Raw genomic sequence first — 53,216 nt, 5'->3', positions numbered from 1 at the left:
AATCATGAGTAAGTTGAACGTGTATTAAATATTTCGATGAACGTATAATAAAAACATTCTCCCCTTATCTTTTCTAGTAAGCATTGATAGCGATCAACGACATGCATAATAAAGGATTATCGCCTTGACTATAAACAACAGGTTCATAGCTAATCGAGTCTGAATTTAAGTTTACGAGATGTTCAGCCAGAGTCATAATCGATATTGTACTAGGGCGGCCAATTAACAAATATGAACTATATACTGTACGGGGAGGGTAAGGGAGTACCTGTAGGGACACACTGACACGGTTCGTGCTAATGTTATGAATGCTTTATGTATTATATTTATTTATCGTTACTAATAAATCAACTTCATGCTTACCGTACCCTGTGGTGACACTGCTTCGCTGTTACTAGTCAAGGTCACAACGGCGATTCGGAGAATACAGTTGATGCACGAGAGAATAACATACTGTATACTTTTTCAGCTATACTAAAAGTGCTATATCTTCTCTTGCAGACATTTAACGTGATCCAACATATACAGGGATTTTAAAGACAAGATGTGAAACTATGAGCACAAAGTGAGCTCTCTACTGCACGCCTACACAACCTTCCGGTGAACTTTCCGGCTGCATCATTGCGTTATAAGTTTGGATATCATGAAGTGATAGGTGCCTTTCTATTTTGACACAGATCTCAGGCGTTGTATGCTTGGATTCTAGGACGCTTGGAGACTAGCACAACACAGAGGGTGTCACCCTACAGCGCTGAACCATGACCACATACGTGGTCATGGTTGCCAAATCATAACGCCCAAAAGGGGTGGAACTTACCGTGACAAATGTCCCTGTACCAAGTTCTGCCACGCCATTCCACCTTTGGAAGAGGGTAAATTTTCATTTACAATCCCCCACTGGTACTTTGGTCGTAATTTTATTGTGTCTTCTTTGAAAGTTGATGTAACCACATTGCTTGAAAGTAACCACCAGTATTCTGACGCGAGACTTTCGTTAATTCGGGATTAAAGGCCAGCGACCTTTACATGTAACTTCAGGTAGAATGCACCTCGGGGACTGACATTCGGACTCTCGAATTTTTACAATACTTTTCCGATTTACAACTTGTCTTTGCTCATGTTGAAGTTCTTTGTGTAAATAAAATTTCATCTGTCCTGTCGTTGTGAAAATCGAAAATTAATATCCACAAAGAGTTAATACAGGAATGGCGACCACTTGAAATACACCTTTAGGTAAATATCAGGTTATTTGTTTCTCTAGTACTAACATTTGCAAGGTGACCTTCGAATTTTATTTCTAATTTTAAAGAAAATGGTTAAAAGTTTTTTGGGAAAACTTGAGCAAAAGTTTAAGTCTCTCTCTTTCGAGGCGCACACTACCTTAATTGATGATGAACTTGAGTATCCTTCATTTCTTGAGCTCTCATTCAGTGGTTAATTAATAGAGACAACACGTCTCTCCAAGTCTAAATGAAAGAATATGGCTCAGAATAGCCTATATCTCAGTCGGAACCAAGTAGGCATTGTCAAACACAGAGGCGCAATTTTCATCATACTCGTGTTTAGCATTTGGGTAAATAAAATTGACATTTGAATGGACCATATATTTAGTTCCAGCAGGCTGACAGTTATGGAGTATATATGAGATTATCAATGGTGAGAAATCTAGACGCCGAAGAATTATGATCCGCCCACCAGCTGAATGCGACGCCTGGCCGATCCGGTGCATGTTAGAAGTACGAGAAGAGGTAGAATCAGTGACCGGGCTACGCATTAATCATGTACTGAAAACTGAGAACGGCTAAACGACAATAAAATTGACTGTTTTTCATGACAGTGACAGGCCAGGGTTCAGTTCGCAAAACCGGCCATGGTCCGTACATGTTTCAGGTGCTCTGACAACCTGACCCAAACATAAAAGGCAGGCATTATTCATGTCTCGACAGAGAATTTAATACTTTGGCTCAAAATTCCCTCGAAGGGACTTTAAGCAATCTTCTGTATAAATCAGGAATGAGTTCGAACAAACAACAGATGGTGAAATATGTCGTAAAATCTTAATCGTCGCAAGCACTGTTCCGAAGGGGGGTGTAGTCTACCTTGCTAAGCGTCTTTTCAACCTTGTGATTTCGAATGACGGAGATGACTTGGGTTAAAATCAGATCTTTAGTGACTTATTCCCTTAATTTTACGTTTTTCAGTAAGCCTAAATAAACAAAAAATCTGAGAAAATTGTCGGTGAAAGAAATTTTTAGTGACGTGTTTATATTAGAATTTGGAATTATTTTTAAAGTGAATTAAAAAGTGGGATCTCGTATGGTTACCAAAATGCCCGTAGATTTCAATCCCCACCGCCGGGGCTCCAATAGTGTTGCCGCCATTAAAAGATAACCCCATTGAGGCAGAATGAACCTCGGGGGCAAACATTTAGACTCTAAAATTTTACAATACTGTTTTGGTCTGACAATTGTGGGTTATGTTGAAGCTCATTGGGTAAACAAAAATTCACCGGCTGATTAGTGAAATTTGAAAAGTTTATTTTCCCTGAGGCTCATAGAGTTAACACAGGGATAGTGGTCATTTTGAACTTCGAGTGTCGGTAGACAACTAAATTTGTTACTCAAGTACCAAATTTTTCACCGCGTCCCTTGAATTTTATTGTGATTTCGAAAGGGAATGATTTAAAGTTTCATTCAGCACTTTTTTGGAAAAGTGTAGGAATTCTTTGAATTTTGAGGCGCGAAGTACATGTAGGCCACCATGGCCCTACCTTTCATGCATCATAAAGTTTGACTCGGCAGCGCTGGCAGTGTAATCATTATGAACTCGGTTAGGTCAGACCAGACCCTCCATCAATTTTAGCCAAATGCCCGCCCCTCGATCAAACAGGTGAGCGAACCCATTTGTCATATTTAGCGCCTTCTCAACTTTACATACGCTTGTAAATGCCCTTTATCCGCTCAGGATCCTTCGCTTATGTTTATGTTGATGACGACGAAAGGGTTTCCCGTTCCGCTGATGTTTTATTGAATATACTGTATTTAAGGTAGTTTACCACCGACGATGGGGTGTTTTAAACAAAATCACAAAAATGTTTTTTTCCCCTCCTTGTAAATACTGTTCTCCACATGTCAAGAATCACCAGGTCGTAAGGTTGCTGTATTCGTTTTCAATTTGTTCATGAAAATCGTAATTTATTGAATGTTTATCTAATTGTGTGATATATATATATATATATATATATATATATATATATATATATATATATATATATATATATATATATATATATATATATATATATATATATATATATGTATATATATATGTATATATATACATATATATATAGGTAGAGAGAGAGAGGGAGACAAATACATACATACACACATGCCTGCATACATACAAAAATTCATAAATACGTAAATACATATATACATAGAGGATGGACAGACAGAGATCGACTGATAGACAGACATATACACAGATACGTGTAGATAGATGGCAGACAGATAGATAGGTAGATAGGTAGGTAGGTAGAGAGATAGGTAGGTAGGTACAGATAGGTATAGGTACGTAGTTTGGTTCTTTTAACTTTCTTGAATCGTCGAGAATGTCAACGTTGCCTCATCACAAGGCAGGCGATGGCTAATCCTAGTGAGGACATCGCGCCATGGCACAGGTCATCAAACAGCACAGCGCGATGACGCCAATATAATCGTCTTAGAAAATAGTTCGATATATTCCGCGTGCATCAATGCCATCCAGGATATCATTGGTCATTTTCATTCGATTCGATGTTTAACACCCTCCTTTCAACGAAGAAGGGAGATCTTGAGTGAATGTTCGTTAGCTCAAACAACAATTTCGATTTATCACGTGTCTGAGATTTAAGAATTACACCTGCTTATACTCGTTCATGGCCGATTTCGAAGAAAATACGCAGAACTTGCTACATTCAGCAGCAGACTCAGGCACCGAAGTGCCAAACTCCCTGGTCCCTTTAATTTTGTACCTGTAATATTCTCAAATTGGTGCTTCGTTGCTGCAAATGTTCAAATCAAAGTTATAAAGTTAACACACATATCAAAGGATCCGCGGTGATAAAGACAGATACACAAAGACAATATTTATCAGAGTGTTTGTCGGCCAAAAACAAATGTCAAGCTTGTCGCTACATTTCAGTACAGTAATAAACCTACATGCAACCATTGCAAGTCGCGATACTCGGCGAAACTACTGGCACAGAAGCATCATTATCTGCTTAAAATGAACGGTCTTGCCCCGTCGCCTGTGGAATTCCATGTTGAAAGGCGATCACATTGTGACTACATGATACGAAGTAAACAGATTATGTATTAAAGTAAGAAATCTAATACTATAGCACGTTGACTCTACAAAATTCATAATTCATAAAAATGATATATTGTAGCCAAGGTGATTTACGGTCAATAAATAACTCCTACGCAACATTAGCTTTTCACACACAGAGATAATACAAGTCTCTGCCCATCTTATTAGACGAATTTGCTGTAGCTGTGTGACTTTGATGATTTTTCCCACTATTTTTGTTTATATTTTTGGCTACAGTTTCTTGTTTAACTCCTCAAACTATGTTGCGACATAGAAACTCGAGAAAAACGAGGGTCTATGGTTGCGAGTACACAGTATTCAGCTTGTCAACTCAGTCTACTTGTGTAAACTGCTTTGATATTTCTGATGAGTGAATTCCGGTCCGGACGAGAATTAAAAACAAGTACAGTACATTTAACACGTATAGATTCCGTGTTTACAAACTATCATAGTTTGTGTTTCTACATGCTTTGCATGAACTTGCAATTGACATAATTGTTGTAAAAAAACAAAGGTTACAGCTACCAGCCTTTTAAAGGGAGACAGTCGTCGGAACTGCGCGTGTGCGACTCTCTTGTTTACAAACAATGCATTTCATGCATGATATCTAGATGCATCAAGTCAACATAGCTGTAACGTTTAAATTTTACGATATTCATCGTTAACAAACATGTTTTAACTTTCATCGATCGCCAACGTACCCTAGATACAGTGTTTACATCGGTCGTAGGGTCCCTGGCAACCTTTCAGCAGAGTTCTGACGACTGCTTCCCTTAATATACTGCCTCAATTCCAAGATCAACCATGGCTATATATATGATCGACGGATATAGGGAAAAACAGAGTTTTCAAAGTATAACGTGTTTCACTTTCCCAGGATGGAAAATGGAAATAACTTCAAAGAAGAGTGTTCTTTCTTGCTCAAAGATACTCCAATATTCTCAACATTGTTTTATTTTGTTGCTGACTACGCATGACAGAAACGTCAATTATTGAATCGGATTTCCTCAGTCGTTCATTCTCGTATTACTTCCTTTCGCGGTTCAAGTTTACCTTCGAATAACTTAATTTTATAAACGCTAGTCGTGAAATTACTGAATCTCATCATCTGGCCTTTCCAAAAGTCACGGCCTGTGGGCTGAGTAAATTTAAGTGGCCTTAAATCCAAACGAACGGACAAACTCATAAAAATCGTTATACTATATACAACTATTTGCACTGTTCTGCAGTGGTCTCTTTTTGTTTGATTTTGAATTGAATTTCTTGGTGGTATCTTTTAACTTCAGATTAAAAAATTCAGCCAACTGTACTGACAAAACACTCCCTTCAGTGTAGGTAAAGTTGTCGATTGCGGGCGCATTCCTGGTGAGCCACGGCTTCAGCTTGCGAGCAATGTTTAGAGTTAGACGCGACCAATTTGGTGATATCTAACAGTAAACTATGACCTTTTTCTCGCAAGTCGTAAGATGGAGAATAAGTTTTGCGCAGTTTGCTTGTTACTATGCCCGTACAGAAGCGATCAGAGAACCCGAGCATAAATAGTTCGTTCTTATTCGAAGATTAATGAAAGAAGCCTGAACATAATTTGTGTAAATATTTAGATGGGTAGATACTTATTATTTTAAAAGGAGCAATGCCAGATTAAAATGCAAGAACCGTTTGAATTTATTTTTAAATTTCTAATCTTAAACGAAATCTTTGAAACTATTACCTCTATTACCATCGCATTCATTAATCTACTCCGGCGTCTTGCACTGAAAGGGACAATTTAGGTAAAAACTACGAAATAAAAGTTCGTGGCCTAATCATTCTTTTGACAGCTTGAGTTCTTTGGGGAATCGTGAGGGTGTTGTAAAACTTAAAGTTCCTTGTGTTAGAATGGACTCCAGTCAGCAAAATGTGGAAAATGTCATCGTAGTTCTCCGTCAAATAAATTGCCACATTACTGTGCAGCAGTAACAGATGATAGGCCAACATACGCCCTTTCTGTGTCTGTGTTAATGGTAAGTGACAGTGTACAGGCAAAAGTTTGGCGCCTCACTCGGTGACCTTTAGAGAATTCAACATGATCCTGTCGATATTCAGCTAGACAGACGAGAGGAAAAACAAAGGGAGATTATTGGAAGTTCTTTTGTCGATGTCAGACGATGGGGACATGTATTATATATAGGCTTGCTAAAACCCTAGGAATGAAATTTTCCCCTTTAAGGTAGAAAGCCCCTCGGGGACATATTTGGACATTCCGATGTTTACAGTTTTTTTTCTCGTTTACAGTTTCTGTGGGATCATTTAAAAGCTGTCGGAGTAAATATAACCTTCACAGTCGTACTTTTTAAAAAAGGAAGATTTCGTTTTTCTTATAAAGTGATAGATAGATCGACAGATAGATAGGGCCTCAACGTTAGACTCTCTCCAGAGAGTTTTTATTTTCGATTTCACGGCGTAGCTAAACGAATACAAAATAATTATAAAATTAGTGATTGGACCCATTTGTCATTAAATAAATCAGTAAACAAAATAATTAATTAATCAATTAAAATTTGATTACATTCGTTTAAAGAGCTATTACAGTCAAATTACGTTCACCATGTTGACATGTACATAGCAGTCTGCAGTAATTCTTATCACAACACCCACTGTTTTGATGAGTATGAAATTTATATTAATAATGTTTCCATATTATTCCAGTCAAAGTATTGACCCATCTTTCAAGTTGGTGTATAACTCCTTTTGTTTGTCGTATATTCTCAGAGCATCTTCGTACAATTTCAAATCCAATTCCTTTCGTCTCTCTATCTCTTTGAGTTCATACTCGCTAAGATGAGTTCTGTTCGAGTTGGCGTTGACGTGTACCTCACTGTTGACATCGTCTATATTGAACATCCGGGTCAGCATGTCCTGCGATGTTTTCCAGTCTTCGAGCATACCCACAAAAGCCATGCGCAATCTCCTTCGCCCGCAGGTAGTGTTTTTCCTCGATCACGGGGATGTGGGAGACGTAGGGCGCGGAACCGCAGCAGTCCTCGAATGCCGACGACACTTCCGGGAACTCGTCGAAGAGCAGCAGCCGAACCGTGAAGTTGTCGATGTCTTGTAGTGACTGTTGACAATCGGCAGTTTTCTTCATAAAGTCATGCAAGCTCCTGCTCGGCAACAGAATTCTTTTGTAGACAACATGCCCGAAGCATCCGTGCTTTTTCAGGGTAGTAATAGGTCGACACAATTCTTTCTACCGGTTGTCTGAACCAGGTGATGTATATAAAAGGCCTGTCTGGAAACGCGTAGTTGTGTATACCGTACGACCGTTTCGAATAGTAAAGAGCTCTCCCGTCCAGGCTACTATAGTGAGTGCGCGCGGTTTGGTAGAATTGCCGACAGTGGCTGAGCTGAAACCCATACATCTTGCTCCTGTACTTTAGTTCCGGGATGCGGGCGAGCACCTTCTCAACTGAAGTGCCTCCGCTCTTCGGTAAGTGTACGAAGGCCATGTTAGCTTCCCTGTAGTCCCTCGAAAAATTCACCATGTCGGCGACCTCATTCGCCAAAGACAAGTAGAAGTTCTCCAACGGTGTCCTGCCGTATCGTCCCTTTGATGGACAGGCTTGAAGGAGTGCTTGGTAGGAAGCGCAACTCCTGCGTTTCCTCATGAACTCGCCGGTCAGTTCTTTAGAACAGTTAATAAGCCACTCAACGCGCTGCGCTGCCACAGGTGTAGCGTGCATTCCGTTGCATGAATTATACGATAGTGTGACATCGCCGAGTTCGCTCTCGTTGCGTGGTTTTTTGTGGACGTCGGCCTTTACACGTGAAACTGGGATTTTCCCTTTCATGGCAGAATCTAATCCAATGCTGTAGGTGGCCAGCAGCACCAAGCAAACACCTCCAACTGCTGCTTAAGAACCTGTTTCGAAATGAATGTCGCACCGTCATATTTACCTGTTTTGAGGCTTATCGAGATGGGCTTTCTTGACTCCTGGGAATGTCCCGCACGGCTGTCTGCCCGGCTTGCAAAGCAATTCCATCGCCAGAGATGAAGATGCATATATTTGCATAACCGATATTTTCATCACCTGCACCGTGGACCCGGCCCCATCGTATTTGCCATTACATCACGCGTGTACGGATGATTTCTATTGAAAAAATATGTGTAAACATGTTTATAGTGAAGTGAAAATAAAACATGAAGATGTGCAAAATTTTGCGACGAATGTATTTGTTAAAGCTCCACCATCGTACCAACCCCCGTCGATACAAAACCGAGAACGAACGAGAAAACATTTGCTTTTGCATCGCGAAGCAAGTCGAACTTGTTGCAGAGGTTTTCACTTCATTTAAAGAGCTAACCTTTCATGGTCTGAAATGAAGTCATCAATGCCAAAAATGTTATTTATTTTTATCGCCTGGTTATTTTAGTAACTCCCCACCCCACCCGCTCTTACGTCAACGAATCACAGATACAGGGAATGTGAACGAATAGAACACCATGCAACGGAGAGCTCTAGATTGGAAATCCATTTTACCAGCTACAATAGCTGTCAATGTCAGCTCAGACAACGATTTCGAGTGGTCACCTGTCTGAGATTTCAGAACATACACCTGCTATATACTTGTTCAAGATCGGTTCAGAAGAAAATGCGCAGAACTTGCCGCATTCGGCAGCAGACTCAAATACCGGAGAGCGACACTATGTGCAACAATAGGATGGCGCGATTCTTTGTCATACTGTGACGTGAAATTCCTTGCAAGAGTCTTATCAGGAATATAAGCCTGAAGCTAATCTCAGACTGGCCTCTCTTCCGGTCGTCACAGGTCACACTGCACCGGTATCGAAGCAAGTTGGACTTCTAATGAATTAAACGTTCGATGCTCTCAGGTTTTATTTTATAGGAAATTCTCATCCGTGTTGTTAATTGTGATGAAGTCAAAAATGAGATTCCGTTTTGTTTTTCGTCATTTGGCAAAGATGTTGCGATGACGTGGTTTTCTTCCTTTATTTCCTGTTTTCCATCCTTTTCACAATCCATTTTTGTTTCAGACTCGAGCGGCAGACTCACCTATTTTTCACACTAAATGTACCCATCTTACATACGGCCACATCATACGTCATTTGAAAGCTTATTATCTCAAATTCAAGAAAATTGACGATTTGGAGCTGCCAAGTAGGGCCATACCCCCCTAATTTGCATAATTCACACGGGTATTCAATTTGCATAAATGTGATATAAAATTAGAAATGTCATTGTTAACTACTCTAAACATACTTTTAAACTATCAAGTGATATATCAAATGAAAGGTATTTGCATGTAGAATACAACATTGATATCCAAAGAGATATTTGAATTGATTTCACTGAAATATTTTCATATTTATTGTGAAAAAATTATTTTCCCCTTTTGAATAACAATATTTTAAAAATTTTAACACATTCAGCCACATCATACAGCCACATCATACGTCATTTGAAAGCTTATTATCTCTTCTTTATGAAAATGGACAATGTTGAGCTTTCAAGTAGATCCATCCCCCCTAATTTGCATAATTTACATGGGTACCCAATTTTCATAAATGCGATGTAAAATCAGAAATTTACTGTTAACTACTCTAATCATACTTTTAAACTATCGACTTATATATCAAATGAAAGATATTTGCATGTGAAATACAACTTTGATATCTAAAGAGATATTTAAAATGATTTTACTGAAATATTTTCATATTTATATTGAAAAAATATTTTCCCCTTTTGAATAAAAATATTTTAAAAATTTTAACACATACAGCTACAACATACAGCCACATCATACGTAATTTGAAAGCTTATTATCTCTAATTCAAGAAAATTGACAATATTGATCTGTCAAGTACGGCCGTAGCTTCTAATTTGCATAATTCACAGTGGTACGCAATTTACAGAAATGTGATATAAAATAAGGAATTTTTTAACTACTCTAAGCATACTTTAAACTATCGAGTGATATATCAAATGAAAAGTATTTGCATGTAGAATACAAATTAGATACCAAAAGAGATATTAAAATGATTTCATTGAAATTTTTTTCATAATTATATCGAAAAATATATTTTCCCCTTTTGAATAACGATATTTTAATAACTTTAACACATACAACTACATCATACATGTCAATTTTTTTACATGCAAATACTTTTCATTTGATACATTACTCGATAGTTTAGAAGTATGTTTAGAATAGTTAATGAATTTTCTAATTTTATATTGCATTTATGCATATTGCTTACCTGTGTAAATTATGCAAATTTAAGGAAACGGCCTTACTTGATAGTTCAACATTGTCAATTTTCTTGAATTAGAGATAATAAGCTTTAAAATGACGTATGATATGGCTGTATGATGTGGCTGTATATGATGAAATATTTATAATATTGTTATTCAAAAGGGGCAAATATTTTTTTCAATATAAATATGAAAATATTTCAGTGACACAATTTGAAATATCTCTTTCGATATCCATTTTGTATTCTACATGCAAATACCTTTCATTTGATATATCATTCGATAGTTTAAAAGTATGTTTAGAGTAGTGAACAATGAATTTGTAATTTATATTGCATTTATGCAAATTGGTTACCCTTGTAAATTATGCAAATTAGGGGCTATGGCCGTACTTGACAGTTCAACATTGTCAATTTTCTTGTAGTAGAGATAATAAGTTTTCAAATGATGTATGATGTAACTGTATGTTGTAGCTGTATGTGTTAAAATTTTTAAAAATATTGTTATTAAAGAGACGAAAATATTATTTTCGATATAAATATGAAAATATTTCAGTAAAATCAATTTAAATATATTTTTGGATATCAAAGTTGTATTCTACATATTAATACCTTTTATTTGATATATCACTCGATAGTTTAAAAGTATGTTTACAATAGTTAACAGTGAATTTTATTATTTTTATATTGCACTTATGGAAATTGGATACCCGTGTGAATTATGCACATTAGGGGGTATGGCCCTACTTGGCAGCTCCACATCGTCAATATTGTTAAAGTAGAGATAATAAGCTTTCAAATGACGTATGATGTGGCCGTATGTAAAGTGGGTACATTAAACTCCTAAAATAAGGCCCTTTTTTGTGGATTCGCCGCTCGCCTAATAGTAATTGGCCGTTGCATTGGCTGAAAATATGACCCTTCCACCGATTATTTTAAATCGAAGATGCATGCTGCAAGCAATGCAATAGAATGTAGGAAAATTCACAATTTGGGGTAAAGGTAAAACTTGAACCGCTGGTAAACTTTAGACCCCTTTGAAGGCTCCAAAATTGGTTAGTCGATTCACAATATGGCCATGGAATGCTTTCCAGAGGGAGGGAACACCTTTATTTCATCAAGGTGAGAGTACGAGAAGGGGCATAAAGTATCAACATTTGCGCAACACTTCCTCAATTATTTTTCTTAAGATCTGCAAGCAGTCGTCCCTCAAAGCATTGTGAATAGTCTCCCCCTATGCGCTTGAAAACTTTATTTGTAGTATTTCCGACATTCCTGACCCAACATGTTGCTTTCATACTGTTGACTCCCATCGAGTACTTACAAATGCAACTTATTCTACCATACACTCAGGGAGGTTTTTTAATATAATGTGCATCATCGTGCATTACTTGGAAGACAATTTTTCTTTGGACCGACAGTAACTGACAAGTATTCCGTAAGAGATGGTACCTGATAAAAACCACTGTACCCTAATCGTTCCAAAATAAAGTTTCATAACGTGTCCAATAGTGGGTGTGTTAACATGTTTGGGAGTAGTGCCAGTCTAGAGCACTCTTGAAATTGACTCAGGCGCTTTAAATGAAATTCTCTGTTTGCCGTGCGTGTGCTGGTATAGATTTTCAGAGAAAATGAAGAAAACAAACGATGTTAGGCCTAACACTATTACAAATAACGATATAATTTTTCAAAAAGAAACCAAATAAAATTGAGCTTATGTTAATACACTTGTGTTTTAGTCGGTGTTTTTTTCCCTGGCTGGCTGGTAGGTTTTTTCAAAAATCCAAGGACGGTAAACAAAAAAATGTCTTTAAATGGCCTTACAGAACAAAAAACCGTGAAAATCCATGAAAAGTTACAGCTGCTGGCCCTTCCACTCTTTCGGATCAAAAGAAACTGTTCAACTTGGAACGAGTATATGGGGATAAACAAGGTACTTGCCTCCATGATCCAATTAATAGAAAGTGCGAAAAAAATGATGCTACGAGCCTTTCCTTTTGTCTAGATCATAATTGTATTCTTTATTGAAATAAATGTATTCTAACGACTTCTGCAAAACGCCAAATGTCAAAGATCAAAAACATCACATCAATGAAGGCACTTCAGTTCAATTATTATTATGGTTAAAACAAATCAGTATTCGATCTATTTTACATGTTTTCTTGTTTGTATAAATGAAAGACATTACTGGGTAACAACAGTTCATGTGGTTTAGGCCTTTAAGGTAGAACGCGCCTCGAGGACAGATAGTCGGACTCTCAAATTTCTACAATTCTTTTCTGATCTACCACTTGTGGGGGTTCATTTTAAAGCTTTCGGAGAAAGAAAACCTTTCACTGGCATAGTTTTTCGAAAATTTAAAGTTTAATTATCCCTCATAGAGTTAATACAGGAATGGCGGCCATTTTGAATTTCATATATCGCAAAATGTTGGGTAATTTGTTTCGCTAGTTCCAAACTTTGCACGGTGACCCCCCCCCCCGATTTTTATTGTTGATTTGGTAAGAGAGTGGTTGAAAGTTACATTGATGAAAGTTTGAGCGAAAGTTTAAGTCTTTCACTTTCGAAGCGCATACTACCTTAAATTGCAACTCTTTGTCAACAAAATTTCTGTGCTACTAGTCACGTGAAAATTCTTTGATATCGTCAGAGAATTTGTGACGTGACAAAATATGCCAACTACACGTTAAAAACATTTTCGAAAATGTTGTCAAGTAAAAAGCAGTTATCAATCTAAACAAAAATGATGCTCGATCGTAGTTTTGGAACCCTTTTACGTTGTCATTAGCGGGCTATCACGTCGAACACTTTTTTTCTAAAAGCACAGACTATAAAGATTTATAATGTGAAAACAGGGCTGTGTCTCTTCCTTGGTGTAGCGGTGATGTGACTAAACTGTCAGACTCTCTGGGTATTAAACAAAAGTATTAAACAACTATCAACTTTAAAAATAAAGTTTAAAATCCGTAGAAATTTTTAAGAATGAAATAAATAATCTAATCTCACATTTTAAAAACGAATGTATGTATGTTCTCATATATATATATATATATATATATATATATATATATATATATATATATATATATATATATATATATATGGCACATGTATGGGATCTTTTCTACCACATAGCAGTACTCTGGGTACTGCTTTGCTAAATCAGTTTTTTTGTAATTGCTAGTTTTGATTTATTTCGATCACAGTAAATAACCAAGGTTTAAGAAACTAGTATTGTTGAAGTAGCGTACTCTCAAGGCGTAGGTAGATATTATGAAAATAGGTCTATCTATATCTGGTCTTACTTAGATTAGAATTGAAATCATGTGACATAGCCTTGTGGCTCAGACAAGCTCTTCAAATTCTCCGCCTGAATTGAACTATTTACATCTATGTCATCACGACACCGAAGCAAGTCGACATCTTGTTCATTGGTACGAAATAGGTCGTATGTACACAATTTACGATCTGTGTGAGATCTTCTGAGCGATTTACACCACTACTTCATGACAATAAAACAAGCCACTCTACTATCTTAAGCATTTTAGTACCGTATTTAGAGTGGGTACAAGGAGCAACTGCCCATGCGCACGTCAACAACGAGATGTTCAAATCGCTTGGGCGGGAAAGCTAAAAATTCAAACCGTTTTGTACTTTGAATAGATCAAATTTTGAAAATCGTCACCAATTTTGTTATTTTCATCGCAACAGTTTGTCACAGTGTCTAAAGGATGTGCGACGCAAACTTTGATACATTCGGGTAGACGGTGGTAACAACGACCTTTTTCAAATTTGGGAAAGTTTCAAATATGAATTTTTTTGTCTCTTAAGACACTATATCTGCACAGCGTATTGGCGAATCTAGTTATTAAGGACGGATCTTTCACTATTCGTGCGATATTTTTTTGCGTCTTTTAGCGTAAATTTTGCATATCGTATTGGCGTACTTTTATCTTGAAAATTCTATCACTTTTTACGATTATTTGAACTTTTACAAAGATTAGATATAAATATTTACATATATTCTAATTTCAAGTTCAATGCCTTTGTCAGGTAGGCCTATATGGCCTGGCAAGACGTTTCTACATTCGATCTTCGATACTATCGGAAAGGAAGTCTGAAAATCAGCTTTGATTTTTACATAATTAAATGATATACAAAGAATATTACTAACACACTATTTACTTCCCAAAAAATTACTTATCATCTATCGATAAAATTAGGTTTCAAGCAAATTTAGTTGCATGTACCTAAAAAGTACTTGTCTGCTAGTCAAATCTCCTTTAGAAATTTTTGCTATTTTTCAGCTTTGTTTATGGCGACGGTAATGTGCAAATTCATACCAGAATTTAATATGTTCCGACAATAAGGATATTTCATAGCTGCTTGCATTTTGCCAATATTTTTGACACGAAATGTTTGCGAAGGTTTTTACCAAACAAGTAATAGTTTAACGAAGAAGCATCGAGAAAATTTTAGATATGGCGGCAATGTCAATGAGGCTTTAAATCATTAAAAAAAAATTGGGATATTATCCTCCGACGTATTTCGCGAAATTCAATATATGCATAATATGTTACTTCATTCCGATAAATGCTCGCTACAAAATTGATCCCTCCCATTACGCGAAATTCATCGCATGAACGTAGGGAGGTATGTATCTTATCATGGGGAGACACTCTTTTCGAAAAGATATTTAGTCAATCACCATGGTATACTTAATGGAGAATTCTACAAATGAAGCCTGGATGCCTCACAACTTCAGGAGATGGAAGGATATACCCGTCACTTAAATTAGGAAACGGGTCCAATGTCATAGTACTGCTGCTATGAACGGCTTTATAAACAGGAGGGGGTTGGATACAACATGTGAAATTTCAAAAAAAATATCACAGAATTCTGGACCGTTGCTCTGCGTCGAGCTATCACCTCGCCCATATTGTGTTGTAGACTGTTATCAAGATGGCGCCAAACTCCAACACTATGTTAGCACATATGAAATCTGACGAAGCTCGGAGAGCGGAGTCTGTGAGTAAAGACGAAAAGAAAGAGAATATGAGGTTTTCATATTATAGATTAATGGTAATCGTCAAAACCTGGAGCTCCGATAAAAATAGAATGCACAGCCATAATACCGGGATAACGCGGCGAACTTGTATGAAGAACTAGTGTGCTCTTTATTGGAATTTCATTGTTTTGGATAATTAATAACAAAATACCAGTTGATGGAATATTGTTCTTCATATCAACAAGTACTATTTTGGCGGGAAAATGTGATACTTACCGTCTGCGCAGTTTTCACCCGAATATCCAGCAGGGCATACACATATATAAGAGTTATATCTATCAACACAAAAAGCGTCATTTTGACAGGGGGAGCTTGCGCACTCGTCGATATCTTCAACTGTAAAAAATGGGCGAGCAATAATTAAACTTGCAGTAAGGAAAGTGCATGAAATTTAAGGTCAACCACATAAAGCTAAATGGAATATTACAGCGGCAACGAGCACAAAGATTTCATATCTCGCAAATGACGAGACTTCAGCGATGTGAAAGACCTATAGAGATATACTTACTTGTTTCGTTTCTCGATTCACATCTATCACCAACGTAGCCAGTCTTGCAGAAACACTGGAAAGCATCAACATCTTCAGAACACAGTCCGCCATTTTGGCATGGATTCGACTCGCAGGGCTGGCTCACTGTTTAAAATTCAATGAAATAAGTAGAATCCAGCTAGTGTTTCATAAAATACGCCACTCGGTGTACCTTGGGTGAAATGCTTTCAGGGTTTTGCTCATACTTGGCTCATGGACACATTGAAATGCTCTCTTTCTGACAGTGTTAGCAATTCCCCAATTTAGGCACTATATATGTATCTAGTTCCCGTATTGCCAATGGTTCAATGCAAACCTCTGTAGGGTTTTCCTCAGGAGGAAAATTGGGGGAGGGGGAGATTGAAACGTATGCGACTTTTAACAACTTGAAATTAGTTCATCTTTAACTGAACATGACTGCTTATGGGCGAACATGAATCTGTCCCTCTTAACTAATTTTTTGTCATTCAAACGACACCATAAATGTAAACAATGCATCTGCTCGTATCTTACAATTGTAATCATGACTGAAAACATGATAGGGAAAGAAGCCAAGGTCAATTTTCATAACTGTGTATTTACCTGTACCGGCGATTTGGCATCTGTCTCCCTGGTAACCTGGACGGCAGTTACACATGAAATAACTGGCAGTGATGTCCCCAATACACCTCCCGCCGTTGAGGCAAGTGTCTTCTTCGCAAAGGGGCGTGGTTTTGGCTATTTGAAAGATAACGTCAAGTTTATAGGTATTTCTGTATTCAATTTTGTCGATCAAACAGCTGTTGATTGATCCTCGATAACATCTATCACTTTCGATATGATTATTACCATCATGTTGGGTGAATACAGAATAGACGTCTCGAAACTTAACTTCAAAATTCATCCGCTATAACTTATCTACATTTTTTGTCGTTTCCATCGAATTGCAGATTGTAATCGTCGTTGAAACTTACATATTTCACAAGTAGGTCCTCTCCAATCGGGAGTGCATTTGCATATGAATATGTCATCCCCGCCAATACTGTGGCACGTTCCGCCATTTTTGCAAGACGTTGAAAGACAGAGTCCCGGAGATGAAACTGAAAACACAAATTAAATGAATACAACTTTAATTGGACTAGCTATCCATCGATGACAATCGAATCTCTTTATACCTAAAATTAGGGCAGTCGCCATTATTTATAAATATATGCAAATTATATTAATATGGACATCTTGCACCGGTTTAAAAAAGTTGGATTCTGTCAAACATGGTCGTCTTTTGCGGTGGCATCGACTTGAGAATAATCAGTTATTCTTTACATCGCCTAGAAGACAAAACTATGAATGTTATCAGGTTGACAGGATGTTCTAAATACGTCGGTTGATCTTCAAATTTTGTCCGATGAGATTCGTATTTAGCCTGGGTACTCCGACTGAATTCTTTCATGGAAATTTCTCAGTACTTTGATAGTGAACAACATTTGATAGTCACCATAAAAGTATTCTTCAATCAAAAGAAAAAAGTAAAATGACGTGAGCCTGTTCGTCAAACCAGAAATAACCAAGCTTACCGGTATTGCAGTGTGGTCCCTTCCATCCATTCGTGCAAACGCACACATAACTCGTGTTATCTCGGACAAAACAGACGCCGCCATTTAAACAAGGCTGGCCAACACAACGGTCAGCTGAAATAAAATGCACGTCAGATTTCTCTATTAATTTCATCAATATACCAGACCAGCCCGCTAGTCGCTTGGCTTTTCTCCTATGTGCGCTGCAGTTATACAGGCACACTCAACCATGAATGTCTGCCAAAGACAGTCTGCCAAAGAGTATTGCTGCAATTTCGCAATCACCTCACCGTTGACGCGACAGTCTGCTGGAGTTTATTCCTTCATTTTAGTCTGTTTTGACATTCATGTGCCCACAGATTGGGGCAAGTCTATCGTTGTGCCGAGTTATGTGTGACATAGATAATCGAATACAAACTTTTTTACCCGTGATTTTCATGCCCCGTATCGTTTGACAAGGGTTGCGGTTGGGTTCAAAATAACATCATATTTCTCGATCCTACTGTGTGAAGAAATTTCTCTCTCCGAATGCTCGCAAATGTCGCATTGACTCACTTGTTTCTGATTGGTAATGAAATGCTAACGTGCCACCGACTACAAAATCTATTTCTGATGGCTAGGTGACCTGTGGCAATTACATATCTCAAGATTTAATGAGAACCATATTAAACGACATAAATTTATCAGAAAGTTGCAATAAGGGGCAGCACAAACTTAGGTATTTCGACACATTAGAATTTTCTAAGCACCAGGCTTTCCAAGCGTTACCGGGACCGCACAAGATTCTAGATTTTGAGATTGAAGCAATGAAGCAATATAATACAATAAGAACCTTGCCTGCAACTCTCTGAATTCATTCATTCATTCGTTAATTAATTAATTAATTAATTAATTAATTAATTAATTAATTAATTAATTAAAATTCATTCATTCATTCATTCATTCATTCATTCATTCATTCATTCATTCGTTCATTCATTCGTCCATCCATTCATACAAAGAATCGTCCCTAACTTGGTAGGATGCATTTTTTTCTTTTCAAGAAATGGAAGCTTACCTGTATATACAGCACAATTTTCTCCATCCCAAGATTCAGGACAGACACATCTGTATGAGTTACCCTCGGATACGCAGACTCCCTGATAACAAGGACTGCTGTCGCAGGCATTGTATCCAACGACTAATAAAGAAGGAAGACAAAAGTTAATAAGAAAAAGTAGATTTCTTTTCCTTGGTTACTTCATTTTGATGGATATATCTATCAACAGTGTGCAAAACAGGTATAAAATTCGAATTTGTCATCAGAAGTCTACAATGGAGATATCAGTCAATGTGCACTCTGAGATCCAACGAAAAATATACTGTATACAGTCAATGTGCACTCTGAGATCCAACGAAAAATATACTCTATCGTTCCGATATGCTGAAGGATTGACCGTTGGACTTTTTAAGGGATGGTTAGAAATCGGTGAAAACTGCCTGACATAACCAATTTTGCCTGATCAGTTTGTGCCTAAGCTCTTGGTTGGATTACCCGACTATCAATACTGGGCAAGATTTCAGCATTGATAGAAGCGTTTTCGGTGGAGGCCTATAATGAGACGTTTGAACCGAATGAAAGCGACACATGTAACATTGATTAGGCCTAATGCACTTTAATGATGGATAGTCGTACCCATAAACGTCTCTCGTTCTTCGATATTAAGGGAGAATACGCCTCGGCGACAGATATTCAGACTATCTAATTAAGTTATTCTATTCTAATCTACCACATTTGGGGCTCATTTTAAAGCTCTCGGAGGAAGAAAAGATTTCAGTGTCTTAGTTTTTTGAAAATCGTAAATTTTATTTTCCCCATTGAGTTAACAAAGGGATGGCGGCCATTTTGAATGTAAAATATTGGTATGAATGTTGGACAATCTGTTTCTCTAGTACCTAACTTTGCACGGTGACCCCTGGTTTTTATTCTTTATTTAGTAAGACAATTGTTGAAAGTTTCGGTATGGAAAGTTTGAGTAAAAGTTTAGTCATTTCGAGGTGCTTAATACCTTTAACAGCTTTTGTGTATTCACTTTTCAAGTTGAACATAATAAAACTGACAAGTCATGATTCATTTTTGATCCCCTTCCCCTACAGTTACGATGACAAAGAAAATGGCGGCAAATGTGCTTTATATTTGACAAATGAAATATTTTTTTTGATTCGCAAGTCCATAAATGTTTGAAGTGCGAATTACCTAGCTGAATTGCAATGTTTCAATACCGTAAGCCTGGATTGTCGCAAAACCAAAATACTGTGGAAATGATGCCAAACTTACCGTCGCAGTTTGTCCCGGTCCATCCAGTCTGGCAGGTACATGAATAGGAAGTGCGATCGGCACTTGGCACGCAGACGCCTCCATTGCGACACGGATTTGTGACGCAAAAGTTGGTCTCTGAAAAGTAAATACAAAAATCAGGTGCAGTTCTGTTTTCATTCGATGACACTGGACCTGAAACTGCGAGTTGAGGAGAGCAGAGCATTCCCACATTCACGTAGATAACTCTTCAGATGTGTGTGATTCAAAATGAACAAACTTTCTGCGTCAGTTTGTACAGATCCACATCTCTTGAACTCTTAGAGTGCTTTCTAGTATTTTCGTTCTGGTTTTGAGATGAACATCTTGTTTAACTCCACGGTGACCCCTGATTTTATTTTTTACTTTTATTTTTGGTGAGAGAATGGTTAAGAGTTTCACTGAAGAAAGTTTCAAAAGTGTAAATCTGTCGATTTTGAGGTGCGTACTATATCTTAAGGTGATTGAACAAATAAACCTGTACTCATCGACATCTGTGTAACTTATCGATTGCTCAGAACTCAGTAAATGTTTTGGAAGACGAAGTTCGTATGAATACATTTATTGTAACCAATCACTGACGTAGGGCCACGCCCAAAATAGAGCGCCGCCATAGTTGTATTGAGATAACGGCGTACCCGTTTTTATCATACATCACATTGATTGTCTGCAGGAGGGCAATATCAGCACGATCGCAGTCCGTTGGTGGAGAGATAAATACACTTGTTGAGTTTAAAGGGAAGTAGTCGTCGGAACTGCGCATGTGCAACTTTTTTGTTTATAAACAATGTATTTCATACGCTATATATAGATGCATCATGTCAAAATAGCTGCAACATTTAAATTTTACGATGTACATTAAGAAAAAACATGTTTTAACTAATCAAGCGCCAACGTAGCTTGGATACAGTGTTTCTATTGGTCGTAGGGGTCCCTAGCGACCTTTGAGCGCCGTTCCGACGACCATCGCCCTTTAAATCATGACCGGACGAATAAAAATAAGGCCAATCAAGAATAACTTCACCAAAGTATACAATCAATATGAAAAAAGACATTGGGCGAGAGAAAAGTAGCGACGCAAATTCGGCTGACAGCCGACGTGAATACTTACGAGTCTCGCACAGTGTGCCAGTCCATCCGACTTGACAACTACAAGTGTAGGAACTGCGATCGAAACTGGACACACACAAACCTCCGTTGCGGCATGGATTTGTGTTACACGGGTTTGTACCTGAAAGATCAGTCATACCTTTATACTAATGTCTCAAATTTCTCATTTTTGTAGCTTACTAAAAACCAGTATAGATGAAGCATCCATTTTTGTTCCACATTGCTGTTAGTATATAAACACTAACTCATGTATTTTGGGTTTTGCTCATTTAGTTTTTGCTGAGTCATCACAGTCAAAATATGATTATGAGAGGAAAGGAATACAAATATATTGCAGCACGGATACACCTACCAATAAGTCAAGCAACTACACCGTAAAAACCTTATTTTACATTATTTTCCTTTTTTTTATCAAACTTTAACGTTAAATGACTCAGCAAAAATTAAATGAGAGAAACCCAAATACTTGAGCGGGTGTTTGTACCTGTTTCACATAAGCTTACTTGCATCATGCGTTATAAAGTTTGGTTTTATCTGTAATATGCATTTTGACCTTTCCAGAACGTATGATATCGATATCTGTCAAAGTTACACAAACCCCTGGCCTTGGAAGTCGAGACACAAAGAGAGGAACAAAAAATAAGCTGTATAGTAAAATAATTCACGAATATACATTGACAATACCTATAAATATAAGTACAGATTCTTCTTTGACGTAGTTCGCGCCTCGAAAATGAAAGACTTAAAATTTTGGTCAAACTTTCCTCAGCAAACTTTCAACCGTTCTCTTGCAAAATCAAGAATAGAAATCAGAGGTCACCGTGCAAAGTTTGGAACTAGAGAAACAAATAACCCGATATTTGAAATTCAAAATAGCCGTCCCTGTTCTATCTCTATAGAGAAAATATAATTCTCGTTTTTTTCACAAAGCTAAGCCAATGAAAACTTTATTTACGCCAAAAGCTTGAAAATGGCCCCTACAATTGGTAGGCCAAAGGAATATTGTAAAAGTTTGAGAGTCCGAATATCTGTCCCCGAGGCGCGTTCTACCTTGAAACTAAATATTCATGGCACAAAATAGATAATGTATGCCTTTAGCTGTATCCCTGTCAAATTACCGCTACCACAACAATGTATGTCCTCATATACTGTTTTCAATCTTTGCGGGTATTAGGTGTAACACGGTTTAGGCAGACTGGTGGCGCTATGCTGATCTTTACTCAAATGGAAATACAAGAATGACAACTTACGAGTTTGGCAGTTATTACCTGTCCACCCGCTTGGACAGTTACACGCGTAGGAGATGCCATCGTAGCTCGGAACACAGACCCCTCCATTGATACACGGGTTTATATCGCAAGGTGTCGTCCCTGATGACGAAACAAAATGACACTCTTATCACGCATCGTCGCTTAGGCCAGAAACAGATAAGAAAATTACAGTATGTTCATTGGAATCCAGATGCCACTTTTGTCGATTTTAATATTCCAATGAGTGCAAAATTAGTCTATCAAAATACTCCCACAATGCAATTCTGCTACATATTGGCAGGCCAGGAAGATAACATTATGCTTTTGTTGCCTTAGGGCCTGAGAGTAGTCCGAAAACAGTCTGTTTTGGGACGACTGGAAATATTACAATAACGTATCATTAATGTATCATGACAGAGAGTATGGACGAGGCGTATTTACAATAGTAGCTGTTGTTTCTTGTTTCTTCTTACATGCTGAAACGATATTTTAGTGTTGGTCCCTACCGAGAATATGTACTAGCGATGACGGTTAATATAATGATATTGTTTGGGAAATTGTCGCCTACAAGCTAGCAGCCTTTTCTTTCTCGGTAAGAAAATCCTATAAAGGTTTTTATATAAATTCCCTTTTCATTCTTTTGTTTTCCGAAATAATCGTCACCATAACACCGTGGCTTTTATCTCTGTTGTGACCATAGTCAAACGCATTTTCTACTGACTGTAATCATTATACAAAGAAAGCTATTGCACAGTCACACGTGGAATCACGTTTCGTACACATGTGCTATCACTAACAGGACCTCAGAGTGACCTTTTTGAAGGGTGTTGTTTAGTGATTAGATACTTGATATACCTTCTTTTATTTTTGTCTAAACAGTAAAACATCAAAAGCAACGATGGCGATGATAGGTTCACCAGTATGTCGTCCCGAACCGTTGAGGGCGTTGTGAAAATAAGCTTTGAGTACAACATAACGATGTTACGGTGAGGGCGCCCACTTACTTGTTTCGCAGTACGTGCCACTGTACCCCTGATTACACTGACACAGAAAACCACCATTTGCAGTCGTAGAACATCGGCCGTCGTTGAGACAAGGATTGCTGTTACAAGGGTTGACGTCTTCAAGAACCATACAAAGAGAGTGGAATAAGTTCGATGAGTACTAGTATCATTTCTTAAGAAAATGTAGCCGGTATTTTTTTAGCGAGATAAGGAGTAGATGATGTGTGGCTTGATGTTATCGGGACCCCTTATCAAACTTGCTTCCCCTTAAAAAGTAGTTGAATATTCGCTGCCCACCACAGTCTCAACTGTCTATGTTCCCACCAACTACCTCCCTGAACTGTGTCCACCATACGCCTGGGATCAATTCAATTCATCGAAAGCGTGACATTAAATCTCACCACCTGCCCTTTCCCTTCTTTTACAAAACAAAACAAAGAGTTGAGATACACCAAATAGAACCCATCGATTGATAAAAAGCTACGTTCTCTCAAGACTGGCACCTTCGCTGGGAATAATCATACTCACATTGCTCGCAGTTGACACCACTATAATTTGGTTGACATTCACAACTGTAAGATGTACCATCGTCTCTACAGTAACCATTATTGATACATGGGTTACTGCTGCAAGCCAATACACCTGGAAATAGAATATATGTATGAAGAGAGAGAGAGAGAGAGAGAGAGAGAGAGAGAGAGAGAGAGAGAGAGAGAGAGAGAGAGAGAGAGAGAGAGAGAGAGAGAGAGAGAGAGAGAGAGAGGGGGGGGGGCGAGGAGGGAGAGAGAGAGAGAGAGAGCACAAATAACTTTCAGTACAAAGTAATAATGTGTGTGACTTAAAGTTTTGTGCATCGTGCAATAATCAGGCAGACAGAACTTAACTATCCTTCTTCACTAATCGTCACTAAGGATACTTTAGTTCTTCTGTCTGTCAGATAATTGCAGGATGCATGAAATGTAGGTAACAGATATTATTACCTTGTACTTGATGTAATTTGTGTTATTATTTACAACGGTCTGCTTCTTGCATCGAGAATTGTCATTTCCAACGAGGACATCAGTATATATATATATATATATATATATATATATATATATATATATATATATATATATATATATATATATATATATATATATATATATATATATATATATATACTGTGCATATATACTATTAAATATGTATATATAATACATGTTTATTTTTTCTATACATACTAAGAATCAATACAGCAACAAATAATTTAATAGACGATTTATTTCGCGATAAAACAAAGCCAAGGCCCATTGTTTGACTAAGTCAAGTATGATCATCAGTAGCACACCTTGTTAAAGTCATGGAATAAAGTCAAGTAATAGAGAATTTTGAAGGACACTGTGTGACAGGTGGTGAGAATTAAAAGGCTTCGGTCATGCGACAGGAGAACCCAGGGACTACTTACGTGTCTGACAGAAATTTCCAGTGTAGCCGACCAGACATTCACACCTGTACGACTCACTGCTCGTCAATATGCACCGACCGCCATTTCTGCAATCTACATTCTCGCATGGGCTTTGGTCTGAGTGTGAAAATTCCAAAATAAAGTCGCATTTCAAGATAAAAAGTAGAACATCCGAAGAATACTGGGAAACACCGTGATTCACTGCTTGCCTGAGGGCGCCTTTCATTATGAAAAAATGCAAAACATGCCCTATACATGTATAATTACTTTGAATAACACTATGGCATAGCCTAAGGGGACTAGTATAGTCATGTCATAAAGTTCCACGGAGATGATATTTGCAGAAAACCATCAACTTTTCTTCTGTGCAACATCTGTTGTCTTTATGTTTACCATTAAACGTGGCTTTACCAACGTTTGAGTGTATTTTTGTCTGATTTGCGTTTACACTAAATAATACTGACACATCCCTAATTTCGTGATCTCGACAAATTGCAGGGCAAAAGCAGTATTTATTACTTTAAACGAATTCCTACGTACCGGTATTGTACACTTCACATTTACTGATTTAATCATGGAGGTAGAAAGAAAGATTCTTTCTTTCTACCTCCATGATTTAATGAATGACTCAGGGAGTCAGGGAGAGGGTGGTCACTAATTTGACCACTTTTATGACTGTCTGGCCAGTTGATCAGTTTATCGAGCGATATAACATGGCTACTCACAAATTTCACAGTTGCTTCCGTCATAGTTTGCGCGACACTGACACAGGTAGTGACCTGTTCGATCCACGCAGGTGCCGCCATTTTGACACGGGAAACTTGCGCATTCGTTGACGTCTGTGAAGGTGAAAGTTCATAGTCAGTTCTACCAGAGTGTTATTTGTCGGTACGTTGCAAACGAGAGAGAATAGATGGAAGATAATCTTTAAAACGACCTTAAACGATCTTGAAAATTTAAAATGAGGTGCGATTGAGATTGTGTTTGTGTGGAAAGCTTTCAGTTTGTGTTTGTGTGAAAGCTTGAAATTCCTCAAAGTAGTTTGGCAGTTTGAAAATGACGAAGTTTCTCCGCCATTTTGACAGGTCATCTCCGTATCTGAAGATGCTCCAAAGTCACGCTCACCAAACGCTAATTAAACATAATGGCGGTGATTCAGTCTGATACGTGTCATGGGATATCACATTGTTTCAAGATTTGAATGAAGACAAATCCGCTGCATTTGTAGGATATTGATCAGATGCATTGCATATTTGCGAAAGTCGTCAGAACAAAACACCCACTTGTTAAAGAAGCAAGCGAGTCGTTATTCTCATCACATCCCACTGAAGGGTCAGTTCTCACCTGTGAAACAGTTAGTGCCGATGAAGCCTTGAGCACAGTCACAGCTGTAGCGGTTGAGCAGACTCCGACAAGTACCGCCATTTTGACACGGCGAACTCTGACACAAATCGATCACTGTTCGCGGTATAAAGGCAATGACACAAGAAAGACACGTTATTTCTGGTCTTAAATTGTGGAATTAGATGTACTTTATTTCAAATGCGAGCCTTGCTTCTTGTCATAACATACCCTAATAGGGTACAAGTGTATTGCCACATAGAAATATACATATTCCGATAGATATTTGTGCATGCACATATACACACATACATACGTGCCAAGTACGTACCTATACAAATAAACGTAAACACATGCTTACTACATGTATGTATGTATGTATGTATGTATGTATGTATGTATGTATGTATGTATGTATGTATGTATGTATGTGTGTGTATCTATCTATCTTGTATGTATGTATCTATCTATCTATCTATGCATCCTTGTATCTATGTATGTATTCATGTATCTATGTACGCGTAGTATTCTCGCATGCATATGCATATTTCACTCACTTGTTTCACAGGTTACACCGGTGTATCCCGGGGAACAGATACACCGAAAGTTGTCGATGTTGTTCGTACACTGTCCTCCATTTCGACACGGATTACTGTTGCAAGGATTGATCGCTGAAACAAAATAAATGAACATTCCTTCAGGGTTTCTTACAAGACAAGGTGTTGCACGAGACAATTTGCAATCCGGGCTGTTCATGTGTTTTGGGGTGTTGGTCAAATCTGAACAGCTGTGATGTTAATTTACATACTGGAGTTTTAATTCTGCATGTCGTCACATCACTGATGATGTTGATGAAATCCCACATTTTCAAACACTGAAAACAAAGACTGGCACAAAAGCATATTTGTTCATTTCCAACACCGTCTGACAACCTTGAAGATACTGGCTACTGCAGTTTTACCCGTGACTTCCCTACTAAACTGCAGCTTGGGGTTCTGACATTAGGAAGGAGACGACCCGATGATTCATGCATTCACCTTAAAGTCACCAACTATCTGCTCACCTGTCTCACAAGAGGCGCCGGTGTAACCATATCTACACGCGCACGTATAACTGGTCACTTGATTGCCACACGTGCCACCATTCCTGCAGGGGTAGCTGTTACAGGGGTTGATTTCTGTCAAGATACAAATGTTAAGAGTAAACGAGCTATCTTTCGCCGAAAGCTATGAAAATGGTCATATAGAAAGATACGTCAACTTACGATGTTTTCAAGTAATCTCGCACTTCAACCTGTACACACCATTACTCCACTATTACATACGAGATATCGTTCATTATCATTAAGCTCATTACTGACTATTCTTTTGTCTTTTCATTGAGTAATGCAGTCAATTTAGGGAATTTCATACGATCTCAGTATGTCTGTCTGCCTGCCTGTCTGCTGGTCTGTCTGTGAACACCCTCTCCCTCTCTCTCTCCCCTCTCTCTCTCTCTCTCTCTCTCTCTCTCTCTCTCTCTCTCTCTCTCTCTCTCTCTCTCTCTCTCTCTCTCTCTCTCTCACACACACACACCAATAGTCAGTCTGTTTGGAGCTTTGTCCGGTCGGTTTATCTGTTTGTGACAAATTCAGACAATCATCATTTCATTTGTCGCTAATTCCATAATGGCCACATCTCTTTTCCTCGCATCTGATTTACCTGTCCTACATGTCTCCCCTGTCCATCCGTAATTGCAAGTGCATATGTATGTCTGGGCCGGGATATTATTGGTGCACACCCCGTTGTTCCCGCACGGATTAGTTCTACACGGATTTATTTCTGCATGGGAGAAAATACCGTATAGGTGTTACGTACAGCTGGTGGCAGTCAATTCTCGGTACCTTAAATATGATTTTAACACCAAGGTGAGTCATCAAAGTCTCAGGCGGTCCACCATATTTTTGATATGGTAGATTTCTATAAGTAAAGTACATAGGATTACAGGACGGAAGCCAAAGTAGGGGTTGTACGGGAATTTCAATGCACAAATGCACTATTAGGTTGAAAAGACGCAATTTAGAGTTTTGCTTGTTTTAACAACACGGAACTTTCTGCCATGAAATTTCAGTTACAAGAATTTATGAGATCACTATCTCACTCTCTTCAGCTTTCCTGGGATGAGAAGTCGACTTTGTAGCCACAATGCATTTCAATATCCTGTTGTTTGTCCCCCAGCACAAGACAAAATATATTTGCTGCAGCAAGACTTGTACATTAAAGTATGCAAACGCACGTGCAGATTGTATTTGAGCAAAACTAGAACTGCCTCACAAAGTTTTGAGTTAATAAACTGGTTTGGCAATTGTTAGTTGAATGACACTACAGCAAACTTTGGATTGAATTTCATCGTGGCACAAAACTGATGAGTAGTAGAAAAAATGGCGCGCGAATGAGTTATTAAACAAAAGGACGCTCGTGTTGACAACAGTCTTTCAAATAAGACAGGATGTGTTGATGTACAATTTAGTTTGTCGGTTGCAGATAGAAGAGGCATTCAATAAACAAAATAAATTATTAGGTATAGTGTTGAATGTTGAATACGTTATAGACATGCATAGCACAAGCGAAGAATACGCTATCACCCGACATCCACTTTGTAAAAAGACGTACTAAGAGAATACAACAGCAAAAGAGTGAAAGAAATACTGATACAGCACACCACAGAACAGCTGTCAACTACCATTCAAAAGTACCTATTAAGCAGTTAACACCAGCCCATTCCGATGGACAGATGCAGTTATAGTATGTGACCCCATTTATGCAGATGCCGCCATTCTGGCAAGGGTTACTCTTGCACGTGTTTATTTCTAAGAGCAATACAGAGTAGAGACAATATAACGATGTTAGATTCTACATCAACGATTATCTTGTAGATTCCTATAAAATGATATTCATTTCCAAGTGTTTGAGTGACGCGGATAAAAAATCCTTTATATTCCTCCTTCTTGGCTGAATTTGAAACGGTTTCAAAACATCGTCTTTCTTCCATTACAGATAAGAATAGTAATAAATGAGATATGTTTATGTACAACATCACCACATTCCTAGCGCAATGTGTTCTGGGTAAATGGTGCTGACAATCGTACCAGACCAACCAGATCTACTTGCTATTCTTAGCCTTTTGTAAAGATTTGAACAAAGTGCCTCCCTCTATGCTAGTTAATATCTACAGCAAGACTTTTCAGTGATGCTACCCATGTGAATATAATATTACCAGTTTCGCAGTTGGTCCCCTGCCAACTTGGTGGACATCGACATTCATAGGCCGTCAGTTGATTGAGGCAGGAGCCGCCGTTTCGACAGGGATTACTGGAGCAAGGATCCAACGCTGGATAAAAAAAAAACATAGTCATCGTGGTTTTTTAGACAATTGATACGTCAAGGTGACGCCATAGATGGCGGGACGATAGCAATGGCGGCGATACGTTATAGTATAAGTGGTTTGGTTACCGTGTTTATTTGTCAAGGCAGCGGTGTGGATGAATAAATATTTTCACGACTGCTTTCTGGTCTGCAGAAACTGTTTGTGTTTGCCAGTTCTGAAGGCTAAAATCAGCATATTGCTTGTGAACACTGAACATTTTACAATAGACATAGTCTGGATAATGGCGGTCGTTTTTCATCTCAAATTAATATCGGTGAATTTGAGGCAATATCCTTGTTCAAAAATAAAGTTTTCACGTTGACATCCTGTTTTTACACTTGATTGGGAAAGAGGATTTGTCAAAATTCAGGAATTCAAGAGGATACGTCAAAGGTCGAGCAAAGTCAGGCCAAAAGAATTTTGAGATATAACTCTTCTATAAATTCGTATTCACGATTGGTATCATTCCAAAAGGTGACACTTTCTTCAATACTCTGAGGTTTCTAGTTCATGTCGCTATGACCTTACATCACAGAATAATCACTATAATGAAACGAATTCAAAGTCGACGGTTGTGACATTGGACTTACAGGTTTCGCAGACACGACCGGTGTGCGAACTTGGGCAAAAACAAAGGAAGTCATTATTTCCAACATTTTGGCATGTCCCGCCGTTATGACAGGGGGCGTCGTTGCACACATATAGCATATTCTCACATCGTCTGCCGGCGTACCCTGACAAGCAATCGCAACGGAAGTCGTCCCCCTCTGGGTAGCATACGCCATTGTTTTGACACGGTGACGGAAGACATACGTTAGGTTCGCCTAAAGAAGACGAGCATGAGAATAGTTAGATCGGAGACACTCTAAATGCCCACGTATGACTTATTTACTTGAACTACATCGACTGTATAGGTACAGATCTTAGGGTGCACGGTGAGTCAGACAGACAGACAGACAGGGTAGGTAGACAGATGGAAAGAGAAAGAAATCAGACTGTCTGACAGAAAGACCGAAAGAGACAGACGGATCAGCAGACAAGGCAGACACACAGACAGACCAACAGCAGACAGACCAACAGACAGGCAGACAACAGACAGTCGGAGAGGGGAGGTGTTGTATGTGAAGGTAAACGAGGATACAACCTATGACCATCGAAATGTTGAGGATAGTTAGTGTCAGATTATTTTACAGTGAAAAACTCGAAATGACTATTAAATAACATTTTACACTAGGTGCCAATAGTCAACGTCGACAGATGTTGTACCAATAATGAATTGTAAGCAGACGTTGCTTTCACACAAACATGGTCAGAGGTTAATGGTATGATCACAGTCTTGACCAAGGAATGCCGATTGTAAATCTTCATTAAATAGTCTATGAGCATCTCTTTGTAATTTTTCGACATCACAACATCTTACAAGCTACTCAAGAAAGTCTTTTAATTCTACCCCATTAAATTGCTCTGTCTTCTGCATGCGTTACTACAACATGCATTTGTGACATGATTATCAAGGGAATTTGACTTCGTCCACGTCAGTATTGATAATCTTCACTTTCAAATTTGTAAATTTGCAAAGAAAACAGAAAGCGCAAAGCCACTTGGAAGAAAGTCAGGGCTATGTGTTCCGTTGAATGGCACCATTTTGATCAATGATGTTTCTATTGCAGTGTGAGCCATGCCCACTCTTGTTCTACTTGCGTGGAGGCGGCCTATTTCAACGTGGCATAGAACTTGTCCAAAGTTGCACATGCAATTCCGGTCCGTCCCCAATAGTACACATCCCGCGGTAAGTACATTTGCATAAACTAATTTTAGTTTGAAAGTAGCATTATTTAAAATATAATAAAATGAAATATTGTATCTCATTGGCCTTTAATCTCCCAAAATCGCAGTTTTTTTTCTCAAAAACGTAAGAACGTGAATCAGCTGAGACTAATTTAGAGTGGACTAATAGAATGACCGTCGGTAGATATAGTAGATATAAGTAGAACAGAATGGTAAAACACAGATTGAATGAATACAGAAGTAACGTGTGCGATGATAAAGGACACATATACTAGAGAAAAAGTGGGGGAACAGGATAGAAAAATAGACTGCAAGACTGGTCGACTCACGATTTTCGCATCTCAAACCCGTAAAGCCAGTTGTACATTCGCAGACGAAGTCGGTGTGATCCGGTCTAGCAAAACATGTTCCGCCATTCAAACAGGGATACACAGCATCCTCGCACGGGTTGGCGGCCGCTACAGAAACAGAGATAATGTAAAAATTAAAAATATGAGAAAGACTTCCAAACGGAACAAATCAGATGACGAAACTTTGATCAGACATCCTGGCACCTTATTTCGAAGTGTGCCTAGTATGATTTGGTTTATGCTAGCTAAGGTATTTTGTATAATAAAAGTGACGATTTAATCATAACAAAGTACCCTGTCCAGGGCTGAAAGGGAATTCGAGCGTTTAATGTCACTTAGAGAATATAATGATGTGATGGAAGTTATGACTTTCTAGTTCGCAAAATCTCTCCAGTGGTGAAAGTTGATACAGAGCGTGGACAATGTGAAGGGTCTATATGTAGTAAAGGGTATGGATCGCCAAGTTCATGGACAACGTCACGTGCAGGATCAATGAATATCGATTATAAGTATTCAAGGTATAAATAGACACCATGAACTTGAAAGAAAAAGACAAACGTATAGAATGCTGGGCTGATGACGACCAGTGTTACGATCCGGCCATTACCTTAGGTAGTACGTCCCTGTGTACTATGAAATTTGTGTATAATGGTCACACGAGGATTGAGAAAATGTGACCACCAGATGGAGATAGCCTTTCTACAGACGATGGGCGTGGTTCTACTTTTGGTGTAAGTGGAGTGCTGAGCGCTTGTGAATTTAGGAATAACGATTATAACAAAATTCAGTATCCTAAATCTCTTAATAATTATAACATTGGCATTTAATTTGCATTTAATTTTGAAACAAACGTGGTGTGGACATGAAGTCGATCGGTAAAAAAAGACTGACTTCTTGCTTTCCGTCAAGTTATTTTTGACAGAGGTCAATCAGAGTCAGGTATGCCGACATTAAGCACACCTTTTGTACCAAAGCGGGGAAATTACATGTGACTACCGTACACATCAGAGAGGTGGCTGTTCTATGGAGGGCCTTGAAGACGTAAAATGATGTGGGACTGCCCCAAGGTGACGCTCTGCAAGACAGGTTTGATGTATCTGTTTTGAAACATCTTAAGACGGGCTTACCACAACCATAGAAGCTTGAAGCTTAGGAAACACGGCACTTGTAATTTTTCAAGAGAACCAACGCACAGAAAAAATAAGGCCACAGTTGTGAAAGCTACTGATAAAGAGTAAGGCAATTTCGTCAGACCATCTAAGGACCCAGGTTCTACACAGCGTAATACTCTCACCTGCCGCTATGTCGCAGTTTGTACTAGTCCAGCCGGGGTTACACTCACACTCGTACGCACTCCCTACCGTCGAGCAGAAACCGTTCACACAGGGACTCGAAAAGCAGGGACTTTGAACTGCGGATTGAAAAACAGCGGAAACCGGTTAACTTTGGAAACGAGGTGTCTCGTCATGTCATCGGTTACAAGAAGGACCGGAGTACAGTCATACATTATCTCATGTGAACCACCACCGATATCAAACTTTGAAATGCAACCTACAAGTTTCGCACTGGAGGCCTATGTATCCAGCAGCGCAGGAACACATGTAACTGGTATGGTCTTCGATGGCAAAACAGTCTCCGCCGTTCATGCAGGGGTTGCTGTCACACGGGTTGGACAAAGGTGATCCTGTGGAAAAGAAACACAGCAAGAAAAAAGGATTATTTGAGACTTGAGTCGTCGTTCATCGCTGGTACAATGGTCTGTGGGTATATTGACTCTTGATTTGGAAGGCTGTACACAGCTTACATAAATTACCCAATTTAAGTCAGACTTCATCAAATTTTTGGCGCAACGACAGATCTAGACTGTGATTTAAGCATAATCACAATTGGACACGCTCCTGCATTTCAACTTCAATTTCCATAACTATGCAGCTGCAGCATTAACCTGATTTATCTTTTTTTTTAAATCGCTAGGAAGCACACATAAAATGTAAAGTCGGTTCGGTTTTGATCGTTTAAAATTACCAAAACGTTATATAATATACCTCTTAATGTACACTGTATCCCGCTCCACGCTGCCGAATGATATGGATGAATAACGACGGAGATTCTTATATGGTATCTGTCGGAGATTTTCTTTTCATAATTTAAAAGCAGCATGGCGCCGATGTTTAATAGTAAGTTGACCCCGTATATTTCAGAGCTAACATTCACGTATAACGTAAGCTTTTCTCACCTTGTTGCACGTTGCAAGTCGTTCCGATCCATCCGGTGTTGCAGGTGCAGAAATACGTGGCTCCACTGGCCGTGCAGACTCCGTTGACACACGGATTAGACAGGCAGGGACTCAGAACTGCCGGCGAAAGGGACGAGAGGGCGAACCTAAAGTTTACGTGATTTTGATAGGTGAAATCTTATAGTTACAAAAATTAAAGCTAGATAATACGACCACGTGCGAGTAGGTCTGCATGCGCAAAATAAGAGCGCGTACGTCGTCACGTGCGCATGAGTATTTCTGTCACTAAACGATCCTTGTGAGTCAAAAACAGCCGAACACAGTAATTTATGAAGAAATGCTTCAAAATTTTTAGCACTTTTCCTTCTGTTTGTGATTTTCTTGATATTTTCGAATTCTCTTCTCCTTAGGAAGCAATGCCTGCCCTTTGGCAAGGGTGAACATCTTAGCAGTTAGCCTCGGTTACTCAGACTGCTCTGCGGGGATCTCTTCCGGCCTGCGGACCGGAAAAGAACCCCGCAGAGCAGTGTGGGTAACCAAGACTACTTAGTAGCGTTGCCTGCTGTGTACATTGCTCTGGACACCGTTTCAAACGTGCACATGCGACGACCGAATCGCCTTTAACCACCTGCAATATACTGCCACCATTAAGGCCACCTTAAAACTCAACGTACAGGTTTCACATGTCAACCCAGCGTAGGGATCGGGGCAATTACACGTAAAGCCTTCATGGTCGTCGGTCGCAAAGCACTCTCCGCCATTTCTACAGGGATTGCTATCGCAGGGGTTGGTCAAAGTTGGTCCTGCAAAACGGTTAAAACATACATCAGACGATTTCTCAGTAGCCTTCGATAATATTTACGGCATTTCCAGGGAATTATTGGGAAATGGAATTTTACCGCGAATGTGAATCAAAGGCTTACCTGTCTGAATGTCACAGTTTGTCCCCGTGTACCCGGTATTGCACGTGCAAGAGTAGTCGGTACCGGACAGGTTGCAAACACCGTTGACGCATGGGTTGTTGCTGCACGGATTAATGACTGCAAGAAACGTGTTATAGAAGGTCATTCACCCACGTTGTATGATAAAACCTTTCAAATATGTAATTGGCAGTATGTCTTGGTATTAAAATAAGTCGAATAGGAAATAAAGAGAATGGAATAAATAGAAAAATCAGACTTAATTTTTTAGACTTCTTTTCTCTTAAAAAATCCTGCAATTCAAGAATGGTTAACAATAAAATAGATCACAGGGATCAAAACTGAACTTTCAAAAGTTACTCACTGTCACAGTTGATTCCGATCCATCCGCTGTAACAATCACAGATGTACGTCGCACCAGACACTCTACACGCACCGTTCGAACATGGGTTGTTACTGCATGGAGTTGTGACTGTCATGAAAAATAGTGTCAATGCAATTCATTCAGGACTAATTGGACTAATTGTTCGTAACAGAACTAAAACGAAATGCACGTCCAGGTTATTTTTCCATCCTGTCTGACTTTGTGAATTTATAATCTGCGATTTTACTATGTACGGAGACACCGCCGTAGCTACATGATAAGGGATCTGCATTTGCAAACAACAAACTTGACTTAGTTTTTACCTGTTCGTACGTCACAGTTTGTGCCCGTCCAACCCGTGTTGCAGCTGCAGAGGTACGTTGAACCAGACACACTACACACACCGTTGGCGCACGGATTGTTGCTACACGGCGTCGTTACCGCTGTTGAGGCAAGGCAGTGCGGGAAAATCAAGTCATTTGCGTTGTTCAAAGAATGCGTGCTGCTTTGTAAAACATGGCTATCAGTGCTTGGATTAAAAGACCTATTCATCGCTTACAGACACGATTTCTTACGTGAAATTATTCAAAACATGAATGACACAAAGACGGAATCGTAGGAATATTGAAATACCTGTATTGCAAGTGGTTCCTGTCCAACCAGCGAAACAGTTGCAGACATATGTGGTACCGGACACAGCACATGCACCGTTGACACACAGGTTACCACTGCAAGGGTCGACGACTGAGAGAAGGAACTACGACTTTAAAAAATGTAACAACATTCTGCACGCCATTTTTGAAAGTCCGACAGAGATGTCTGGTATAGATAATCAAGTCATTTACACGACGATAGCTTTTAACAAGCTTTGGCCCTTCTAATTAAGAAGGTCAGGAGTGACGATTCCATTATGATTTGAGATAACAGCATGTAAACTGTCGTAAGGTCTGACCTGGAAGATTTCAATGGCATTGTTTAAGTAATAAGATACAAGCGACTGAGAGGTTAAAATTTGCAGTCTCACGCAGATTTAGTGCGTCTGTATGGATGCCCCTAGGTTCAAACTGAGAGGGCGTTACGTTACCTGTCTGTGTGTCACAATTTGTACCCGTCCATCCTGTATCACATGTACACACGTATGAAGAACCGGACACTCTGCACGCACCATTGACACAGGGATTGTTGGTGCAAGGAGTCAAAACTGAAGAAAATAGATGAAGAGGATGGGCAATTTGTTTACATTTGACTTAATATGCATGATGTATTACAACATTTAGTGGGGAATGACATATACACAAAACAGGCAAATTTGTCAGTATACTTAGGTGTCAAAAGATAATAGTTCCTTCTTTTTCGTATAGGATATGCTTTAAGTTTATATCTGAAGAAAAATACTTGACTTCACACCTCTTGCCGATTTACTTCATCTGTTTCATTGTTTGTGTTTGTCACTATAGAGATTGCCTTTGTGTCAGAAAGGAAACAACAAGAGACTCAACTCAAACAGAATTAAGGCAAAGTCTGTTTGATATCATACCTAATCGAACGTCACAATTGGCTCCTGTCCAACCAGTGTAACAATTACAGACATATGTAGAACCGGACACGGCACAGGCACCGTTCACGCACGGATTGTTACTGCATGAGATGCCGACTGTAAGAGCGAAATGTGAAATGAGTCTACATGTATTAAAATAGTTCGAGCGGAAGATCATGAAAGGAAGATGTTGTATTTTATGTCCGAGAGTATCCAAGCTTTAATTGATTTTGAACCAGGCAGGGTTCAAAACGGTTTGTAGGAACTACATCATTACATGTAGTGTTGATATTTTTGTAGACAGCGTTTTTTTCTGCATGTATGAATTGGAAATGATTGGGAGAGAATTGAATCAAGCTGCGTATTAATCGCACCTGTTTGACTGCAAGTAGTTCCTGTCCAACCGCTGGCGCAGGCACAATTAAACATCGTAGCGCCACCACGCAGGGAACAAGTGCCACCGTTTTGACACGGATTGGGAAAACACGGCGTTGTTCCTAGATGGTTCAGGAAAAAGATGACACTCATCTGATATTCAAATGTTTTCGCAAGGCTTACACAATAACAAGATCCAAAGTTGAATAGTAGTGAAGCGCATATTATCATTGACATAAAAAATCCTACAATTTCCCATCGATCACCAAGAAAACATTTAAATAATATGATGCTTAATCATTTTTCTCTACAGAAACGTCACACCAACATCAGAACATGGGTCTCTTTAGGAAAAGTTTGACCGGATTATTTGCACTGTTGTCAGCAATATTGGACACCGCTGTGCGAGAGAATTGATGCAATCTTCTCCCGTAGAATATGTCAAGTTTAGCTCGCAAGCCGTGCACTTACCGATGAGGGTGCCACAGTGTTGTCCAGTGAAGGTAGCCGGACAGTTACACGTGTATGTCGTCCCAACGAAGGCGCAAGTACCACCGTTCAGGCACGGGTTAGGAGAACAGAGATTTACAGCTGAAAAATGATAATCCCGTTGTATGGATGTGAGATATCTTTGTCTAACATGAGATATTTGCAACAGAATTTTGTGACACACCTCACATGATTTGTCCCTCGGGACACTACTCTAGTTCTTGGGTTACTAGTATTACCCAGAGAAACCTGTTATCACCCTGAACGTGCTCTGAACGTGCTAATTTTATGTGACACCTGCTCCTTTTCTGTAAATTTTCATAAGAAGAATGATACAGGCGTTTGCCACTACACGCAGTCGATTTTAGTCAGCCACCAATCCCAATCACGTGAAAGACAAACAGGTAAGGAACTAAAGTGTGGAAGATATTTTAAATAAATTTTAAGCGCGGTACACAATGAGGCCAATTAACCAACCTTGACAATTGATTACCATTCATATAGGCCTTCCCGTAGGATGCTGAACTTGTTTGCGATATGGGCAGGTAGTTGACGGCTGGACTGTACAAATGTATCGGTTAGAACGCGCCTCCAGGACAAATATTCGGACTCTCACATTTGTTCAATACTTTTATAATCTACCACTTGTGGGGGCTCATTTTAAGGTCTTTAAGTCTTGAAAAATTTTCACCGTCTTAGTTTTTCGAAGATCCAAAATTGTCTGTGCCCCATACAGTTAACACAGGGATGACGGTCATTTTGAAATTCAAATATTGGTAAATGTCAGGTTATTTGTTTCTCTAGCACCAAATTGTGCACAGTAACCCGTGAGTTTTATTCTTGCTTTGGTAAGAGAATGGTTGAAAGTGTCATGTCATCGAGGTAAGTTTGAGCAGTCTTTCAGTTTAGAGACGTGTACTACCTTAATGATACATTCCTAAATCCTTATAAATTAATAATCCAAACTGCACCTTAACACGCAAAAATGTGTTTGAGCTACATTACAAGTTATGTTTACAGATCTTGTTATGTGCAATTGTATAGTTGTTTACCGAGACACCCTTTTTATAACGATAGACACCCTTGATTGTGTCACCTTACACCTTACGTTTATAGACCCCCTAAGCGCCCACTGACAAGATGGCGGCTCAACATAAGCTTACATACCAGAACAAGTGGGACCAGCCCATTCAGTTGGGCATGCGCAGTAAAAAGACTGATCTGATGATTGACATGTTCCCTGGTTTTCACACGGATTTGGAGTGCAGTAATCGATAGTTGGCGATGCGAGGAATATAAGCAACAGTGAAATAAAAAACACGAAATACAGATGTGGCAAAGTCCCAAGTTGTAGTAATATACAAAACCATTGTGAAAATGGAAAAATATGGCTGAAAGATGATGTTGTTGTGCAAAGATGAGGCAAAGATAATCAGAAAATAGATACCCACGTGACCAGCGAAGCGATGATTGCAAAAAGTTAATCCCAAGTCGTACCGGTCCGGCACAATTGAAATCGAAAGAATTCATATAACAAAGAAACAGTGTTTTCATAACCACAATAAGAATTTCATCAACGCCAAAATGTATGCTGTTGCCTATAAGGGATCACAAACTCTTTTAAACATGGCTGAGCAACGAAAATTTATTCATATCGTTGGATTTTCTGAGCGACCTTCTGTCATTGTAGGTTTTAAAACTTGGCCCTGGCTAATTGAGGTGTAATGTATGACTTACCAAGGCTGGTTTGACAGTTTGTACCGGCATATTGGGAGGTACACGTGCATCTGTACGAAGACCCCGAAATACTGCATGTTCCGCCATTTTGGCAGGGGTTAGGATTGCACCAATCGGCTAAAAAGAAAAAAATGTAGACAATCTGACTGAACTCCTAAAGGCAAAATATTATAATGGTCAGATACGCAAGGTTGTTTACATTGCAAGAAAGATGTACAAACGAATGTAGACATTCCCTACGCTATTGATAATCTTATGACCTATTCTAATTGTAATTATTTTTGAAATATGTGTCTCAACACATATTCTTAGACCTGTGAAGGTCCTATGAATCTTGATCCCTTTCGGTGGATTCAAGCCCCTTCTTTGAAATTTAATGTTAAAACTGTTATAAAAATAAGTATTCGCCTGTGCGTTTTCAAGAAACTCAAATTTTTTTTGTCATAGAATGAACACTAAAGTCAGGCGGCCATATTGGATTTGAGCATCTGTAAAGTCGTGAAAATGTCGCTTGATGATCTGAAGATTCGTATGATGACCCCAAATATACTGTACAATTAAATACGTACGTATCGTGGTGTGGCAGTTTGTCCCAGTGTATGGATAAGGGCAATTGCAATAAAAAGTCCCTCCGGTGACTAGGCAAGCTCCTCCATTCTGACACGGGTTTGGGTTGCATGGAGTGCTCACTGTAAAATAAACGACATCCGATGTTAAAGGGATACAGTCGTCGGAACTGCGCTCAACGGTCGTATTAACCCATACGACCAATGTAAACACTGTATCCAAGATACGGTGGTGATTGATGAAAGTTAAAACATGTCTGTCACAATCTACATTGTATAATTTAAATGTTACAACTATGCAGATATTGTGCATCTAGATATCGTGCACGAAATACACTGTTTGTAAACAAGAAAGTCGTACAGGCGCAGTTCAGACCATGGTTTCCCTTTAACAGGTTCCGAGGAAGGAGAAGTGTTACCTGCGTGTCAATAAGAAAATGTTTAGTTATCTTTTCGTTCAGAATGTAACTTTATTACATCATATTAGGCTTTCTGTCCACGCGTCGACAATTCAGCCCCCGAACGAATACGAGTTCATCGATGCGGTTGACGCTAATGTAAATTTTTATTTACGCAATAACTCTTTGTGAGCCATCGGACAGTGTCTCAGTAGGTGAAATTACGTTTTACGATCATAGATTTAAAAGGCTATGCGACACTTGACATTTCAGTACGTTAGTTATCAAATACAACTGAGAGCTCGTCCTCAGCATGTACTAAACTGAAAGATATGTTGCAAAACCTGGTTCGGTGTTGTTCCAGCTCATATATCGATCAAATTAAATGTAAACTTTTAAAACTAGGCTATCCAACGCTGCAACAGAATACACCGACGTCATGGCGATTGCTATTGTCCACACTTTCCTTATTCATTGTACAGAGAATGATACTTCATGATAATCTGATGCAAGTGAATAAACGAAAGAAAAGTTTTGATTTGGGTTTTTTATTAGATCTGTTGGTACAATATATTAAACAAAAGTTTTATAGTTGACTGACTTTTACTTCCATTCTTCTGGTAACATCTTCTTTCAAGTTCAGCTTTACAAATGATGGTTTGTACGCTTGACCTTTATTTATAATATCAAAAATGGCGTATTTTTTCAATAATGACGTAATGAGCTGGGTGGCATGCACTACTTGCGCTCGAAAAATAGTGCAGCTTGATTGAACAAATTAAATAAATAAACACAGATGTAACATGAACACTAGTCCTTAAAAGTCACGCCTTCCGCAAAACCAATTCAGTCTTTCCCCACTCGATTCGAATGAAAAGAATCGGTTTCCGGAATTATAGTTACCTTGAATCTCGCAATTTGTTCCAGCGTAGCCAGATGTGCAGGTGCAACGGTAGGTGGAGCCGTCTACAGAGCACTGTCCTCCGTTCAAACAGGGTGTCGCCGAGCATGCATTGCTCGCTGTGGTTAAAAACAAGCAGTATGGGATATTAAAGTTAAGTTCTTTGTTGTGGAAATATTTGCGACACTTTTTCCAGAATTTTGAGAGAAGTGTTCATGGCTGTAGCCTTAAGCCTCGAAAAGTAAAGACTTAAACTTTTTCTCAAACTTGCTTCAAGGAAACTTTTAACCATTCTCTCACCGAATCAAGAATAACAGTTAGTGTTGACATTGCAAACATTGGTACCAGAGAATATGTGATTTAACACGAGCCGAAATTTGAAATTCAAAATGGCCGCCATCCCCGTGTTAACTCAATGGGGAAAAATACAATTTTAGATTTTCATATTAATAAGACTGTGAAAACTCAAAGGGCTTCAAAATGAGCCCAAAACAAGAGGTAGATCAGTAAAGAATTGTAAAAATTTGAGAATTCGGATATCTGTCCCCGAGGCGCCATGCTTGAACTGCACTTCTGAACAGCTCCAGAATGCCTCTCTTTGTTATGCACAGTAGGGAGTTTACGACACGAGTCAAAGTGTTATCGAATGAATTTACATGTGGGACATGGGACTTCGTTCTCAGAGTAAATCTATACCTTTGTATTTAGTTTTGAAAAAGAAAAACTTGACTGAAACAGTTCGTGTCATCGGCTGTGGTGACATAATATCGTGGTCGACTTACCGATGGTCTGACAGTTGGCGCCTGTGTAACCAGTCGCACATCTACACTCGTAGAAGGTACTTGTAAGGACGCACGTACCGCCATATAAACATGGGTTATTCGGAAAACAATACGTGGCTTCTGCAAATAACATTACAAAGTGATGTGCGATGAGTTAACCTTCGACGTTTCTGAATTTGACCGCTTATATCTAGTGCAGAGAAACGCTAAGTATTACGAAATAAATTATTTCTTGTTTAGTTAAGGTCAGAGACAAAGAGGGAAGTCATTAATTATGTTATAAAGTTACACAATAGGCTGATAACCTAGCCAATTTCGCAATTCTACAAGACGTCATTTCTCTGTAAATGTATTAATAACAACAGACAAACGGCAGAATTTGTTTTATTCTTAACGCAAGGTACATCTGGTAAATAGGCTGTTGCATTATGCCTAGCTCTCGTTCACGCTATGAATTCTCTTACACCTGGGAAGGGGCGGCATTTTCACAGGAATTCTTGAGGTTAAAATTCGTTTAGGGTTTTTTTAGAGCAAAACTGTGAGAAACAAATCGATAATACTTACGCACTGTGGTCTGACAAATTGAACCTGTGTGGGACGACGGACACTGGCAAGTGTATTGGTTTCCGGAGACCGAACATGTGCCGCCATTGAGGCATGGGTTCGGCGAACATAGGGAAGTACCACCTGGAGAGAAATTCGAAACGGAATTAATATCTACTGCAGAAATTATCACACATCTTTAATGAGACGGCTTTGACGTTCTACAATATGCTTAAAATTCATTAAAGTTTACTAAAAATTGCAACAGTCATAAAAAACCTCTTATCCCTACATACAAATTGTTCGAGCCTGCGTATTCAAAATATCACATTGATATGTCAGCCCTCCTGCGAAGAATGTTTTCTCCGCGGCTGACAGTCTTGCGTCTCAGCCAAGTTGAAAGTAAACATATATTTGGTGCAATTTCATGTCGCGGTGTACACTTTCAGGAAATTTTAAAACGTCCAAGGCGTCTTAAGGGTGAATTGCTGTAATTCCTTGCAGTACTTTGAACAGTAAACTGGGAATATATTTCGGCACATGTCTAGCTTTGCCTGTTTATTGACTGTAATACTGCTACAATGGTACTTCTTTCTATTTGCGATGTGCCAGTGCGACAATTGTAACATTATCGCCAGGAAATGAGTTGTAGAATTCCAGTACTGAACTCAAAGCGTCAATCTTAAACTCTTGTAATGTGGATTGAATACAGTAAAATGAAACCAGCGAGACACTGCGCAACATAGAGCCTCACTTCTGAGTGTAAAAAGGTTTTTGATTGACTCTTTCTGTAGAGCCTTTCGAGGTCTTCTCTGCCTGAAAATGCTTTTAACTACTTGAAATGACATCGACACAGCGATTTACAGGTTCTATAGCTACATAAACTAGGTATATACGCCTATTACGTCAGAGCTCTACATCTGTGTACATGGAAACGCTTTTGTGATAAACACTCGTATTGGTACTTTGAATAAAACTGACCAAATTGGCGCAAATTAAACTGCCAAGTTAAGTGAGGGTTGAATATAGTTTTGAAGTATAGGTTTTGATTTCGTTAACGAATGAAGAGGCTATTTGTATGGCGTCCGACATCACAGATTACCCAAGCGCGTCACATGTGTTTGTGAAAAAAAAGACTGTCGGTTCTAGAACGTTTATTCCCATTACGCATCGCAGATTTGACTCATTGCGCCAGAAGGTTTTCTAAAATTTCACCATCTAACGGTTTACAAATTCCAATCGATGACACGTCACAATTCTTGGCTGGAATCAAAAACTGTGATGCCGATGACGACGACGATGATGACGATGATGATGATGATGATGATGATGATGATGATGATGATGATGAAGATGATGATGATGATAACCACCACTGAATGTTGTCGTCAATGCCATCTTCGACATCATCATCATCATCATCATCATCATCATCATCATCATCATCATCGTCGTCGTCGTCGTCGTCATCGTTGCTGTCGTTTGATCATTATTAGAATCTCACTAAAAATCTCTTTCTCTAGTCTAATGAAATACAAGACTTCGATCATTCGGGATCATTTGAGAAGTTTTGGTTTTGGGCACTGTTGCGGTTTTCCGTTTGTTTTTTGTTGTTTTTTTTTGTTTTTGGGTTTTTTTTTCTGGTTGACCCTAAAGAAGGTCGTACAAGCAAGTCCAAGGTCACTCTTTGTACGTCTGCTCATACTCCGCGTTACAAGTTAAACATACCAACTTGATTCAAAATGTGAAAAATTCTGGTTTTCAGCTCTGACAAGTTTTGACAGACTACCATTTAATGTTTGAAGAGAGACATTGCTAAAATAAATCATAAAATTGATGAACAAGCATGATCACCATGACAACCGAGACTCTTCAACTAATTATAAATTTATCGCAATTTGCTTGGATCGTATTAATTATTCATTAGATTTCAGAACATATACTAGCACGATTGGAACTAATTTGGGAGAATTGGATCTTATAACAGTGAAGGACTAAATTTATCGAAATTGTAAGGTGCTCTAAGCTTATAGCTTAAAGTTGCAATATTACAAATAACCTGTGAAAACAAGTGTATTGCAAAAAAAAAGAAAAATAGATGACCTACATTTGCTGATTAAACAAATAATAATACTATATCCAATTATCCCAAATTAGTTTCAATCGTGTTTACTTATTGGCACACTTAATAAAGATCGATAGCACCTGCTCGTTCAAGCATCGTAGGATGACAGTTATTTGTAGTCAAGTGTTCACCGTACCAGCCAGGTATATATCGTAAAACGTTTTGATGTGTATATCTCAACAGCTATGAAATATCCCGATCTTGTTTATTTCAAATTATTGACAAAGATATCCATGGACATCACTATTTCTCCCCGTGCTTTGTCAGGTATTCGTAGGAATTTTATTAAAAATATTAGTAAAATGAACCCTATGGCAATTACAAAGAACAATCATTATAATAATTATCATGATTAGGCCTATAAACTGTAAAATCCCGATTAATCAAGTTCATGTCGCATTTTTGTAAACGGCCTGATACATTTCGATCTACGCGATTTAGTTTCTTTTCACCAATTTGATCCTAAACGCAAAAATGAGCAGGTGTTGAAATGTTCGAAAAGTAAAATATTAATAAATGGCAAATTATTAATCGTTCCTACATTCGGAAGACAGATGGTGTCTCGACGGATATAAATATAACAACATTCCTCGCAAAGTGCTGCAAAACGAACAACCCATAAAAGGAGAGTGTGCCGTTTGTACTTGAAGTCCTAGCGTCACTCAGCTGAACTACTGAGTATAGACAGTGTGTGCTTATCTGTGTATTGAAAATGTTATTTAGTTATTTGTAACAGCACTTGTGATTGGCTGTTGAACGAGTAAGAATTAGAAGACACAAACAGAATTTTCGTGTGGGCCTAAACCAATGTATTCTTGGCCTAAACCTATACGACTTCCTGTTTAATTAGGGATCAAGGTGGTGCTCGCCTCGAAATAGAAAGACTTAAATTTTTGCTTTAACTTTCCTCAGGGAAACTTTATACCATTCTCTTTCAAAATCAAGAATATAAATAGAGGGAACCGGGCAAACTTTGGTGTTATGGAAACGATTTACTCAATATCCGACACTTGAAATTCAAAACCCCTGCGTTAACTCTATGGGGAAATAAATTTTCGATTTCCACTAAAATGAGCAGTTGGAAACCTAAGTTGCTCCACGAGCTTCAAAATGAGTCCCCACAGAGGTAGGCCACAAAAGATATTGTAAAATTTGAAAGTCCACATGTCTGTACCCGAGGCATATTCTACCTTAAAGGGATACAGTCGTCGGAACTGCGCTAAAAGGTCGCATGGGACCTATACGACCAATGAAAACACTGTATCTAAGGTACGATGGAGATTGATGAAAGTTAAAACATGTCTGTCATAATCTACATCGTATAATTTAAATGTTGCAGCTATGATGGTGAGGTGCATCTAGATATCGTGCACGAAATATACTCTTTGCAATAAAAAAAAGAAACTCGCACAGGCGCAGTTCCGACGATGGTTTCCCTTTAATGCGAAACGTTATGGTCACTACTCCCATCCTTGCATTAGTTTCCATCGGATATTCTTTCACGACTTAAAAATGGAGTGATAACTCACCGCTTGGAACGTTACAGTACGTCCCCGTCCAGGCGCTCGTGCACTGACATGTGTATCCAGACGAGGAGGACACACAGACACCGTCGTTCTGGCATGGATTCGGAATGCAAATATCTAAAAATGAACATAAAGATGATAGTAGGGTCATAAAAGTGTCTCGTTAGACTGCTGAAATCGGTCAGATAAATCAATAGGCGGGAATTTCCAGGTATCAGAAACAGAGCGGTAACTATAATTTGTGCTGTGATTGTCATATATATGTTAATGTTGCGCCAGCATGGTACAGAGACTTGGAGGCCTGCGTGAGAACTGAATGTTTTTATAAAGCATAAACTATATACACACGCAATTTGTCAGAGTCATATTGAGATTTTGAGTAAATCATCAACACTTTACGTTTGCATAATATTTTCACATTCCTAATACTACAGAGTTGATGCTTCTATTTATTTCACCAGACAGAACGACACAGAGTAAAAATACATAAAACGCCTTCAAAAGATTACATTTACTGCCCCCTTAAGGTGTATTGTTCGCTAAGCAAAAGCGTTCTCAACGTGTATTGAAACCACCATCTGTTGATTGATTTTACAAATATTTGACGCATTGAGACGCAGAAAGGTTGCCCGTTTTACTGTGTGTGTTGACTGATACCCTTTGTATCGTTAAAAGACATCAATAAATGACAGCAGTTGCCCAGACAGAAAAAAATGTCAGCCTGAAGGGACGGCTAAATATTGGATTGGCGACGTTCGCGAGTAAGGATACTATGTTTGACTGAGTGAACTTGCCTGAACCCAAAAAACACTCAAGAGAAACTCGATACCAAGAAAGCAGGTGACTTTGCTCTGATATTAGCATACCGTTAACACGTGCACACTGCGAGAGTATCGCATGAACTACAGGGACAGGGATAGAAAATGTAATTGTTCGACATAAATTACGAGGATTGGTTCATTTTAGGCTCAAGGTAATGATGACGTTTAACGCGTAATACTGGGAATGTTAATAATAAATTTAGAATCTGAATCGTAATATGTTTCCCCTGAATTTAACTCACATGTTTTTTTCCAAAATCACTGGTATAACGACCATTAAAACAACATGACACTAAAGGGGTGTAATTCTGTTTTCTGTAAAAATAGAATTTCAGTGGAAATAAGAAAAATCTGCAATAGTCACAGAGTCAATACAAACTAAGCAGGCTATTGTAATTACAACACGCTTCATAGGGCAGGTGTGTACATAAGCTGTCAGCAGGGGCACTCGTATTGCAAACATTCACGCTATCATGTTCTCTATAGGGTTCTTCCATATAGCAGTTCGTGACGATGTAGGCGGGTACATGCTAACTAAAGTGACATCGAATATATGACGGCGCCAAGCCAGTTACGGCGTATCGCTGAACCACAATCGCGTTTTTACAAAATGTGACATGATATGACGTGTGGTTGGATATTAGGATGATTTATACGCTCGACAGAGCGATAGAAATATTTCAAACACCATTTATTGGATCTCATTAGAGATGGGTCATATACTGTTCACAATACCCTAACAGAAATCGTGATTTTTCTTAATTCAGATTTTGAAAAAATAATTACCATTGGAGGTAGTACAGTTTGATTTTATTCATCAAACTGACTTTTCGTTTCAGCGTATATTTAGTGATTTAATTTACAATATTATGGTGAGTAATTTTCATTTGTTGATTTGGTTTCCAAAATCTGTTGCACACTAGCTCACACAGGTGCAGGTGATGTTAAAATTACTCGTCACTAAGTGCAGCCTCTGCAGGTGTGAATTTTTCATCCTGTAAGCAAAACACGGAATCTTTCGATCTGCCGAATGTTGACGGAGTTGGTCAAAAATGTCAATAGAAACTAGCAGGAAGGAAAGGAACAGTAACATAAAGGACTGTGCCCCTCTCATAATTCATATCGTTCTCCTATCTGAACTCCCCCCCCAAAAAAAATAATAATCTGCGTGTAACATAAACTAATAACGTGTGAACTGTCCTAATTGTGCACACCTCTCTTCTAAAACCCTTAACCCATGATATTTAAGACTCGCATTACGAACGCAGTTAAATGCGTGCTGTCAATATTTTAACTTCGATTTATTTCTCATCAGTTAAACTTGTTTGCAGATTGTGTCATTGACGATCATAAAATACTGTATGTATCGCTTGGAGTGTGAAAGTTCATGGTTCTTTTATGCCGTGAACATTGTGAATAGACTGTCATGAGCCAGTCAGATTACAAGTGATGGTACTATTAAAGTCTACGGAACATGCTAGCTTGAGGGCGAAGGTTCACCAATTGCGCATGCTCTGATGTTTCTGTGCACAAGCAATTATTTTACTGAACAGGGCTTTGGCGGTTCCTAGTCAGAGTCGATGTTAAGGCAAGTTAACACCATCGCAAAATCGGAGTTACCTCGCCAGCATTTGATAAAAATGTCAGATAATCAAGCTTTTATCACATCTAAGCGTTATAATAAACCTATGAAAATGTTTAAAACGCATTTCTTACTTGTTTGTGTTCCACAAACTGGGTCTGTCCAACCAGGTGCGCAATCGCAGGTGAACCCAAAGGTGGTCGAGGTACAGAATCCCCCGTTCAAGCACGGATTCTCACTGCAGAAGTTTATCTCTGAAAGAGGAAAGCACCAAGAAGGTGTAAGAGTGATGTTAACTCTGTTGTCTGTTTCTTTTCCGCTTTGTGATGGTAAGAACGTCGATTACCCGATGTCAAATGAGAGATCAGCTAGCCGTTGCATGTCAAACTTACTGATAACAAAATCGATTCCTCGCGGGAAAATCAATGTTAGCATGATAATAACAAGGACAGAATAAGGCGAGGGAATTCCGTTGTGATCGTCGATAAATGAAATAGCTGTCAATACACAGGTCGTCGAGTCGGCTAAAAATAACGCTACTTGGCAAGTTATCTAAATACAGTCAATCAAAACTCTGCAGGAGACAATGAAGCCTATAACGTATGAAATCATTTAACTGACAATAATTTTGCTCGACGATCGAGTGGTTGCGAATTCGAAACCTAGTATCTCTCAATTAATCATCGATAAAATACTTAAACTGAAAAGACTCTGAAGCTGTAGTCAAAACCATGAAATTTGTTTCTTGAAAAATTATCAGTACTTGATAATACATTAAACATGAAATGTAAATTCATTGCAAAGGGAGCATAATGATCTTTTTTCGCATAAAAGTTCAATTGCCCTCGTCATATGTATCAATTTCGTATATTCAAATCGCCAATTTTTTCCAATACCACGACTATAGAGAAACGAAAAAAATGTCTCGTAGTCGGCCAACAGCAGTCATTCTTATGAAACAGAATTTTCCTTTTCAATATCCTCTCTGCTTTTCATCGAGTACTGCACACACTGAACGTCGTAAGGCTATCATTATAAAGTTAGTATACACGTTTGCATTAGCCCTTCATAGTTCATTTACGTTTTCTGCATGCTAATCAGCAAAACACTTGCAATCACATGCCCATTCATATTCCATTAGGTAGATATTTCATGCTTAATCAACGCAAAATTCATTTTTAATTGTCTGGTTATTTCATGGGGACAAGTCTTGAGATTTCTGTTTCAATAAGCGTAGTTTTTTCCCCCCAGTTTTTACACACATTCGGTGCGCAACGGTATAAAAAGCAGGAGAATTGGGTGTAACCGCGCAGCGGATGTTACCAGCTGAAATGAACACCGCGCTGATGTTGCAATTATTTGTGAGTCAGAGTCGTTTGCTGTCAGTCCGCCATAACAATGGATGACAAACGACCGCGCCCAAAAAGGTTGTTTATCCACTCAGTGGTACGAACAATAGAAAACAATGTAGGCCGTTTTCATCAAAATGTAAAGGTAGCATTCCAGATGGATGTGTCTTCCGTTAAAGCATGGAGATACTATTAAACTCGCTAAATGTAAATTTGATGTTTTGTGGGGGGGGGGGGACCACTAGGGATCTAGCTATGAGTGTTATCCATAAAATCGACCTAAATAGCAATTAGACACTGTTAATGAAAAGTAAATAGCAAAAATCGAGGATTCACAGTCCATTCAATTTAAAGTCTACACTATTCGATTCGTTTTCACTCGATCTGTTGACCACGTGCAGTTTTATTGATTAACCTTATATGACCCTTGTTTTTCACATGTCAACCTTAAAGTCGACGGAATTGCGCGTCCCGGCGATTCTATGGCGAAGATATTTACCCTGGTATAAACAGTCACTCTATCATCCTGTAAGGCTTATCTTGTTTTGTTGAAGATCGTTATTTTATTCAGCGAAATTAGATTTGAATGGATTGAAAATTATTGGCCATTTCTTATCTTTTTCAGTATTTTCGCATAAGGTGAATAAAAGTTATATTTTCCAGGTATACATTAAATGTGAAGTATAAATTTATTTTATATGTAGAACGACTAAAGGCCAACTACGAGACATTTTCCTAATGTCAAAATTTGGTCAATTTTTATATTACACGGAGAGAGAGCAAAATTTATAAAAAATACGAGGCTATTAATCGATTCACCCATCAGCCAATGATTCCTGTCACAGCATGCGCCGATAGTCCCCACAAACACATTTCGTTATCTCTCATATATCACCGTATAAGTTGCGTCAACACTTTCTATCATTACAGATTAAGTATCTCACAAGCTGAAGACGAACAAGGTGCTGTAATATCAGCCCAGTTGACGCTACATCGCTCCCTATACAAATCATATTAAGCTATCAAAGATACATCAGAGAATCTCATAGCAATAAAAATGCTATGTTTTTATGTGACTGCGTCAATAACCGACAGGGCAAATTACGTTTATTTTATTTATTCAGCGCAAGCAAGGCGACGTTCATCGTCATAAAACACCAGCGTAATCCAATTATTTGTCATACATAATAAATCGTGACTCGACATTTGCTGTCTTCCGGACAAGGAAAGGTGAACGAACCTAGCTATAAATTGGCCAACCCAGACAGCTGTACTCTTCCCGGTCACCGCAGAAACACTGAAATGTCACAAGTAAAGACCGACCGTTCACTTTATTCATCTAACCCGCCGGACAGGATGTAAGTTGTGCGAGCAAAATTGAACTGGCGTGTACAGAATGATTTTTCTAGTACATTGTGATTTGTGTTGTTCAGAATTGTGCAAATTCCCCTGAGGTTTCATTAGCTTTGATTACGCTATAAAAGACGCAACTTTTATTTTATATTGCCCCGGGAATATTTGAAAGAATGTCGTGATGGAGGTGACCAGCATTTTAACTCCAATTAATCTCTGATAAGGGTTTGGGAAAACATTCAAAACATGTTCGAAATGGGCACTTCTTTCTGTACTAGTAATACAGGTTTGTTGGTTTGCCCAGTTTGTACTTAAAATAGAACATTCGAACCAGTGTTAGTGACTATCAATCAAACAGCAGACGACCCTACATTCGTATTTTGAACAAATGTATTGCGCCATTCGTAGCATAATTCCTGAAATTTAGAATCTGTCGTGTACTGAGTATTGTTTTCTCGACGAGTCGTGACTGCAATATGAAACTTTCGGTCAAGCCGAACTGTACACATGCACATAATGCATTGTGGCGTGTTGAACGCACACGCCGACACCTGACGTATAGGGCAGTGTCGCTGCACTTCATATCGGTACCGCGCTGCCGCTGCAAGGTTGATATCTGGCTACACCTACCTTGGGCTGTAACCGCCGCCGGTGAAACCATGAGCGCTACGGTCGCCAAAATACGGATCCAGGATGCCGACATCGTCCTTAAATTTTACATGATATACACATCCAACGGTATGAAACAACAACAACAGTAGTTCGCTTAGTTACGCACGGTGAACACCGCAACAGCTGCTCTGGCTTGTCCTCATTAATATTCAATATTAATAGTGTCGATGCTCCCAATATGGCGCGCAAGTGAAAGTAGATGGCGTTCCGTGGACGAGGTCATTACATAAAATGTTTTTTGTCGCTTGACATTGCGACGATTGAAGGACAGTGTGCGGTCCGTTTTAATACACTAAATTGTCGACCGACTTAACACGGAAAATCTGAAAAATCAGCGAGTAAAACATCTATCCTAATTCGAATATCAGCAATTTATTAATTATGTCGATCACACCATATTTAACTTTAATTAATATGGGCGATCGTAAACTAAACAATTGGTTTACATTTATTAAAGCTCATTTGGTTCAGCGAAGGTCAAAATGATTAAACCTTGTTTCACCCACTCTTCTCTTTGATGACGGAGCCTTAGTTTTAATTTTTTCATATTGTCAAGCCAACGGACTTTCTTTCTTTCTTTCTTTCTTCCTCTCCACAAATAAAATGTCAAAAATGTTGTCTTTATTACTGATATGTTTTGAATTGGAAGCGTTGATGTTAAGAAGTACAATAAAAAGAACAGTCCGTCTCTTACATGTACATAAATGCGTATATTATTGACTGTTAATTGTGAAGCGAGACTATTCCAGCATTTGTAAGGAGACTTTCGATGGCTTAACTTTTCGGCCGATGTTTGCCAAATATAAAAGATCACTTTCACCTTTGAATTTCGCACATCGCAAGGCTAGGAATATCAGACGCGGGCTCTATGAACCGACTGTCTGAATGGTATAAATGACAAGTAGTGTAATTCATCTGAACCAGGGATTTTAAATGGAACATCGTGGCTGACAACATTCTATTTTTATTTAATGGCTAGTTTGATGGTCAGTGAAAAAGAGAGAAAATGCCACATTTATATGTTGTTAGCAGTCAGTACATTTTAGCAAGGTAATAGATAAATATATCAACAAATAGATAAATAAATAACACGTAAACCGTCAATCAATTATTGAACAAGCAAGCACAAGTGAACAGTTATGTAGAGAGAATGA

The 53,216-nt window shown here is 38.7% G+C and overlaps 1 protein-coding gene across 3 annotated transcripts; it reads right to left on the bottom strand.

The window, feature by feature from the left end:
- Positions 1–12,607: 12,607 nt before the first annotated feature.
- LOC139145416 (fibropellin-1-like) lies at positions 12,608–52,218 on the bottom strand. 3 transcript variants are annotated; one of them, XM_070716580.1, is made up of 42 exons: positions 52,021–52,218; positions 48,823–48,942; positions 46,289–46,402; positions 42,656–42,778; positions 42,092–42,211; positions 41,312–41,428; positions 40,014–40,133; positions 39,445–39,561; positions 38,875–38,985; positions 37,690–37,809; positions 37,218–37,340; positions 36,844–36,960; positions 36,391–36,507; positions 35,940–36,050; positions 35,630–35,749; positions 35,307–35,414; positions 34,946–35,062; positions 34,697–34,825; positions 34,023–34,139; positions 33,342–33,470; positions 33,081–33,197; positions 31,766–31,894; positions 30,239–30,472; positions 29,499–29,612; positions 27,944–28,063; positions 27,307–27,420; positions 26,801–26,914; positions 26,247–26,360; positions 25,628–25,741; positions 24,903–25,019; positions 23,984–24,097; positions 23,456–23,572; positions 22,452–22,571; positions 21,203–21,322; positions 20,074–20,190; positions 18,814–18,936; positions 17,757–17,870; positions 17,157–17,282; positions 16,786–16,920; positions 16,183–16,308; positions 15,891–16,010; positions 12,608–15,632 (listed from the first exon to the last, which is right to left on the bottom strand). In XM_070716580.1, exons 1-42 carry the CDS (start codon positions 52,091–52,093, stop codon positions 15,532–15,534), a joined length of 5,043 nt encoding a protein of 1,680 aa, XP_070572681.1. In that variant the 5' UTR covers positions 52,094–52,218; the 3' UTR covers positions 12,608–15,531. The 3 variants fall into 3 exon arrangements, with proteins under 3 accessions (XP_070572681.1, XP_070572683.1, XP_070572682.1); XM_070716582.1 differs by lacking the exon at positions 34,697–34,825; XM_070716581.1 differs by lacking the exon at positions 38,875–38,985.
- Between the last annotated feature and the right edge of the window lie 998 nt (positions 52,219–53,216).

This window comes from Ptychodera flava, chromosome 12 (assembly GCF_041260155.1).
Source record: "Ptychodera flava strain L36383 chromosome 12, AS_Pfla_20210202, whole genome shotgun sequence".
Classification (NCBI taxonomy): Eukaryota; Metazoa; Hemichordata; class Enteropneusta; family Ptychoderidae; genus Ptychodera; species Ptychodera flava.
The sequence above is the reverse complement of the archived record's forward strand: the minus strand, read 5'-3'. Positions and strand labels throughout refer to the sequence as shown.

Excerpts from the sequence above, each read along its gene's own strand:
- LOC139145416 (XM_070716580.1), bottom strand. The coding sequence starts at position 52,093 with ATGTCGGCATCCTGGATCCGTATTTTGGCGACCGTAGCGCTCATGGTT. Across the intron at positions 25,020-25,627 it reads CGGAAGCAACTGTGAAATTT|ACCAAAGCCCATGCGAGAAT; the intron begins GTGAGTAGCCAT and ends TTTCACACTCAG. Across the intron at positions 15,633-15,890 it reads GGGTGAAAACTGCGCAGACG|ACTCCGCTCTCCGAGCTTCG; the intron begins GTAAGTATCACA and ends CTTTACTCACAG.